The sequence below is a fragment of the Monodon monoceros genome, unplaced genomic scaffold (genome assembly GCF_005190385.1).
Source record: "Monodon monoceros isolate NGI ecotype Baffin Bay Population unplaced genomic scaffold, NGI_Narwhal_1 Super_Scaffold_18, whole genome shotgun sequence".
NCBI lineage: Eukaryota > Metazoa > Chordata > Mammalia > Artiodactyla > Monodontidae > Monodon > Monodon monoceros.
The window spans coordinates 146,198,976-146,269,945 of NW_021703774.1; the positions used below are offsets into that span (position 1 = coordinate 146,198,976).

A 70,970-nucleotide genomic window follows, 5' to 3' on the forward strand; every position below is an offset into this window, starting at 1 on the left:
GAAAGGAGGCTCTAGTGATCCTGGGGTAAAAGGCTTCGTAAACACTGGTGGTCCAGCCCTGACTGCCTCACTCCCTGAGTCCTGGTTAGGAGGGTGGCGTCCCCTGTCGGCCTGGAATCCACCTCCGCCGCCCTGGCAGTTACCTGCCCTCCTAACGTCCCTGCGCCCCTGCTAAAGAACAGGATCACAACCAAAGCAAATACAGGGTGCTTCACAGAGTAATAGCTCCATAAGTAAATAGCAGCAGTTATTAAATGAAGGGCCTTGCCTCTCTCTGTGGAGAGAGCAGACTAAAGCCGAAGTATAGCTGTGCAGTCAGGCACCTTTCTGGAGAACTTGATGGGAAACTTGGCTCTCCAAGGTCGGTCCCCAGCGCAGCCATCCCACCCACTAAGCATGACTCTAACCATCCAGAGGGTGACGGCAGGTTGTAACTGCAGCTGTTTTGGACACACGTTGCAGAACTCTTTCACATGCCCTTTTCTCCTCCAATCCTTTACAAAGCCTGTAAAAGGAGCTGGCGTGGGCTTTGGTTCCAGGCTGACCTGAGCTCATTTCCAGCTCTGCCACTTATTTGCTGCATGATCTTGGGAAAGTTATTTCTCTTCTCTGAGCCTCACTCTGCCTCGTCTGCAAAGTGGGCACGATGCTCCCAACCTTTGAGGGTGCTGTGAGAGTTACAAGGATCAGGCACAGAGGAAATACATAATAATCCTCATAGCTCTGTTACCCCCACGTTCTAGATGAAGCAACTGAGTCTCAGAAAAGCTCTATTGTTTGTTCCACAGCTAGTGAGAAGCAGGGCTGACTCTGAGTCCAGGACACCTGCTTCCACACAGGAAGTTGTCCCCCAGTTCATGAATTTGTGAGGCCAGAAGGTATGGCTCTGGTTGCTCAAGGCCAAGGACTGATCTCAGGATCCTGCTTTATACGCCTCACCTTACAACCGTCATTAGTCATAGCTGGCCAGGTTCCAGGCCTCAGCATCAGGCCCTCCAGAGTGGGTCAGAGTGGACAGGGTCAGAGTCAAGATGGACTTGGCGGTCATGGCAGGTGGGGCCGTGTGCCCTGTGCACACCGGAAGACCCGCAGACACAGGACACGAAAGCAGCGGGCTTGTCCCAATCGATCCACACTGTGAGGACACGTTGACCTCGTCTCCACAGCCAGGAGCTCAGCTGCCAGCCCTGTGTTCCTTTTAACAGCCTGAGTCAGCGGGCAGAGACACACCGCAGAGCACTGCCTTCTCCCTGCTGATTTATTAGGACGCTTTCCCAGAGAAAGATAAAAACTCTTCTTAAGTATCTGGCTCTGGGCAACTTACTTTTAATTTTCACCCTTTGAAGACAAAGATGAGATACCATTTCTCACCCATCCAACTGACAAAGATTAAAAATATTAACCACACCCAGGACTGACCAGAGGATTGTGAAAAGTGTAGGTCCCTTTACAGCCGGTAGAAATGCAACAAGTAAATACTATGTTTTTGAAGGGCGATTTGGTAAAGTTTTAAAAATTCCCGTCTCCTTTGACTCTGCAATCCCTCTCCTACAAGGATTTGTACCTAGTTTTTGGTACAAAGTTGATCTTCACTGTGTTGCTTATAACTGTTCCCAAATGAAAGCCACCTAAATATTCATCAGTAGGGGATTGGTTGAATCAATGATGGGCTATCAGTCAGCCATTAAAAATCAGGCTGGGAAGAATATTTACTCAAAGAGAAAATGCTCATTATGGATTAAGAGACAAAGCAAGTCATATCCAGAATGATTTGCATTGATATGAGCAGGCTTGATAAGTTTTTCCACACCTGGGCTTGTTCTTGAGAAATTCTCCCATGTGGCCCCAGCCGCCATGTTGTAAGGAAGCCCAGGCTACCCTGCTGGAGACAGAGGAGGATGCAACACCATGTGTGGAGAATGGCCCCAGCCAAGTACCCCATCGAATGCAACTGCATAAATAACCTCAGCTGCATCACGGGGAACAGAACTGCCCAATCCCCCAAATCAAGAGAAATACATCATTGCTGTTTAAAGCCACTAAGTTTTGGAGTGGTTATTCGGCAGCAGTAGATAGCTGAAACACCCCGTTTTTCAGTTCCTAGATTTTCAGAACGCGTACAGACCATTAGAGCAGGAGCACCTGTGTCTGAGCACCCAGCCCGCTGTGCAAACCTTGGAGGTAGAGCCTTGGGTGACCCCAATGGCTGAACCTCTACTGCTGGCCAGTCATCGTGTAGCTTTCACAAGCACCATCATGTACTAGGTGCTTAATAAATATTTATTGAATAAGTGAATAAATGTCTTTGTTAACACACACTGCAGCCCTGGGTGGTAAAAGTGATCATTTTATTATTACTCGACTGACACTCATTCATTAGAGAAAAATGCAGGTATTACAAAAGAAGAAATGAAAAATTACCCCTAATTCTACTACCCGTAATTTCAATTAACATTTAGCATCTATGTATGGAAATTCAATTACATTACATATGCATATTTACTTTTTAAAATGTGATAAACATACTGTTTTGTAACCCATTTTTTCAATTCAAAAATATCTTGACTCCCTTTCCATGTCAATGAACATATATCTCTGTTCCACATTTTTAACGGATGCATGTGTTTGCACCCTCCTCCACCCCACCCTCACAACAGATATGAGCCCTGCCAGCCTTGTTCGTTTTCTATGACCCCACCGCCTAACCACAGCCAATAGGACCCAGGACAAACATCTCACCCAAACTGGGCCAATCCACTTCTCTCTTCTAGAAATTTGGAATCCAGACCAGGAGAGAGTCAAGTCAGCCTTGAAGTGGTCCCAGGTAAATTCTGGCATTGTGTGGTGGTTACAGTCTACCACGTGGAGCAGAACATGCCTGTCTGTGAAGGGAAAGAGAAATAAAGCAAGAATGAGGGACGTAGACCATCCCGGTGGCACTCTACTAGGTCCCAAGCTTAGTCAGCATCTGACTGCACCCCTGCCACTGTTTGCCGGACACCTCTGTTGCCTTTAATGAAGTCTCCTTTATTGGCTGAAGTTGGCTTAAATATATTGACACTGGCAACCAAAAAATTCCTTGCAGTGATTACTCTAAGGAAATAAGACAGATGGGACTCTCAGCCACAAGGCCAGGCCTCTGGGAACCAATAAAAAGAACACCCAAGACAGAAGACTAGTGCCCCAGCACCTTCTATAAGCCACTTTCCAATACTGGGTACACAGGCTGGAATGCCAGCTGTTTGAGGGGAGGGCTCTAGAGCCAAGCAGTCAGGGCCCTCCCTCGATGACACGGCCCCCGCCTTCCAGCCTCAGCAGCAAACGTCTGTTGGGCACCTGCCACATGCGGGGCACTGTGCGAGAGGCATAGATGCACATGATGTATAAAGTTCCATGTGTGACTTTAGGCAAGTCATATCCGCCTCTCTAGGCCTCAGTCTTCTCATCTGTAAATGTGTTGAAAAGCACAATTCTAAGGTCTTTCCAGCTCTCACACCTACAAGTCTAAGCCAGGGTCCCAGCCCCAGCATGCCAGGAAGAGGGCATATATAACAAGCTCTAGCAGGGGCATTGGACTTTCCAAACACCTCCCTATCCACTGTCTCCTGTGAGCCTGCCAACAGCTCTGCAAGGCCGGACTTATTAGGCCAATCTTAGGGATGTGGAAATGGGAGAGGCAGAGAGGTTAAGCAACCTGCCTGAGGGTACACAGCTGTTGAATGGAAGCGCTGAAACTTCAATCCAAGTCTGAGCCAACTGCCCACTGGGAGAAGGATCAAATTACCCTTGACACTGGTTATCACAGTTTTGTTGTTGTTGTCGTTATCACAGTTTAAAGACAAGGACAGGGCTTCCCTGGTGGCGCAGTGGTTGAGAGTCCGCCTGCCCAGGCAGGGGACACGGGTTTGTGCCCCGGTCCGGGAAGATCCCACATGCCGCGGAGCGGCTGGGCCCGTGAGCCACGGCCGCTGAGCCTGCGTGTCCGGAGCCTGTGCTCCGCAACGGGAGAGGCCGCAACAGTGAGAGGCCCGCGTACCACAAAAAAAAAAAAAAAAAAAAAAAATGAGCACACTGAGGTCTAGCACTTATTATGACAAGGCTTCTCAACCCAGAGCTACAAAGGTCTTGGAAGTCACCTGTTGCAACCCCTTCATTACGAAACTGAAGAGACAGAGGCTTAGAAAGGGACAGTGACTTGCCTGAAGTCATCCAGCAAACCTGTAACTGCCCAGAGTGGAGTAGAACCACTGCCTTCTGAGTCCAGGGATGTCCACCTCCAGTGCTTTCCCTTTCTTAAGAGCTAAACTGCCGTGGGTTTGGGGCATTAATTTCAAGCTTCAGTGAGGAAGGGAGGGCTTCTCCAGGCTTTCAGTGTCTCACTTTCCATCTTCTAAAGGGTGAGTCAGCTCCGGTATAATGCGGTGAGTCAGCCGGCTCCTCCGTGATGAATGTACATGTGACTGCCAGGTGGCATCCAGGTGGGGCTGGGAGTGGGGGAAGTGGGCACAGCCGGATGCCGACTGGGCCATGGCCGCTCACTCAGGAGGTGAGGTCTGTGCTTTCTTTTGGCTCCAAATTGCTGCATAGTGGTATCTGGAGGTTAAGAGGTCCAGGTCTCACACCTTCCATTTGCTACCCAATTCCTCCTTTGGTGTGACCTCAAGCAAATGGCTTTAACCTTGGTGTGCCTCGGTCTCCTCACCTGTCCAATGGGCATATGAATAAATCTGGTCATGACCTCCGCACAAGGTGTGGGGAGGACCCAAGGAATGACACTGAGAAGGTGTTTTGCACAGTTAAAAAGTTGCACCAGCATAAACGGCATTGTTATTTCACTTCTCGGGAGAAATAAAGTTCTAAGAACAAAACAGAGCCCAGCCAGGCTATTTATTTGCTTTACCCATCAGTCCTTGGACTTCTTAGGGTCTGAGAGCCTCTGGTCTCCTTGCTCTTCCCCAGGGCGCCAACCTTAACGGAAGGCATACTGTGGACTAGGCCCAGGGACAAGCCACTGAACCCTCCCCAGAGCCCCACAAGGTCAAGATTATTCTGAGCCCCATTTTACAGACAGAAAAGTGAGGCTCACAAAGAAGAAGCAACTCATCAAAGATGGCACCACAGGAAGGGTAGAGCTGGGCCCTAAAGCCAGACTTGCGGACTGTCCCGGCACTGGTCCTCTCTGTGGGCTCAAGGAGGAAAGTTCTTGGGGTCTGCATCAGGTCCCCTGCTTCCAACAATACACGGAAATCGAAAGAGGTCGATCCCTGCCACCCTAAAGTAAATCAGGCTTTGGGAACGTGAAACACTGGAAAGAATAACAGTAGTTACCATTTTTCAAGAATGTATTATATGCCAGTCACCTGACAGTCATCTTCTCACTTCCTATTCTCACTAAATCTTTGAGGTAAGTACTGATATTATTCCCATTTTACAGGTGGGGAAATTGAGACTCAGATTACAGCACTCTGATTACAAAACATCACCAGCAGGGGCAGGACTAGGACATGGCAAGTGAGGCATTCACCTCCTGAGTAAAATTTAAGGGGGTACCGAAAAGCTCAGCCATCAAGATAAATAACGTTTTAATGCAATATTTTTTAATGCAATATTTTTTAAAAACCAAAACTAATGCAAGAAAATCCATGATGACAAAATATTAAACTTTTAGATAAAGACAGGATTAGTAACAATGCTGTGTTGAGTCACATTAAAGTTCAGGGCAAAAGGGAAATATCAATAATATTGATCCTGCCTCATCTGCCTCACCTTGGTCCCAGCCCTGATTACCAGACCTCCTGAGGGTCATTCATCCCTCCAAGGGTAACTAATACCCAGACTTCTAATCCTATAAATAAGTGTTGCCTGTTTTTGAACTTTGCATACATGAAATCACACTCCTTGGCATATGGCTTCTTTCACGCAACATTGTGTCTGTGAGTTGTAGCCACGTTGTTGTGTGCCAGGGAAAGATGCTTAAACAAGGAAATGACCATGTGCTGGCTGGATGTTTGAGAGAGACCATGGAGGTGGCAGGTGGGAGGAAGAATGAGCAGAGCTAGCACAGGACCAGTGGAACGGAGAGAAGGGGATGGAGTCCAGTGCTATTTTGGAAGGGCAGAGTCCACAGGATTGGCTGGATATTGGGGATGAGGGAGAGAGAAGAGTCAAGGAAGATGCCAGATCTCTGACTTGGACTATTTGGTGGATAGAGGAACCGTCTCTGCAGTGCGGGACCAGGAGGGATGGGAGAGGATAATGAGTTTAGACTTAAACATGGTGAAGGCCAGGTACCTGTGGGGCATTCAGAGGGCTGTCCTGGAGGCAGCTGGACAGACAAGCCCGGTGCGGGAGAGAATTGGGGGAAGGAAGTGTTCCCTCAATATCCCCCAGCATCGGGCGAGCAGGTGGTGGCCCTGATGAAAGCGTGTGCAGAGGGCCGGGGAGGGGCTTGTGAAAGGATAAAGGAGGGAAGCTGAAAAGTTCTCTGAGAGCAGGTGGTATGAACTGGTGCGCAAATCAGAATGAAAATATTAAACATACAAAACTGTCCTCCCTGGCCCATCAGGACTTCCAGGAGTCCAACACAGTGTGTACCTGCAGCCTGTGAGGATCGGGGTTGCAGAATATCCTGCGGATCAGGGGCTCTCCAGTCCCAGTCCCTGCCAGCTCCACTCGCATCAGCGGCAGCTGACTCAGCAAAGCCTTTTCTGCTGGCCGCCAGAGACGCTTGCCTTTAAAGGCAAAAAAAAAAAAAAAAAAGCGCCTTTCCCCGGGCAGCCCTTACTCACTCCAGACTCAGGAGCTGCTGCTACCAACCCCTACCCCCTCACCCCGCCCCGCCCCCAGCGCGCACAGCGAGCCCAGCGCGGCTGGGGTCCCTGAGCGTGCGAGCGTGCGCACTGGCACGCACCAGGCCGCCGGCATCCGCCTGGCCACCTGGCACCGCCCCGCCAGTCCAAGGGAGCTCTTTTCCTCCGACTGGCTAGGGCTAGAGCTGCTTGGAATCCAAAGGTCCGAGTTCCTTCCTGGGCTAAAGCAGCCTCCAGGGAACAAAGCTGCCAGTGTGAGAGCAGCTTGGGGAGGTGGGCACTTGGTCCTTCCAAGCGGAGCCCAAGGGCTCCACCCCAGCCTCCTCACACTCCCCTTTAAAGCCTCGGGATAGGGAAGGCTTGAGAGGAGGCTGAGACTTCCTCAGGTCCTTCCCTGCTCAAAAACCCTCCATGGCTCCCCACTGCCCACTGAATAAAGCCCTAACTCCTATACCTGGCATTTGACCCCTCCTCAGCTTCTTCTCCCATCAAATTCCCCCTAACTTCATCTCTTCTTGCTCCCAATCCCCTGCACTCCCGCCGCAGGGGCTACTTAGCCTGGCTCTCTGGCTTAAGCTGCACTTCCATGAGCCACTCTGGGCATTCGCTCTCTCTTCCCAGGCATCCCAGACTTCCAGGCTCACTTCCTTAGGCTTTCTCTGGTGCTTCCTCTCTGGTTGCAGTTAAATCCGGTTGCCCAGGACTCAGCCATCCAAAACCTAAACTAGCCCACCTGTGAATCTAATATCTGATCAGTGTCAATAGCTTCTGATGAATTTACCTCTATACTGTACCCTCCAGGGATCATAAAGCTTCTACACAAAGAACATCTAGAAATGCAATTTCAAGCAGTTAATGGGAGTCTGTTGGCGCAGGTATGATGGGGTAGGGCGAAGGTAAAGCTGTTTTTCTAGCCACTCTGCTCTGTCTTCAAGTCCCACCCTGACCATAGGAAGGGGGTTTGATTGGACTTCTGACATCATGGATTAGTACTGTTTATTTGGATAAACTTTTACACACAATCCGTTTTTCCTCTGGCCAAGTCAGGAGGGGATTGTTACACCCATTTTACAGATGTGAGTCTTGAGGCTCAGAAAAGAGAAAGGATTTGCTTGGTGATGTCTGACAAGTAAGTAGCAGAGCTGGGACTCAGGAGTCCAAATCCAGGGCTCCACCATCAGTCTCTGGGTGTGGTCTAGAGATTCTTTCTCCCCTTCAGCAGTCACTCTCTGCCTGTCTACTGTCTTCGCACATGTTCTTCCCCTTGCCAAGGATGGCCTTCCCTCTGACCCACCTGGTGAACTCATATTCAGCCTTCTAAACCCTGCTCAGCCTGCCCTCTCCCTTTCCTGAAGCTCTCTCCACTCCCTCTCCTTCCTCTGTGGTACAAGTTCTCTCCCATACACTTTTTTTTTTTTTGCGGTTCGCGGGCCTCTCACTGTTGTGGCCTCTCCCGTTGCAGAGCACAGCCTCCGGACGCGCAGGCTCAGCGGCCATGGCTCACGGGCCCAGCCGCTCTGCAGCATGTGGGATCTTCCCGGACCGGGGCACGAACCCACGTCCCCTGTATCGGCAGGCGGACTCTCAACCACTGTGCCACCAGGGAAGCCCCTCCCATACACATTCTTAACCATGCACACCCAGCTTGGTACTGTTGCTGTGCATCTCGCCGCTTCATCCTCTCCAGTTTGGGGGCTCCATAAGGCTAGCAACAGGCTTGCCTGCCTCTGCCCCTGGGGAAGTGGCCATCACAGGGCTGGCCTGGAGAAGGAAAGGGAGCCTGATGGTGAGTGTGCCCCATGAGCTGGGTGGGGTGTACCCACAGCTGGGAGGAGACATATGCAGTAGACTGGATGTGCTCGGAAACAGGGAGCGATGGAGAGACTTTGAGCAGGGACGTGGCAAAACCCAAAAAGTACTTAAGGGAACACTGGTGTTGGCAGGAAACAGGCAGACTAGCTGCTCATATGTTCATTCATTCCTGCCTTCTTCCTTCACCCCTTCTCCCCTGTGTCTCAGCTACAGAAGCCATCCTCAAGATGCTCAGTCTGGAGGGAGACAGAAAGGACAGCAGCACACTAAGAAGCATCGAAGGGTAAAGGAGAGAACAAGCTCTTGGAGGACTCAGGGACACTTCCCGGAAGGGGCCCCATTCTAGGGGTGCTTTGTGCCGTCAGAAGCATTTTGGCTTGGTGAGGTGGAGGTGGAGGGAGTCAGGCAGAAGAAACAATCTGAGCAAAGGTACAGACGTGGAAAGTGCTGGTGTGAGGGGTGAGGCTGAGCCTGTAAAATGCTGCCCTGAGGGACTTGCTAGCCAGGCTGGACCTCGCTGCCTCTACGGCAACGGGGGACATACGAACAGGAGAGTGAGGGTCAGCACTAGAGGACATGAGGCCAGAGGCACTGGAGGCCCTGCAGACAGAAGGAAGGGAAGGAGGATGAGGTGGTACAGAAGGTGAAATCAACAGGACTCAGGGGCCCTTGGCACCAGATGAGGAGAGAGGTGGCCCTAAGCTTTCCAGGCTGAGCAGCTGGGAGACCGCAGAAATAGGAGCCATGGGCAGGGGTGTGCCCAGAAGGGGCAGGCCTTCCCTTCCAGGGCTTCTTGGTCAGCCAGGGTGCCCCCTCCCAAGGCCAGCACTGGACCCACAGCCCAGACAGAGGACTCCAGGGGTCATGGGGTCAGCTCAGGCTCCTCCTTCCCAACAGAAAGTAGCCCCTCCCTGGGCCCCTCCATAGGGAAAGGGACCCTCAAACTAACCTCAGGATTTTGTCCAGACCTTTGGACTGGGGGGGGGTCTTTCCTTTCACTGTGTCTCAAGTAAGACACGGGTCTAGAAGAAACGAGGTGAAATCAGATGAAATAAGGTGAAATAATACCACTACCACTAAAGGGGGATTTACCGCGAGTTAAGCCTGTGCTAAGTATTTCATGAGCTTATCTGGACATTGTATCTCTCATGATAGCACATGAAGTTGGTGGTCATGTTCATTCCGTTTAACCCAGAAGAAAGCTGAGCCTCATAGGCCAGCACCTTGCCTAGGATCACTCGAGGACTGGTCTACAGTGGAGCTGGTTCAAACCCAAGTTCTCCTATGTTCCTACCATTCATATTTTTCACACTTACCTGTCACCATAGAGTCACGTATACTGTCAGGAGTGGACAAAAGCTTCACAAAGGGGGTGATATTAAAGTGCAAAGAAGAGGTGGGCATAGATTTCCAGGCAGAGGGCCCAGCCTGTGCTAAAGCAAGGCTTGGCTTACAAACAGGAATGTGGGGATGGAGAGGGGAAGGGAGAAAATCGCGCAGGGAGACCTCCCGTAGTCTAACAAATACTTAAATACCACTTACCACGTAACAGAAGCTGTTCTAAACACTTTACAAATATTAACTCACTTAATCTTCATAACAAACCTATGAGGTGGTTCTATCAGTACAGCTAGTTTCCCGAAGTTAGCCGGTGGCGGAGTGAGGACTCCAGTCCTTGCTCTTAAGCGCTACCCTTTGCCGCTCCTATTTTGTCTCACAGCCGGTACGAGCTCCTCCATTTTGCTACAGGCTGCCGAGGCTCAGAGAGGTGCGCACACTTGCTGAGGGTCACACAGCGAGGGAACTCCCGGGACCCAGAGAGCAGGGGAGACGCTCAGCCACAGCGAGGTGCCTGCGGGGCGCCCTCCCGCCCCACTACCCCGGCCCTGGCCCCCTCCCCGCGGAGCCCCGCCCCGGACGTGCCCCAGTCCCCGCCCCCAAGGCTCTGCCCACCCCTCCTCCCCACCCCGCACCCCAGCCGCGCCAGCCAATGGCTGGGGTCCTATAAACGAGAACGTCCCAGCGCTCAGAGGTAACCCCAGCGAGCGTTCAGATCGTGGGCCGCAGGTCCCAGGAGCTAGCTCGCTAGGGAGCGGGAGGCCAAGCGACCAGAGTCGGAGTCAGAGTCGTAGTCGGAGTCTCGGGACCGGAGCCGGAGCCTGATCCGCAGAGTGCAGCCCGCCCGCCCGTCGCCGCCCGCGCACCCGGCGCTGCCAGAGCCTCCGGCGCAGCGCGGCCATGGAGCCCAGCAGCAAGGTGAGTCGCGCGCCCGCGGGCCCTCCCCGCCTGGAACAAAGGCGCGGACCCCCGGTCACCCCTCCGCCGGCCTAGGCCTCCCCGGGCCTCCCCGGCGGCCCGGACGCTCTGTGAGCCCGTGGCCGGCGGCGCGCCTCTCAGAGCCATGCTCGGCGCGGGCCTGGAGCGCAGCGCCCTGCCGCTGCCGGGGACTTGCGGGGATGGGGTCGGGATCTGGCGGGCGCGTGGGCACCGCGTGCGTTGTTGGCGCCCGCAGTGAGCAGCTGGCTTCCTTCCGGGGGCGCCGCGCCGTCCACGCGTCCCGGCAGGGCCGGGGGACCCAGGGCCCGGGCGCGGCACGTCGCTCACGATCTCCTCCTCAGCGGCCCTGCTCCGACTTCTCCCGGGGCGGGGGAGGGGGCCCGAGCGCGGCGCCCATTGGCTGAGCCGGCCGAGCCCCCGGCCGGGCCCCGGCCCGGGCGCTTGGAGGAGGAGGGACCCGCCCCCGCTCGGCCGGCTCGGAACAGATGCTCCCTTTTCCTGGGCGCCACACTGGGCGCGCGGCCTGGTGTTGGGCGTTTTCCGCGGCCTCGCGCAGTCCCCCCGCCTGTCCTCCGGGGTTCCTAGGCGGAGGGCACTCTCTTAAGGCCCGGGCTCCAACCCCAGGGTGCCTGGCTACAGGGTTGAGGCGAAAAGCCTGACTTCCGAGGCCCTTCTTTCCGCGTAGTGCAGGCCCCAGAGCTTTTGCCAAGACCCAGGGAGATGTGCTCTGAGGTGGCACGTTTCCCTGCTCGAGCGGAGCTGGTGAGGGCCGGACGGAGAGAGTACCCCAGGGGCCGCCGCCGCGATACCGGGGGGGCCGAGGGTCGGGAAGGGGCCCCTGGCTGGAGTGGAGTGGGAGTAGCGCGCGCCAGGGAGCTGAGGGACGCGGGACTGAATAGATGAGGACTCTTCCTTCCCCCGGGAGCAAGCAACTGCCTAGATACGATCTCTTTTTTTCATCTGTAAACGGGCTTGTCCTACAGGGGATCTCTGTGACTTTCCCAGAACGGTTCCTTTCCAACAAATATTTATTGGGCCCCACCTTGTGTGTTGTAGGGCATTGTTTCTTTCCTCCGTCCCTTCCTCCCCTTTCTATAGAATATTTTCAAGTGACTTTTTTCTTTGAAATTCGGCAGGGAAGGCACGAGGATGTCCGTTTTTCCACCTGGCATGGGGGGTTAGCACTGAACTCTGCGCTGCCCTTTCTATGGGCTGTGGAGGTGTCCGGTGGAACTGAACAAGGTCTTGGCTGGGCGGAGAGGTGCGTGACAGTGACGCCAGGCTGTACCCTCAGCGGGAAAAGGTTCCTTTATGCCTGATGAATCAAAACAACTTGCTTCACCACCCCGCCCTGGCCTGAAGAGAGACCCTGAGCCCAGAACACATTTCCTGACAGTCATAGGTGAGCCATTATGCTGGGATACAACAAAATGAAAATAAAATGAGAAGCTATTTTAGCTAGTGGTAAGAACGTTGCCACTGCAAAGCTTAAGTATTTGCTGTGTTACCTCAGGGCTCTGGCAGGTCGCTTAACTTCTCTGGGCCTCAGTTTCACTGTCTGTAAGAGAGGGAAAACTTTTTTCACTCCTGCAAGGGTAAGAAATGTCTGTTCAGCATGTGATGCAGGACCTGGGTGTTCATCTGTTGAGTGGAGAAGTGAATATTTTGAGAGGAGACAGAAGAGTGGAGGAGAAAGTCAACAGTCACTTGTAGTTCACTAGGCTCTGGGCTCAAATGCTTTTCAGTGTCACTGACCCTCCATATATAGCTCTGCTGGTTCAGGGGCCTAGAGCTCGGAGAAGGGAAGTAACTTACCTGAAGTCACACAGCTAGTAAGTGGCTGAATTGGATTTGAACCCAGGCCAATCAGAAAGGGCTTTCAGTCTACACTATCCCTTTTCACCATAGACTTTCTTGAATTTTGAGCTGAGGGGAGAGAGTTTGCCTAACTTCAGGGGTGCCCATGTGCCAGCCAGTTCTGTAGCAGGTAGGTGTTTTTCATGCAGTACCCTCCAAACTTTTGATTGCCGGCTCCATCAATAAATAATTTTGGGGGCTTCCCTGGTGGCGCAGTGGTTGAGAGTCCGCCTGCCGATGCAGGGGACACAGGTTCGTGCCCCGGTCTGGGAGGATCCCACGTGCCGCGGAACGGCTGGGCCCGTGGGCCATGGCCGCTGAGCCTGCGCGTCCGGGGCCTGTGCTCCGCGGCGGGAGAGGCCACAACAGTGAGAGGCCCGTGTACCGCCAAAAAATAAATAAATAAATAAATAAATAATTTTGGAGCACCTCCTTCCCAGTGGTTTATCTGTATTTATAAATGCATGTATGTGCACTGTTATAATAATAGATTATATGCCTACATAAAGTAGAAATTTCAAAAGACAAATACAGATAACAGTTATAGTAAAAAAAATTTATTTTTTATTTTATTTTTTTGCTAAACTTTCTATGGATCATCCTGTATACATTCTAGAAAAAAGCCCTTCCCTTTGGAGCTGCTGATTCGATCAGCAAGCCCAGCCCTTTTGTGCAAAAGGTTAAACTGAGGCCTGGAGAAGTTATATCACTTGCCCAAGGTCTTAAAACCAGGCGTGTCTAGTTCTGAAGTTCCTTCGGCTATGTTTCTCCTCATCTCCTCAGTTGACTCAGCTGACTTTCCTGCTTTCTGTCGTGCTCCTCTGTGGCTCAGTGTGCTGAGTTTAACTGAGTAGGAAGTAGGGAGGAGACAGGTTGAAGACCCTCCTGTCCCAGCAGCACTTTGCTCATGCTCCGTCCTGGGCAACAGATGAGGGTGAGCCCTGCCCCCAGATGTCTCACCCAGCCCTTTGTGAAGAACTCCCAACTAGTCCCTCCTAGCACCCCAGTCATGCCCCAGGACTCTGCCACTCCGCCCTCCAGACAAAGGAGAAATGAGAAATCCATGGGGTTCCTCAGCCCCTCAGTGGTACGGAAGAGCATAGGCTTTTGAAGTCCTGCATTTGTGGTTTTGAATTCCAGCTTAGCTCAGTTGCCACGTCTGCAGAATGATGTCATTTTTGTCATTAGAGTGTCTGTAAGAATTCAGAAATAAATGTGTCTGTCTGTCCCCATGGATGCTCCATAAATATCCCTTGCTTCTCTGGATTCCCATGATGCACTGCACCTACCTGGGCCCCAGGTGACCTGCTACCTGGGTTGCAGCCTCTGTCCAGAAGTCTGGCATTTGGGCAACATGAGCTTTTGGGGAGTCCCAGGATGCCCGGGCTGTATCGCTTGGTTGGGTAAATCATTAAAGTTTCTGCTGGCTAGTTCTCCAGTAGGGGTTTTGTCAAGAAGCTGGTTTGCAGAGTAGCCCATGGGTGAGAGTGCCAGGCCCAGAGAGGGGTCAACTGATGTGGCTGCCCTGCCCCCCCCCCCCCCCCCCCGTGAGGGTGATAACAAGTCATGATGACATCACAATCCAATGGAAAATGACTTTTCCAAGGTCACATACTAGCCTCCCACCACAAAACACCTGCTAGCCTTTCTAGGATGGCATAAGAGGATAAAAGAAAGTCCCCAGCAGGAAGGGACCTTCCAGTGCATGTCCCAACCCTGTTTGACAAATAGGGAACTGAGGCCAGAGAAGGAAAGAGGCTTAGCCAAGATAAGGCTGTCACAAAAAATTTGAGATGTTCTTCAGTTTTGTTTTTAAAAAACATGTTTTTTTCTGCACACCCCTGTCCTATGTGCCACCTTCCACTCACCCCAAATGAGCAGGAGTTCCCAGACTCCTGGACTTTCCAGCCTCTTTCTGGGTGCAGTCTAATAGTTGGATTAGATATAATTTGACAACTGAAAGCCTTCTGTGAATGGAAACAAAACACATCCTCATAAAACTATGACCTGGGGGAAGTGGCCTTCCTCAGAGCCTCGGTTTTCTTCCCTGTAAAATGGAGGCTCACTCCGCATGGTAGTTGTGGCGAGACTGCCCAGTGCCCTCAAGCAGGGTGGCGGCTATTTTCAGTGGAAGGACCCTCTGCACGTCCAGTTTGGGTGTACGGACATCGTCAACATGTCCATGATGATCCCTGTCCCATGCTGGGCCATTCCGGGACCAACCCTACCTGGCCTGGAGCTGGCTCAACCCCCAATCCCCCTGTAATCAGCTTGTGACTTCAAAGAGCTCAGCTTTACCCAGTGCCTCCTGGTCACAGGATGTCAGGGCCTGGAGCTCTGCTCCAGCTCCAAGGGTACAGGCATCCAGTTCTCTCCCCCTCCCACCCTAGCTGGCAGAGCTGGGGAGGCCTGGGACAAAGGGGAAGCGTGCAGTGTTGGCTTGGGACCTGCAACCTCCCCCCTCCCCCACCTCACTCCTGGGCAGAGCCGCTCAATTTGGTAACCTGCGTCCCAGAATGGTAGAGGTTGAGAAGGCTCCTGGTTGGACCTATGGGCTCAGAGAGGCTGTGTCTAGGCCTGGTCACCAAAACAAACCTCCAGTTGTTACCGGCCTCCTCCGTGGGAGGCATGGAGTAGAGCCTAAGGCTCTGCCATCCAGCCTTCAGGCCAGGGAGGGAGTAGCTCAATAGCTAATGCATAAACATTGGGGTTTTGCAGTAATGGAGCAGGGCTCCCAGACCTTGAACTCGTGCAGAATGAGGGCAGTGTTCACCCTGTCCAAGACTTCAGCACCACCACCTTGCTGGCTTTTCCTCCCCAGGGCCTTGGTACCCTGGAAGGGGAGAGAGCTGTCGCTAGACCCCAGCTTAACGAGCCTTTGGCTACTGAGGCCTCTGCTGGACAGGACATCTGCCCAGAGCGCCTAGCCCAGAGTTCACCCCCACTATTTTGGCACTGGGGAATGAGGAGGAAAGGGCTCCACCAGAAACAGCTCTACCATTTGACCTCAGACCAGCCACAGCTCCTGTTGGAGCTAATTTCCTCAACTGTAACAGGGATAATACTTACCTCTCTAGGTCAGGTTGCAGGGGGGTTTTTTAATTACAGAAGTACTGTAATGGAGCCAACTATAGAGAAGCATGCAAAGGAAGAGAGTAAACATCTTCTCCCAGCTGTAACGGTTTGGTGTTTACCCTCACAGACCTCTTTTTGTGCATGTGTATATGTGTGCCTATAAATGGAATTTAGTGTAATTGGATCACACTTTCTACATAGTTCTGTGCAGCCCAGTGCAGCCCATCCTGTTCACCTACCAATACTTGCAGTGTTTCTCTCTGCACATATAAGGAAGTGCCATTATACAAGTTCATTATCTCCTCCTTCCTTACACAAAATGTACATTCTATACGTTGTTTAGTACTTCGCTTTTTTACCTGGCACTCTTTTCGTATCAAGAACATACAGATGTGTTGCATTCTTTCCGATAGCTGCATAATATTCCATCACAAAATGTCCCACCGTGATTAAGAATTAAGTGATTGTCCTCGTCACTTTCTCTCTTCATACCACTCACCACCTGATGTATTTTAGGTATTTTTTTTCTACCCTTCCACCCTACCCGCCGCTGCCAGCCCCCAACTAAAATATCAAGTTCCATGAAGCAGGGATTCGGTTGAGTTTATTGCTGAATCCCCATTGACTAGAATAGTGTCGGGAACATGCACTCGGGTATTGTCTTTCCTTAGTAATATAATTTCTTATTCTTAGGAAACCTCTCTTATGGAGAACGGGAGGTCTTAGGGGAAGAGGATTTTTCAAGGTCACACAAGTGGGGTACTTAAACTTGTCTGCTGAGAGTGTTGGGGACCTTTACATATTCCCATGGTCTTATCAAATTAATCTTATCATAGTCAAATTGGTGCCCACCTCTCCACTGAATGGGTACCTCTCTGGGGTGTCAGCTTCTCCAGATGCCCGGGTACTGACTCTCAGGGAGTCATTTGTTTGCATTTAACACCTTTTTGGAAGACGATTTGGTTTTGCCTGGAAGGCTTTGAAAAGTCCTGTGCAGCTCGTGTGTTGGGTTTGCACTTGTTAATTCAGAGCACCCGGAGCTTAAAGCAGAGATGGGCAAATTTTTTCTGTAATTGGCTAAATTGTAAGTAAATATCGTCGGCTCTGTGGGCCATATGGTCTGCTGTTGTAGCACAAAGGCAGCCATAAACAATATAGACTTCTGGTCCCCAAAGGAATGGGGGACAGTTTGGCTGTGTTCCAATCAAATGTTATTAATGGAAACTGAAATTTGAATTTTTTTTTTTTTTTTTTTTTTTTGCCGAGCCACACGGCTTGTGGGGTCTTAGTTCCCCAACCAGGGATTGAACCTCAGGCCCACGGCAGTGAAAGCACTGAGCCCTAACCACTGGACTGCCAGGGAACTCCCCTGAAATTTAAATTTAATACAATTTTCATGTATCACAATATATTAGCCTTCTTTTTTTTTTTTTTTTTCCCAGCCACTTAAAAATGTAAAACCCATTCTTAGCTGGCAGGCTGGATTTGGCCACGGACCATAGTTGACCAACCTGGGCTTAGAGCAAAATCTACCCAAGCGACCGAGAGGTTTCTGAGCTTGGGCCTGGGCTGTCCTGGCTCAAACTGGGCAAGGCCCAGCGAGTTGCTGGAATGGAATTTGACCTACATAGGAAGGAAGGAGCAGATAGAAACCTTGCTTCCTTTGGGGACCAGTACCCAGAAGCAGGGGAGGACGTGAGCAGGAAGGGTTTGGCAGCAGAGACCCCTCAGTTTGAAGCTTCCAGCAGCCGAAGGCCTCCTGATCATCCGCCTTTTCCTCTCTGAGTTTCCCATTTTCTCATCCGTGAAGTGGGAGCCATCTCTCCCCCAGAGCCTGGTGATGGTGGTTAAATCAGGATGTGGATGCAGCCCCTGGCACGTTGCCTAGGGCCTGCCCGGTGCTGCTGGTGCTGATAAAAGCGGCAGCTCCCTCTCCTCTCTGCTTTTAAAGACTGATGAGCACCTTCTGCCTCCAGGGCCACTGCGGGGTGCAGGGGAGGCTCAGCCATGCAGAAGTCCTGACATCACTGGAGGACTTGAAGAAGATGGCTGAGAGGAGTAAATGCCTGAGGTCACCTGAAGGTCAGGCTTCACATGGTTATTACTCTTCTTCTTGAAAAGACCTGACAGGCTGGACGAGTTCAGAGGGTAAAATGCCTTGTCCAGGAATCCAAAGAACTCAAGTCCCAGAATTAGCTTTTGTTTGCCGAGTATCCTGGGCCCCTACCCTCTGACCTTAGGCTCCCCATCAATCGCATGAGGGTATTACAGCAATTCTGCAGTTTCTTGCGCTTCTTTTTTCATCTCCCAGAATTTTGTTCAAATGAAATCCTAGAAAATTAAAGTAATAAATAGATAAATAAAAAGGGAGCTGTCACGGATCCCATAAACCACTGCTCCACCCTGCTTAGAACTGGGGACCACGCAGTTACAAGGTCCTTGTCCCATGCTCCAGTGCACCCAGGGCTACTCAGGAGCTGTGGGAGGAGGAAAGGATGTGAGTGACATCTGGCTCATCCCCACTCCAGGACCCTCCTCCTGGACCCTCCTCCCACTGGGAGTAACCTACCTCTGAATGGTGTGGCCACATGCCCTCCCTCCGCCAGTACTGACTGGGAGAGCCCGGAGCTGGAGTACATGCCAGGGAAAGGCCCGGCCCACGGACGCAAGTCGAAAGGCCACGCACAGTGCTTGGCAAGTTACATGACCTGGCTAGGCCACCCGGCATCCCCGTGTGTGGGAGGAGAGGTTCTGAAGCCAACATTTCATCAGTGGCTTCCTGGGAGAAGGAGAGCTCTAAGTGGGCCTCAGGACCCCCAGAATTGGGATGGGGTGGTGAGGGGTGAGGGCTTGAGAGCCTCCTCGTGCAGGACCCCGAGCCCAAGCGCTTGCTGAACTGAGAGTCCTGAGGCACCCCTAGGAGAATCAGGATTTGAACTCGGGTCAGAGGTCTTTCCTCCACAGCCCTGTGGGTTGGGGTGGGGGCCTGGAGAGTTACTTTTAGGCTGTTTCCAGCTCTCAGAGCTGATGTTCCAGTACCCATCAGGGCTTTGCTACATGTCCGAGTTCAAATCTGTTAGGATGAACACTGTTCTCAGAGAACAGATACATGCAGAGCCAGTTTTGCCCAAAAAGTTAATTTCAGAAGTGACAGGTTTGCTTTGTATAAATATTCAGTGCTGCGCCCTACTCTGGGCACCCTAGGTACCATTCTTAAGGAGTTCCCAGTGCGGTGGGTGGACAGCAGATGGGTATTCCCAACTGCTTGGAGCAGAAGCTGGAGACTGTAGAGCACACAGCAAGGGCAAAGGCCTGGAACAGCACGGGATGTTCTAGGAGGTAGCCCCATCCCCAGGGGTGGTGATGGGCGGCCGTGGTCCCAGATTCTGGACTCTCCCTTGCTCCTCCACCCCTATAAAAGGCTTCCACAAGAAAGCCGTGAGCTGTGGGGCTTGTACCCCTTCTTTAAGGCATCACCAACGAGTCCATCAGCTTGGCACGTAAATATATACATGTTGAATGAATGGACTTCATTACCGCCTTTCAGTTCCAGCCACGGGACTGGTGGAGGCAGATGGTGCCACGGGGACTTCCCATCCCTCCTTGATTCAGCGAACACCTGTCGAGTGAACCCTGCCGGCTCCATGATGCAGAGCTTGACAGCAAGCCTTAAGGGAAGGCACTCTTATCCCCATTTCTTATGTGAAGAAACTGAGACCCAGAGTCAGGGCTACCACATATCTCAACTCCAAGGTGAGGGAAGCAGCTCGATGCCTTTCAGCCTGGGTCTCCTGATTCCAAGTCCTGTCGTGAGCACGCCGGGTGCGGTGGGGGCAAGAGGTGGTGGGTGCCGCTTGCCTACCCAGGAGCGGGGGCCGTGCTCCTCCCCTGGATCTAGCATCCAGCCACACTGAGCACCCCGTTAGATCCGGCCTTGCAGGGCCCCCCTTCTTCCCCCTGCACGTACTGTTCTGTCTACCTGGAATGCAGTCTTGCCACCGCTTCTCCACTTGGCAGACTCCCTGCATGTCCTTCACGGCCCAACTCCAGTGTCACCTCCCAGGAACCCACCTTTGATTGACTGTCCCAGGCAAAATTACAAGTCTGTCCCTGCAGGGCTCCCGCAGTGCCCCAGATGAAGCTCAGACCACACTAGCCTCCCCTTCCCAATGGACCTGATGCCTCTTCCTTGATGTCAGGACCAGGGCCCGGGGCACGAGTCACTGAGCCTTTTAGTAGTTCTTGATGCAGCAGCCTGCCTGGGTGGATGTGGATATAACCCAGCCGGTGGGTAGGCAGGTTTTCTAAAGCAGAGTTTGACCTTGACCTGCCAAGTGGCAAAGTCCAGCAGAGGGCTTTGTCCTTGGCTCCCAGCAGCCCCTGCTCTCAGAGGCACAGCTGCTCAGCAGGGCCCCAAGACTGATTTCAGAGGCCCAGAGACCCCTGGCACACCAGAGCCAGACTGGAGACAGGGCTGTAGTAATAGTACTGCCCCCCAGCAGAGCCCCTTCTGCGAGGGCATTCATGCAAGGGCACGATTTTTACCAGATCCGCATATCATCTGTATCATTTTTCACTTCTATTTTTATTTAAATTGCTGTGTTCTAAATAATATGAAACCACAGGGCTTGTAAAAAATATTTTGAATAGGTGATACATTCATGTGGTTCAAAATTCAAAAACGTACAAAGGGATATAAAATGAAAATTCTCCCTTCTACCCTGCCTCTGCCACCCAGATCCCCAAGGTACCCTGTTACCTTTCTTGTGCATTCTTTTAAGGAAGTAGGTGTGTATATTCTCCCCCATCCTAGCCTTTTTTTTTTTTTCCTCCCACACAAAAGGTAGCATACAACACGCTGTTCTGAAGCTTTGCTTTTTACTTACTATAACTTGGGGAGTATGCCAAATCAGTAGCTAGAGAGCTTTCTTTGTTAAGTACTCCATTATATAGCTATGCCACATTTTTTCAAATCATAGGTTTGCATTGCTAGTTTTATATTTATTCGAGTGTGTACTAGAATAATATATACCTTGTATACCATTAGTATCAGATGATGGCCAACCTCAAGGCCAACCCTGAGCCGTGACACCTGTGACTCACCAGGCAGAAAGCCCCCACATGGGGGTTCAACAGCCGCTGTCGTGCCGTCCTTGTGACCTCCTCTTACTTAATCCCAGTGGTCACCCGAGGAGTTGGGCTTGGCCGGGGCCCACCAGAGGAGGCCTGTCAGGTGCTCACCACCCACTCGGAACCAACAGCCTTGGGTCTGAAGGCTCCCTAAGGAGTTGGGAGGGAGGCTCTGAGGGGTGCTGGGCAGGGTGGGCCGTGACAGACAGGATTTACAGGGAGTGCAGCCCGCTGTGAGGAAAGCCCCAGCGTCTAGGATGAATGTCCAGAGTTTGGCCAGGAAGGAGCCCGTGGGAAGGAAGGATCCAGCTCTCCCTTGACAAGGAATGGTCTCTGAACTGCTGGCTGAAACCTTCCTCTTAGCCTCTGACGTGAGAACCTTAGCTTTCGCAATCGATGGCCTGCCGGCTTCTAGAGAATGAAAAGACCACACTAGGAATGTGTCTGATTAACAGCTAAGCCCAGCGCTATCTGTGAGGATCTCGAAGTCAGGGCTGCTTCTGGGTTCTGGGGGGAGGGGGGGAGACCAAGGCCATCGCCAAGCTGAGGCTCTCCCCTCCACAGGTAGGTGCGGCTCAGGATCTGTGCCTCCACCCCTCCCCTCCAGTGCCCAGCCCCGTGTGGTGCACCTGGTGAATGCCCGCCCATCATTTCTTTGGCATCCCTCCCCCCCGGGCCCCGTTCTTTCGGTCAGTTAAGGGCCTGCCTTAACTGTCATACATCTTGGCTTCTTCATTTTAAAAGAAAACAAAAGTCCTCTCCCTAGCAAGGCACCTTGCTCTCCCCGGGCCCTCCTGCCTGCTGGCCTCCTCCCTGCCTGCTGCCTCCGGCCCTTGGCTTCCAGGTGACAGAATCCCACTGCCCTTTTTCTCCCCCAGCCCTCTGCCCATTGGAAACACCTCGACCCAGCACTCTTACTCACCTTGTGTCGTGTACTTTTCCAAAGCACATTCCTGGCTGGTATGTCATCTGTGTCCTAGCAACCCTGGGAAGCTCGTGGTCTGGGGATGGTTGCCCCGAGCTTCAGCCTGGCTCTCTGCAGACCCCTGAGTAAGCTGGAACTTGTCTCTGCCTCAGTATCTACCCTGTGAATGGAGGCGAGGGTTTGCAGACAAGCAAACAGACGGGCCGGGAGGAGTGGGGAAGGGGACTCACCTGCTGGAATTCACAGAGCAAGGAGGCAGGTGGGCTGGAATTAGAAGCCAGCATCTTGGGCTCCAAATCCAGGGCACTTTGCCCATCCATGCCGCTCCTCCCACGTAATTGGGCCCCCCTTGCCTTGGTTCCTGGGCCTCCCAGCCAGAGAGTCTGGAGCCACCTCAAGCCCAGGCATGGCTTCAACAGGGGAATGAGACCCCGGAGAATGCCAAGCCCTGGCTACAGAGAGGGGGAAGACCCTAATTACCCTCTCTCCCCAGGAATGAGTCTGGCCAGCCCGGTGTCTAGAAGTTGGCAGGGCTGGTTTGGGCACCTGAGGTCAGGAAGTGGCCAGGTTTCTTCAGAGAAGGGCTGGTGTGGTGCCAGGAGTCAGGCAAGCTATCTGAACAAGGGAACCTGCCAGCCCAGGCCCTGCCCTCTAGTAACCTGGGCCTGACGTGCCTCTAACAGTGTGGGGTTTTCTCTCTGCAGAAGCTGACGGGCCGCCTCATGCTGGCTGTGGGAGGGGCAGTGCTCGGCTCCCTGCAGTTTGGCTACAACACTGGAGTCATCAATGCCCCCCAGAAGGTGAGTGCTGTGCTGTCCTAGGCTTCTCGAGACCAGAGGGCTCTGCTGTGCACCCCTGCCCCCATCACACACACACACACACACACACACACACACACACACACACACACACGCTCACCCTGCCTCTTGGACATTGGAGTCATTTACATCAACTCACCATCTGCCTTACCAGCCAATATTCTGGCCCTGAATGGGTTAGAGACTCTTAGCTTTGGCCTTGGAACCTTGGGGCCCACAGAACCACGGGGTCTTTATAGGTCATCTTTTTTTTTTTTTTTTTTTTTTTTGTGGTACGCGGGCCTCTCACTGTTGTGGCCTCTCCCATTGCGGAGCACAGGCTCTGGACGCACAGGCTCAGCGGCCATGGCTCACGGGCCCAGCCGCTCCACGGCATGTGGAATCTTCCCGGACTGGGGCACGAACCCATGTCCCCTGCATTGGAAGGCGGACTGTCAACCACTGCGCCACTAGGGAAGCCCTTTATAGGTCATCTTGACCAACCTCCCACCCGACACAGAAATTTGTAAAAATTGAAGCCATGTTCGGTGTAGTGATGCTGCATTCGTGCGGCCCTCTGGGGCTACAGAGGGCTTCCGTGGTGCTTTTCTCACCTGTTCACACCGAGCCCTAAGGCAGGCAGGCAGCCGTGCCCACTCCTACCCTGCAGGTGTGGGGAATGGCCAGAACCTGCCCAGCATGACCAGCTAGTCAGGGATGGAGCTGGTATACGACACCAGTCTGCCTTGGCGCCCTCCCTGCCAGGTGGTCCCCAAGCCCGTGCTCTCACCCATCCACATGCAGCACACTCCCTTGTAAGGGAGCCCATTCTAGGCTGAAACTGCCTATCTCCCTGGAGGCCCTGGGCCAGGCAAAGCAAAAATGGCGTCTTGCCCTAGGGAACTGGAGGGGTGCAAGTGTGCACTTATTCCCTTCTCCCCACAGCACAGCCCAGATCTGTCCTTATGTGCTCACCAGTGTCGGGACTGGGGGGTGCCCCGGTGAGGGCCTCCAGCGTAGCCAACCCACTGCTCTGGGGAGGAGAGCGGAGGATGGGGGCAGGAAAGGAGACTGTAACGAGTCCCTCCTCTGCGCCAGGCCTGTTGTGTACATTCATAAGGTCGGGCGGTGATTTCCATTTTATACACCCGAAAACCGAGGCCCAGGGCAGGTGAAAGGACCAATGGGCTCAAGGCCACATAGCTAGGGGATGGTGGAGTCAGAAGCCAAACTCTGTTGTTTACACAACCTCAGGCTGTCTTCCGGACCAGCCACCTGGTCAGTTTAAAAGTCTCTACCTTCCCGGGCAGGACAAGATGAGAGTGGATTGTCCTGTCAAGGCCACATTCATGGTCCAGACAGGTGAGGCCAGGAAGTGAGTGTGGCTGCTTCCCGAGGATTGGGGCCTGTGTGGGGGAGCTGGGCCTCCTCCAAATAGGCGGAGGGTGGCCGTGGGGGCCATGCCCGATGCTGGGGAGCAGGTCACCAGAGCGGCCAGGCCTGCTGAGTCATGCTCAGCTGTAGCGGACGTGATGGGGCTTTTCCAAGCTTGTGGGAAGTGGCGACCGTGGGCCCATGCTTGAAACAGTTCCAAGCCCTGCTTTTGCTAAGTGCTCTGAGCAGATCTTGCCAAGGTGTGTGCCTCGGAGCTGGCTCCCTTTGGGAATCCTTACAGATGCAAAGTGTGTACAGTCTTAGAGACAGGTTGAGTTCTCCACTTGATTGCACATCAGTAAGTGTCCCCTGACACTTACAGAATCTGACCTCATTGGTCTGGGATGCTGTCTGGGCATCAGATTTTTAAAGCTCCCCAATTGATTCTAATGTGCAGTCAAAAGATGAGAAGCACTGGATTAAGTGATCACAGTCAGGGGTGATCACGTGACTGTGATCACATAGTGAGTTACGCACGGTGACAGAACTAGGACTCTAAGAACAGGATAGAGGTGTTTTCCGGAAACAGAACAGGGTTGTGGTAAGCAGGGGCCCACGGGTGGGGATAAAATGCCCAGAGGAAAGAAAGTCTGTGTGTCACTAGGGTAAATGGGAGGAGGGAGAAGGATGGGAGGGCGACGAGGTAAGCCAGAAGCTGCCCACAAGGGGCTCTTGTGGTCGGTAGTTTCATCTGTAGACTCTTCAGCCACTGGCAGGGCATGGCACAGCAAGAATGGGCAGGTGGGCACCAATGCGTAGGCCGAGCTGGGGAGTGTGGACTTCAGAACTCCACTAAAGAGGGTAGATAGGATCAGATTTGCATTTTAGGGCAATGATTCAGGCGTCTGGTGCAGTGGGATGGGTCTCAGAATGTGAAACTAGAGACAGGGAAATAGTGAGAAGGCTGCTGTTGTAATAGGGGTAGAAAAACCAACACTAAGTAGGAAGAATGCGCAGGAGCTGATCATCAGTTCAGCCTGAGGATGAGAGAGTGGGGTTTAAAACTGGCTTCTAGATTTCTGGTTTGGGCGATGCGGGTCTGGAGGCAGAGCAGGGAGGTGCTGTGGGATACGCAGGAACTGAGGTTTGGTGACACAGCGGGACAAGCACTTGGACACGGGGGTCTGTTTCTTTGGAGGGTAGTCAGTGGGAGAAGACCGATAGGTTGGTCACCGGTATCCATAGTGATAGAAAAGGATCTCCCAGAGGGACTGCAGAGTAAAAGGAGAAGTAAGGGTCAAGCCCTGGAGAGCACACCCACTGACAGAAGATCCTGGGAAGGAGGAGGAGAGCTGGCACCTCTACGCCGGGAGACAAGACCCTTCTGAGCCAGAGGAAGAATGGAAGCGCCTGAGGATGAGCGTCCATGGCCATGTCCTTCGTCCCTAGAGCAGTGCCCGTCCATAGGAACAGGCACTCAGATGTGGACGGAGTGAAGGGATGCTATCCGGTGCTCCGGAGGCTGACCTGGGCAGCTCAGCTCCATTTTGCCAAAGGCAAAAGACCCTCCGGTGACCCTGCCGTGGCAAAGGCTGTCCAAGTGGAATCCTGTGGGTAGAGACCTCCCTGCAGTGGGTTGAACAGGGAGAAGGGAGATGGGGGAGAGCAGAGACAGCCCTTCCAAGGGACTCGGTAGAGAAGGAAGAAAGAAGGGTGGTCGCCAGAGGGGTTGTCTGGCTAAGGTTTTTTTTAATACGAAGACTTCAGTTTTAAACGGCTTGTAAGGAATCAGCAGAGGAGGAGAGGGTGAAGATAAGGAGTGGGGGTGGTCCTTCAGGAGGCCGGTGGTGGTGGAGCAGAGGCAGAGGGGTCGCATTTGGCCGGAAGGGACTAAGACACTTCCAAGGGTGCAGTTGTGGACAAACCCAGAGTGATGTTCTCTAATTCTTGGGACTTCCCATCTAATCAGAAACAGGCGAAAGGTGAGAATTACAGCGGAAGATGGGCGGGGCAGCGGGCAGGGGGTCCGGGCAGCACAGAGGGCCCAGCGGTAAACATTTATAGGAGCATTTGCGGGCACCTGTCCAAAGGTCACTTGGGCAGCCGGCCTCTGAGGACTGAGGTGAGAGACCTGCGTGGCATTTCCGGGGCCGTGTGCTCAGGCACTCCTCCGCCTGTTTACTCTTGTACTTTACAGACACTTCTCATAAGCCTGGTCGTAGTTTTCCCAACCCGGAGCAAACGGGATAAACTTAACAGGTGAAGAGGGGAGAGGACGACACTAGAGGAAGAGATGAAAGCGGGGCTCAGAGCCGACGGCCGTGCCTCGGGAGGCACCATAGCCACTGTCCTGGGAGGGCCCAGTGATTGTGCCAACACCGTCACTCAACGTGGACTATGCCAGGCGCTGCCCTAGATGGGGAAGGGATAGAGCCGAGAACACCGCAGGCTCACCCTGGCCCTCAGAGCTGGGCCCTGTCCCTGCCCTCCAAAGATTCAACCATCCAGAGTGCAGGGGCGGGGTGGGGAGGGGAGACCCCTTGGGAAAAGCCGCAGTATTATTAACGGAGGGCTTCTCGGTGCTATGGGAACGAAGAGAAAGGAATGACTAATGCTGGGGGTAGGGCTGATGGCAGAGACAGAAAGGGCCTCACGAAGTAGTTAGCAGCTGTGCTAGACCTTGAGGGCAAATCGGCCCCAGAGGGAAGGAGGGGCGGGTATCCCAGGCAATAGGAACGGCTTGTGCAGAGATGCGGTGGCGTGAAGTGTTCCACTGATGGGGAATTGCTAACGGCCCGCGCTGACCAGGCCGACCCCCCTTGTCTGTCTAGAGGCACTTCCCTTAGGAAACTGCACTGCGCTGGCCAGGTTGGCCTACTTGCCAATGGAGACTTTGTCCCACTAGAGGGGAGGGTGCCAGTACTGCTGTTAATTACCAGAAGCTTGGTCTCCTCCATAAAACAGGCCCCAAAGGGCTTCCTCTTGGAAGTGGTTAATTAATCATAACATTATCTTAAATGTTTACAAAGCACCTCCTAATAAGTTACCTCCTCACAGCAGTCCCACAAGGTGGGTGGGGCCGGGCTTATCTTCCCCTCATAAAGGAGGCACCAAGGCTGGGAGAGGTCACCTGGAGAGTGAGAGGCTGAGTTACAGATGGACGCCAGGCCTCACGCCTGATGACGACATCCCTGCCAGGCCTCCGGCCTCTGCAGGGTAGGAGGGGAGCCCAGTCACACAGAGAGCAGATAAATGAGCAAGGGCATCCTGACCATCATACTGAGTGGAGAGAACTACCTCTCCCCTCCCCAAATGGCTGAGCTGCCAACAGAGGTGACTAAAGGCCATTGAGAAGCCATGAGTTCCTGGCCAAGGGACAGTGTCAGGCATGTCTGAGGCATCCTCAGAAACCAGACCGCTCGGGCTGGAAGGGGCCTGACAGTCCGCAGGCTCAACGTTCCTGTCTGCCAAAGGAAGAACTTGGTCTAGAGAGCAGGCGAGGTCTGCCCAGGACGACCTGCTTGGTGAGTGAAAGCACTGGAGGCAAGATGGGCTTCCCAGCCCAGGCTCCAGGCAGCCTCTCCTTATCTCTGCCTAGATCCAAATGGCTCTGGGCCCCCTCTCCCCTTCGCCCATCTCCGCTTATACGGACTCTCACGGCTTACAGCTCACTTGTCATGCGCCAGGCATTGTTCCAAATGCATTAGAAACAATAATTCAATTGTTCCATATAATATAACCCCATTAGGGAGACACCATAATCCCTGTTTTATAAAAAACTAGGGCACAGAGATGTTAAGCAATTAAACCAAGGACACACAGCTAGTAAGTGGCAGAGCTGGGATTTAAATCCAGGGAGTCTGGCTCCAGTCTACATCCTTGACCACCACAGAAGAAATGGCAGTTACACTTACAGGCACCGAAACACCCTTTTACATGCCAACAACTGCTACCCTGCTGCTCTCTCCTGCTCTTACTTCAAGCTGAGTCACGCACAGACGTCCCAGTTTCCCACGCACAGTTGCACAGCCTCTTACACCACGACACCCTGCCACAGCTCCATCATCTCTTAAGCCTCTCCGGTTCATGGCCTGTTCATCAATTAGTGATGATGCTTTCTGCCTCCAGCCCTGTGCTGGGACCCAGATGAACCAGACTGTCCCCCTGTTGGAGTTTAGTCTAGAGGGAGCACACAGTGCCTCATAGTTAGCTGTCCAGGGCAGTGATGGAAACAAGGACAGGCTGGTGTAAGCGGACAAGGGGGAGGGAGAGGGTACCTGGCCCATAGAGGAGGGTTTTTTTCAACACCATAGACATTTGTGGCCAGATAGTTCTTTGGCATTACGGAGGCTGTCCCATGCATTGTAGGATGTTTAGCAGCATCCCTGGCCTCTACCCCTGCCAGTGTAACAACCAAAAATGTCTCCAGACATTGCGGGGGGGGGAGCAAATTGCCCCTGTTTGGGAACCACTGCAGTAATGAAGAGGTTATGAAGGCTCTCCAGAGGAGGGATGGCGCGTTCTCTAGAAAGTGACCAACAGCTCACCAGGCAGAAGGCGAAGCAGCAGCAAAGCGAAGGTGCAGAGGTGTGGGGTGCCCGGGCAGCATGGGGGCGTTGCCATGTGGGGTGGGAAGAGACACTTCATCCTGAGGGTGGTGGGGAGACAAGAAAAGCTGTGAGCAGGGGAAATGAAGATCCTTCTGTTTGCAGGGGAGACCCCAGACGCCAGGGACCAGTGAGGAGGTCAGAGCAAAGGCTTGGAGAGAAGCCCTATCAGGGCTCTTCCAGAAAAGCAGCCAAAGCAGCCAGGGTGGTCCGATCATCTGCTCTGGGGTTGGGGCCCAGCTTCTAGCTCCATCTGGCTGACTGGGCCTCTTCACCAGGCCCCAGGGAGAGGCCCTGAGGAACCCAGAAGTTATCTGTCCAGCCCCACCTGTAGCATCTGTCTCCGAACTCCCAGCTGACCCTGGGGCGTGGCTGAGTTGCTATGGAGACATACCGCCTGGGGCGAGGGGCGGGGGCAGCCCCAGCTGTGGGGGAGGGGTAGGTAGGGAACAGGAAATAGGGGTCAAAGCCAGGCTGAGGGGCTGAACTGGACAAGCTGGCCCTTTCTTCCTCGCGACTGGACCTCAAAGCTTGGGCGGCTGTTTAACCCCTTCATGCCCACAGTATATCTAAGAGAGAGAAGAAAGGGTTGAGAGAGAGCTGATTCCCTCTCAGGATGATCTAGAACAGGGGGCCCCAACCCCCGGGCCAGGGACCAGTACGGGGCCTCACAGCAGGAGGTGAGCGGCGGGCGGGCCGGTCAGCTGCTCCCCGCCGCTCGCGTTACTGCCTGAATCACTACTGCCTGAATCACGCCCACCGCCACCCCCGGTCCGTGGAAAAACCCTCTTCCATGAAACCGGCCCCTGGTGCCAAAAAGGTTGGGGCCCGCTGATCTAGGAGACCAGGCCTCTGCAGGGAAGATGTGGAGAGCGGCCAGAAATTCCAAAACATATACCCCTTCTCTTGGCAGTGGTCTGGAATTCTAGAACACGGGTTGGCAGGGGGACCAAATCCAGCTAGCAGCCTGTTTTTGTGTGGCCTATGAGCCAAGAATGGGTTTTACGTGTTTAAAAGGTTGGGGTGGCGGGGAGGGAGGGAAGGGAAGAAAAATAAGCAACAGAGGCCATGTGTCATCAACAGACTCTAATATTTTCTATCTAGCCTTTTACATAAATTGTTTATATCAATCCCTGATCCAAACTTTGACTTGTATGCTCCCTGCTGACAGGGGACTCACTAACTGTAACATGGGTAATCTCATCCTCTGAAGCCTAGAAAGCTCTTCTTTCCCCTGAGCTGAAGTCTGTGCCCTGGGGCTCTGCAGACCTGCTGGGTCCCTCGGCCTGGGCAGCCAGCAAGTTCTGAAGATAGAGCTTTACTCCCCAAGGCAAGCCTCTAGTTCCTTCAGGTTCTTTCTTGTACTATAAATTCCTAGGTTAATGCTTTGTCTTGCAGTAATTAAAAAATGGAAAACTCTGTCCTTAATGTTCCTCTCAAGGAGATGGCTTCTCTCCTTGAGAGAACAGTGACACAAGGAACAGCTTACTCCATGTGCCAGGCAGTGGGCTCCGCCTCACACCCAGAGCCTCACTACAGACGCTTCCCTGACACAGAGAAAGTCAGAACTTCTGCTCTAGACAGAGAGACGCGTGGTCCTTCAGCCACAGTTACCCAGGCAGGGAAGGGAGGGGGATGACAGACATGACACAAGCCTCTCCCCACCCTCACCCCCAGGAGAACTGCTGGGATGAGGAATAGCTCTTTACTGGAAACCATTCAGTCCAAGGGATGGCAGTTGCCCAGGGCCATCCTGCTTCTCCAGGCTGGCCCCTACAGTGTCGCCAAGTGAGCCTCTGCCCTAGGTTCAATGAGGGGATGCTTAGAGAAAGAGCTCTAATAGCCCCTCAGCTTCCAACAGCCTGATGCCATGGCTGACCGGGACCTGCCCTTTCTCCCCAGCACACGTGCACTCACACCGACCCTTGGCAGGGAGAGGGGTTGGGAATGGGCTGGGAAGGGAACAGAGACAAATGGAGGGCTGAGCCTGGTCTGCTTGATGTCCAGGGCTCGACTGCCAAGTCAGGGAATAATGGTGGGAATCGGAATCTGGCTTCGGTGGATGGGAGAAGTCAGGAGCAGAATCCAGGTGAGACCTAGGGCAGGTGCTGCGTGAGTAGAGAGGAGGACCGATAAGGAGGTAGGATTTTATGGACAGGACCTGGTGAGTGACTGCATGTGGAGCAGTGGCAGGATCAAGGGTAGCTCCCAGGCTTGTAACCAGAATGTGAGGAAAAAGCATTCAGAAGAAGCACGTGTGAGGCCTCGCCTCAGACATGAGCCGGGGCTGAGGAGGCCGCCAGGAAGCTCGCTGCCGAGACCGGGCCTGTGGGATCCTGTTAAGGGTGCAGAGCAGTAAGGAGGCTCTTCTTCCATGACGGGCACCCAGCCACCGCTGGATGATGCTCAAGGCAGCGGCTGGGTGGAAGAAGTGACCCCGGAACTTTTCCCCACGCAGGGTTCTCCTGTTCTCCAGGGACCCACCACCTTTCCTGGGCCAAGGGCCAGCTTCACCCCCCACACAGGGCATGGACCCGAGGGGAGAGGACAAACAGCCCATGCACCGCCCGCAGGAAAGGAAAACCACACTTGGCTTCTTCCCACAAATCTCAAGCACCAGATCAAGAGGCAGGAACCCAGTGGGCAACCTCGGCTTGGCCAAGAAGTGCTGCTGGGGGGGGTGAAGAGGATGAGCCTGGGGCCAAGGTGGACGGTGCTGGCTGCTCACCGCGCCTCAACCCCATAAAGTGGTCTAGGCAGCAAGGGGCTCAGGAGCCATAAAGGAGCTATAGCCATGGCCAGGGTCTGGCCCCTCTGACTTGTTACCACATGCAGGAGACTTAACTGGGGAGCCTCTGGTAACACCTCACCTAACACATGGCTCCTCAACATCTCCAGCCAGATCCCAAGGAGAGGGTTAAAGACCTCAGCCTCACACCCTTAAACCCATTTAGGTAGTAAGCACTTACTGCCTAAATACTACACGTATTGGCTCTGCGTACAATTCAGGCAAGTTCCATTAGCCGACTTGAAAAATTTTAAAACGAGATGTGGAGAGCTCTATGAGACAAGCATCTGAAACACAGGGGGCAGGGGGTGAGCCTGAGAACTACAGCATGCAAAAATTAAGTGTCATCTGGGGCAAACAACTCTCCTTGCCCCTGCAGAGAGCCCCAAGGACATCAGTGCCCCGGAGCCCTGCTTGTAGGTCTGGTTGCTCTGGGCGGCAGAGTGTGAGGGACGGGAGGGAGAAAGATTTCCAGCCAGATGATGGGCCCTCCAAGGGGTGAGGGCCATCTATCTGGGCAGTTCCCTTATCCAGGACAGCTTGCTCTCTTCAGAGCCTGATAAGTGGAGCATTACTGTTCCCAACCAGTCCTCCTCTGGGGTTGGTTTTGTCCCTTGAAGAACACAAGCACTTTGTGTTTGTTTTGTTGAAATCTGCCTTCTCTGCCCCTGGCAGAAGCAAGGGCTGCTAGGAGGGAAGCCTAAGGCCCTTTCATTGCTCCTCCATCCACTTGCTAGGCGCCCCTGCACCAGCTCTGGGAGAGGCCCTGGGGTGAATCCACTGGGGTCCCTGCCCTCAGGGAGGACAGACTCTTGGGACCCTCTGAGCTGGGTCTCAAAAGGTTTCAGCCTGGTAAGGCAGGTGGGCCCTCCAGGAGGAGTAACCGTGGAACTGGGGGAAAGGGTGCATAGGGCAAAAGTAGAGATGCTGGGAGGTGGGACTGATACCTGGCAGGAGCCTTGACTTTGAATTATGGGACGCAGGCTCTGTTAGCCTTTGTCAGTGGCCTGCACTGCCCCTGGATCAGTACCAGAACGTGGTGGGGTCCCTCAGCTCAGTGGTGGTACCAAGCACCGTGTGAGCACTGCCAAGGGTGTTTCATTAACTTCCCGCAACACTATGGAAGTGGATATTGCTAATGTCATTCGAGATAAAATCATTTGCCTTCGGTCACACTGGAGATGAGTGGTAGAGCTGGGTCTGAACTTGGTTGCGTCCAGGTTCCTCACCTCTGAGCTGTCCAGCTTCCCTGGGACAGACAAGTAGGTAACTCAGTGGGCACTCCTGGGGCTGTGGGCTTGGCAGTTGCGGCTACCCACAGCCTCCTCTTCTGCTAGGCCCCTGGAGCTTGGGAGGGTTACGGAGGGCCAAGAGCAGTGGAGATCGTACTGTATGAGAGGCTGCATATTGCCCGGTGCACACAAACTTGCAGTGGGGAGGGGTGCCAGATGGGTTGGGCTCGCGTAGAGTTGAGTTTGAGCTGCAAGTGGGGAGGGGAAGAGGGGCATGCACGTTTGTGACTGGCTGAAGTCGGGAATATTCAGATTACGTGAGCGCGAGTTCGTGTGTGTGATGGCGTGTGTACACAGGAGGCTGTTTCTGGGTACGGTGGGCCTGTGGCTGCGCATGTTGCTGGGTGGGTCTGGCTTGTCCCGAGGCACTGGGCATGTATCTGCATCACCTGAGAGGAGGGGTGAGTGTGAGCAAGCAGAACCAGGGCTGCCTGCCTGCCACATTCCTGGGCCTGGGCCAGCCAGGCCCTCCCTTTGGTGGGGGCAGGGCTAGCGGGAGGCCTGTTCTAGGACAGGTGTCTCCAGTTCCTGGAACTGCTTCCTTGTCTGTAGCTTTCCCTGTACCGCCCAACTGGGCACCTGAGAGAGGGGACGAGGCCATGGGTCCTTCAGAGGGGAGCTCCCAGGCCAGCCGGGGGTGGGTCTCACAAGCATTTGTGTGCAAGTTGCTCACACCAGGCCTGAGTGCAAAGTCAGCCTGCCCTTCCCTTCCTCGAAGGGCCTCTGTCCAGCTGTATTTCCTCCCCAGCAAGGGGGATTGGGGAGGGGCATGCGGGAAGAAGCACTCTCTCTCTGAGCCTCTCTCTGCTATGCCTGAACTTCCACCACTCTTCACTTGCCATCATCCCCAGAAAGTCCTGTTGAGCTCCTGAAACTACAGGGCTCTGGAAACCACCCCTGGGGGAGGTATGAGAGCCGGCACCACTCTCCCTCGGTGGTGTGGGTGGCTGAGGCCCACAAAAGGGGTGGCACCTGGCGTAAGAAAGCAGCGAGTTTGGGGCTGGGCCTGGTGCTGGGTCCCTGGGCCCCCTCTAGCCGTGATAAAATGGTCCTCTTTGAGGCGGGGGAGTGCAAGGGAGAAGGATGACTGGGTCCTGGCCTCGCCCACCAGGCTGCTTCTGCTCCTGCAGGTGATTGAGGAGTTCTACAACCAGACATGGATCCACCGCTATGGGGAGCGCATCTTGCCTGCCACACTGACCACGCTCTGGTCCCTCTCTGTGGCCATCTTCTCCGTGGGGGGCATGATTGGCTCCTTCTCTGTGGGCCTTTTCGTTAACCGCTTTGGCCGGTGAGCAGAAGGGGTCCCGGCCCTGCCCAGGGAGTGGGAGGTGGGGGCCTTCCCTGGCTGTCCTAGGGTCTACCTATGGCCCAGCCCCTGGGGCCTCCGGGGGGTCCAGGGACCTGCCTGACCTGTGACCTCCTCCCCGTCCTGCCCCCCAGGCGGAATTCCATGCTGATGATGAACCTGCTGACCTTTGTGTCCGCTGTGCTCATGGGCTTCTCAAAACTGGCCAAGTCCTTTGAGATGCTGATCCTGGGTCGCTTCGTCATTGGTGTATACTGCGGCCTGACCACTGGCTTTGTGCCAATGTACGTGGGGGAGGTGTCCCCCACAGACCTTCGCGGGGCCCTGGGTACCCTGCACCAGCTGGGCATCGTCGTCGGCATCCTCATCGCCCAGGTAAGCCCCCACCCATGGCTCCAGTGCCTCAGGTGTGTGTCCAGATTCAACTCCTCACCTGGCCTTCCACAGCCCTGCAAAGGGCAGCCTCGTAGACACATCCTAGGCGCAGGTCCCAAGAACAACACCGCTCACCCTTCTCCCGGGGCCCCCCGGTGGGAGAGCAAGTCCAGATGCCTTGACCCTCCTCTTCCCAGCCCACTCAGCCTTGCATCCTTTCTTCTCACTGTGGGGATCCAACCACAGGGCAGCCCACTGGTTCCTCAACATGCCGACTCTCTCACACCTCCACACCTTGATGCCTGTATATATATATATATATATATATATATATATATATGCACTACCCTCTCTCGAGGCTCTCCCTGCCCCATCCCTAAATCGTCCTGTGGCAAAGTAGCAGCCCCCATCCCCCTGCCAGATATGTCTGTAGCCCTGCCATCTCATCCCCCAATAATGCCGTGATGTAGGTCCTACTTCCCCCTTGTCACAGATGAGGAAACTGAGGTTCAGAGAAGTTAAGCCTCACGTTAGTGGCAGAACTAGACTGAGGACTAGAGCCCTCTAAAGCAGCAGCTGCCACAAAGCAGGTGAAGAAGGCCCCTGGGTGGATCGGGGCCGCGAGTGGGCCCAGGGCAGGGCGTTCACAGCTGCTGCTCTGGCCCTGCCTCCCCCAGGTGTTTGGCCTGGACTCCATCATGGGCAACCAGGAGCTGTGGCCCCTGCTGCTGAGTGTCATCTTCATCCCAGCCCTGCTGCAGTGCATTCTGCTGCCCTTCTGCCCTGAGAGCCCCCGCTTCCTGCTCATCAACCGCAACGAGGAGAACCGGGCCAAGAGCGGTACGGCGGGCCCTGCCCCTCCCCGCCCCCGGCCCCGGCCTCCTCCCTGCTCTGAGCCTCCCCCGCCTTCCCTCCGGCCCCCCCAGTGCTGAAGAAGCTGCGCGGGACCTCGGATGTGACCCGCGACCTGCAGGAGATGAAGGAGGAGAGCCGGCAGATGATGCGAGAGAAGAAGGTCACCATCCTGGAGCTGTTCCGCTCGACCGCCTACCGTCAGCCCATCCTCATTGCCGTGGTGCTGCAGCTGTCCCAGCAGCTGTCCGGCATCAATGCTGTGAGTGCCCTCACCCACCCTTTCCTGTGGCCCCAACCAAACCCTGCGGTCACGTGTGTGCTGTGGACAGGTCCCACACTTAAAACAACAGACGAGCCCCTGCCAGAGGAGCAGCTGTCCTTTAGAACCAGAACCCATGAGGGCACTGGTGCAGTGTCCCCTTCATTCTTTACTGACCGTGTGTCCTGACCCCACTGGGACAGAGGCCGGGGAAGAGCCACCGCACCTGGCTGAGCTCCGCGAATTCTGTGTCTCGTAGGTTTTCTATTACTCCACAAGCATCTTCGAGAAGGCGGGGGTGCAGCAGCCTGTGTATGCCACCATCGGCTCCGGCATCGTCAACACAGCCTTCACTGTCGTGTCGGTGAGTCTTTTGCACCATTGCCCACAGCCAGTCGGCAGCTGGGGTCCAGCTTGGGGCCTCAGGGCCTCACGACCAAACAGCAGCCTTTACTGTGAGCCAGGCACGCATCACGGGCTCCCTAAGTGCTCTCTCATTTCATCTTGGACAACTTGTCAAGTTCATTACTCTATCAAACAGCTGATGACCCTGATGCTCAGAGAAGTGCAGTGGCTGACCCAAGGCCACAGCCAGAATGCTCAGCTGTCTGGCTCTCGGGGGCCAGCTCTCATTCCCTCAGATCCTATGTAGTCCCCGAGCTGAGCCCCAGGGAGGAGGCGTCCATCTCTGCAGTGCCACGTGGCTTTCCCAGCACCGGGGGCCACCCTCCCGGAGGAAGGGGTATGTTCAGACGGGCACCAGGCAGGCTGCACTGACATCCTCTCTGCCCGCAGCTGTTTGTGGTGGAACGAGCTGGCCGGCGGACCCTGCACCTCATAGGCCTGGCCGGTATGGCAGGCTGTGCGGTGCTCATGACCATCGCGCTGGCGCTGCTGGTGAGTTGCCTTGCTCGGGGGGCGAGGTGGCAGGTGGGGGGAGCTCACGTGGGCATCAGACCCCAAAGTGCCTGTCTCAGCCCCAGGCTGGCGAGCAGCACTGGAGGCCAGGTGTTGGCGGGGGGGGGGGGCTGCCCTCGCCCTGGTTCTGCACCCCTCACAATCCTGGGCGTGGGCCTGACCTTCTGCCTCTTAAGGCTGGCTCCTTCCATCCCACTCCCATCCTGTCTTCAAATGGCTCCTCGCTGCTTGGTGCTTTCTCACCACCGCACCTCCAGCCCCAGACTTCAAGTTCTCTCTCCCCAGGAGCTACTTTGCCTGATACTAAATTTTTCAAAGTCTTCTCTGCATCTTCAATTCATCTTCAGAACAGCCCTAGAAAGTAATGCCCTCCTCACCACAGAGGCGTGGAAACATGCCTCATCTCACTCAGTCCTCACGACGCACAGGTGTAGTTCAGTCAATATTCCCATTTCTCAGGTGAGGAAACCTCCCCCAGTGAGGTTAGTAATGTAGCAGATAAAGGACGAAGCCAGGAATCAACCTCAGGTCTGCTGGCCCCAAGCCCGTGACTGTAATCTCTGTGATAATCCTGTCCCAGGCACTTCACACACAACACTTGATTGTCCAACATCTGGGCAAGGAAAGCACTAGTGCACTCATTTTACAGCCGAACCAAGGCTTAGAGAGTGCGGTGATGGCCGAGAGGCCTGGCAATACCGTAGGCAGTGAGCAGCGGATCTGGGATCTGGAACAAAGCCCATATAACTTTGCCACTGCAGCTTCCTCGAGAATGATTATACGTAAAACCACATGCCTGCCCTGTGCCAGTCCTGAGTAGGGCACCTTACAAGCCTTCTGACACCCACCCCCAGGAATGTTCTCCCACATCCTCCTACTGTAAGCAGACTGCTCCACAGCCAGAGCCAGGGGACCCCAGGGACCTCTTCTTAGGGCCTTCCACATGCAACTACATGACCATTCTGGGAGGGCAGACCATGCAGGACTTAAACTGTTTTGTTCAGATGAGGAATCCGAGACCCGGCACAGGGTACCTAAGTCACACGGCAAATCCAGGATCAACCCTGGCCTCCTGCTTTCCAGCCTAGAGCTCTTAGGCCTGCCCTGGGCTGCCTTTGCAGTTTGTTTCTCCTGAGGATCCAGCACAGCCCAATCTAACTTTCCTCCCGTCTCTCGTCCTCAACAGGAGCAGCTGCCCTGGATGTCCTACCTGAGCATCGTGGCCATCTTTGGCTTCGTGGCCTTCTTCGAAGTGGGCCCCGGCCCCATCCCATGGTTCATTGTGGCTGAACTCTTCAGCCAGGGCCCTCGTCCAGCTGCCATTGCTGTCGCTGGCTTCTCCAACTGGACCTCAAATTTCATTGTGGGCATGTGCTTCCAGTATGTGGAGGTGAGAACTCCCAGAGTGCCCACACTCAGCATTTCTCTCCTGCATGCAGGACCCCATAGTACTGTGCAAAATGCTGTCCCTGCCGTTCTTACGGGAATCATGCTGGGGAGGAAACAGGCTCAGAAGCCCAAGTCACACAGGGTTCTTTCCTTATCTTTGAATTTTCTGTTCTGCTCTGCTGTGGGAAACTGCTCCTATCACATGCCAGGTGCCGCGGAGTCTAATACTAACATCCCAATGCTCCTGGGTTGTCGGTGGGTGTTCCCTTTTTCAGATCAAAGGCCCAGAGGTAAAGTGACTTAGCCAAGGTCCTACGGCCCAATGTAGGGTCAGGTCTCCAACCGAGTGTTTCTGTGTATCTTTCAGCAACTGTGTGGTCCCTATGTCTTCATCATCTTCACCGTGCTCCTGGTTCTGTTCTTCATCTTCACCTACTTCAAAGTTCCCGAGACGAAAGGCAGGACCTTCGATGAGATTGCTTCCGGCTTCCGGCAGGGGGGAGCGAGCCAAAGTGACAAGACACCCGAGGAGCTGTTCCACCCCCTGGGAGCTGATTCACAAGTGTGAGGTGCCCCACACCACCAGCCCGGTCTGCTCCCAGCAGCCCAAGGATCTCTCGGAGCACAGGCAGCTGGATGAGACTTTCAAACTGACAAGATCTCAGCAGAGCTGGGCCTGGGGCTCTTTCCTTCAGCCAGCAGTGATGTCCAGAAGAATATTCAGGACTTTTAATGGCTCCAGGATTTTAACAAAAGACTGTTGCTCAGATCTATTCAGACAAGCAACGGGTTTTATAATTTTTTTATTACTGATTTTGTTATTATTTTTTTATCAGCCAGAGTCTCCTTTATCCACATCCCTGGCTTCACCCTGAATGGCTCAGTGCCTGAGGGTGGGGACCAAGCCCTGCCTAGACACTTGCCTTCTTTGCCAAGCTAATCTGTAGGGCCGGACCTATGACCCAAGGACACACTAATCGAACTATGAACCATGAGTCTTCTACCCCAAGAGGTGGCTCTGGCCACTCCTTCTGTGGGCCTGGGTCTCCCCACCTAGGGATCAGGCTCCAGGATCAGGCTCCATTAGGATTCGCCCATGCCTGTCTCTTCCTACCCAACCACTCAAATTAATCTTCCCTTGCCTGAGACCAGTTGGGAGCACTGGAGTACAGGGAGGAGAGGGGAAGGGCCAGACTGGGCTGCCAGGTGCTAGTCTCCTTTGCACTGAGGGCCAGATGGTCACCAAGAGAGGAGGGCCATGGGAAACTGAGAACTCACTATTCAAGAAGACGTGAACACTCCTGCCCTGCTGTGTATAGTTGGAAGATATTTATATATATTTTTTGGTTGTCAATATTAAATACAGACACTAAGTTATAGTATATCTGGAAAAACCAACTTGTAAATACACCACCTTACTCTGTAACTTACCTAAGCAGATATAAATGGCTGGTTTTTAGAAACATCGTTCTGAAATGCATATGGGTTGAGGGTAGACAGATTTGGATGGGAATGGGAAAGAAGCAACTATTAGAGCGGCTTCAGACTTTTTGACTCCGAGATTCAGTCACTTCCAAGCACCTTTGATCAACACCCTCTACTGCTTAAAAATCTGTTTGATCTCTATTACCTAGAGAAAAATCTAAAAATCTTGGCATTCGAGGCATTCCCATTTTCCTTCACGTATGACAGCTGGTATTCAAAAAAATGACAGCTATGTGCTGACCTTGATGCTCAGGCATCAAGATAATATGCATTATCTTGAATGTGAGGTAGGTACTATCTCTGTACATTTGACAGGCTCAGAGAGGTTAATGTGCCTGAAGTCTCACAGCAAATATGCTAAAACCCCTGCTTTTAACAATTATACTGCAGGAATTGCCTGGTGGTCCAGTGGTTAGGATTCGGCACTTTCACTGTGGTGGCCCAGGTTCAGTCCCTGGTCAGGGAACTAAGATCCCGCAAGCCGCGTGGCCAAAAAAAAAAAAAAAATTATACTGCACACCCCCCCACCCTATACCCCACTCCTCACCCCAAACCCCCAGCCCCTCCAAAGCAAAATGAACCATGTTCACTGCATGGGCAGAGTGAGCTGTCAAGCTGCCTTCTCCCATCTATTTAATTCAGAATGCCCCCTCTGATCCAGCTTATAGGCTACTGCACACCCTCTAAAGACTTCTAACCCCCTTCTCCCAATCCCTGAATTTCAAGAGCACTTCATTTGTTCCTTTCTTGTGGCACTGTATCTTTATCACATGTCTTTTATCACCACCTTTATCACAAGTTCCTATTTCCCCCACTAGTCTCAATTTCATGGAAAGAAGTCACTTTGGTTCATCTGGGTCTTCAGTACTAAATACAGTGCTTGGCACAGAGCAGGCACTCAGAAAACAGTTGAAATAAAAGCACCAAGGATATTTGTCCCTAGAGGCTCAGCTGACAAAATCGGGGGGTGGGGTGGATATGCCTGTCGAAGCCTTCATAACTGCACACAGGTTAAACTATAAAATCTGCTTGCCATGAAGCGGGGTTGTACGGAGAGGGTGAGAAGGGAAAACGGGTACATCGTAATTGGCAGCGCCTGTGTGTATTATCATTCGGTACAGAGAATCTGAGGAGTTAGCCATCCCCATCTCACAAATCAGGAGTGAGGCTCGGAGAAGGGCTGTGCCTTGCCTGAGCCTGGGGGCAGGGTGGTTAACCGATGAAGGGCTGGGACCAGGTGCGATGGAGGAGGCCTTATCACATGGCTCCAGCAGGCTTCTGTTGAAAGGAGTTAGCTCTTGCTTCGCAGGGCCCCCGGGAGGGGTAATGCAAAGAGGAGTCACGGGCCCAGGATGCCAGGTGCGCACTCGGGGCTCTTAAAATCCTATGGTGGCACCCTGGCTGCTGTTCCTACCGGATGGAAGGAAACGGACTAGGGGTGGGGTTGGGGCGGAAGGGGCACACTAGAGGCCTGAGCTTAAGAATGCAAAGCAGTGGCGCCCGAGGCCCCGAAGCGGGGCGGCGCCCGGTAACATCCCGGCCCCACCCCAGGCCAGGGCTCCACACCCTGGTCTGAAAATGCCCGAGAACCCACTCCCCGGTTCCCGCCCCCCACAGGGCTTGCACCAACGTGCCGGGGGCCACCATTTCCCAAACTGCTAGGTGCACGCAGGCGCCGGAAGACCCGGCCCACCCCCGCCTGGGCCCACAATGCTCCGGGAAGCACAGCTTCCGGTCCCTTGACGCCTTTTCTCTAGGGACTGCAGTCCATCGCGGGTGTAGAAGATTTGGGGCCGGGGCGATCTTCCATCTCTCCCAGACCGTAACAGCGGTGCTCTAGGGCCCCCTCAGCAGTCGCGCACCCACCTGGGTAGCCTCCTTTGCCGACTGGCGGGAGAGGCGGGGCTACGCGGTTTCTCCACCAATCAGAACCGCAGTGTTGGGCTGGTGAGGGGCGGGCCCCGGGCTCCTACCAATCACAGCCTGTCTGCCCTGGGCGGCGGTCCAGGAGCCTCTGAGGGACACTAAGCATGTCTGTCTTCTGGGAAGTGAGTTTGCTCCAGGAGCTGGCGACCGTGGCTGGGTTAGCGCTTTCATCCTGGGGAATGTAGCTCACCTGGGACACCTTATCGCGCATAAGGTGACGCCTACGGTTTGTGACGAAAAGGGGTAAACAGATAACGGGGCTGCTCCCAGACTCCCTTCTTTTCCAGTGCTTAGCTCACTGACAGTTTTGTGAGATCCTTTGCATATTTTGGGCTCACAAGTCTCCTCTCCCTGGAAACCTACATCAGGTTCCCCCGCTGGACCCCACACTGTCCTGTATTTCCTCCATCAAAGCCCTCTCCACACTGTACAGTTGACTGTTATTCCACCAGTGGGGAGGCAGGCAACTGCTAAGTCATTCCTTTGTCGCCGGTTCCCACCACAGACTGAGTAAATTTAGACCTAAAGAAGTTCCACGATCTGAGCTCTTCCACTGCAGTTTTAGGGAGAAAATCCAGCAATTCAGAAAGTGTTCTTAATAATGGGGAGAGAATATTCATTCTCTTCTGTGAAAACTACATTTCAATGCCCTCTTTCTCATTCTATGATTTTTATTTCTTAAGTCACCTACAAATCTGACCCCTTCTGTCCACTTCAATTGCTGACCCTAGTTCAGACCACTCATCATCTCTCTGGGGATCACTGCAGCACCTCCTCACTGTTTTCTCTGCTTCCTGTCTCTTTCCCCTCATTCTCCACACTGCAATCTTGGTGATCTTTCTAAAAGGCAAGTCTAGTCATGTTTCTCTTCTACTTAAACATGGGTTTCCTGGGTCCCCATTTCCCTCAGGATAATGTCCAGCTTTCTTAGCCTGGAAATTCAAGGCCATTTGCAATCAGTTTCTACCTCTCAGATGCAGCCTCCCCTCTCACCCCTGCCCCCCATCCCACTGCAACCATCCTCCAGGCATTTATCACCCTGTCCTCTGACCTCCACATACTCCTTCCCCTGTGGGTCTTTGGGGTTCCCTCCACACAGGCTGTTCTCCCAACTACTCTTGTGTTCCACCAGGTGACCATACCCCATCACAACCCAAGGAGTTGGCTGAGGAAGCTCCTACTTGGAGGCTGGCTCACCTGTTTCTTGGGACATTGCTGCCAACTAGTGGCTGTTGTGTGAATGTTTAGGTCAGGGCTGGTTTTAACCTCAACCTTTCATGGGTTCAGAGAGAATTGACTGCTTTGGCGATAACTCTTCACTGGGACTATTACAATAAATCCATTTGGTAATCCCATCCCCAGCACCCCAGAATGACTTCCTAAAGCAGTGTCTGAGCACATTACTCTACAGCTTAATGCTCCCCACCGTCTCATGGTAAAGTCCAAATTCCATAACCGAGCAGTCAAGATCTCTCACATTTGGGTCCTTGGAGACCTTATCTCCCAAAATGCTCCATTAACACTCTAAGATCCAGCTAAGCTGATGTACTCAGTGTTCCCTGGACAGCTCCTCACCTAACTATCTAATCTTAAAACTTTTTGTTCAATCTCCTTCTTTCTCCAGGTCTGCCTTTGGTCTCTCCATAAGGCTGTTTGATCTCAAAAAAGACCAAATTAACACTTTCTCTATGAAGCATTTGTTCATTCCTTCAACTGTTACTTAACTGAACACACACTCTTTGCCAAACTTTCTCCTCAGCTGTGTGGTGTCTTGAAAAGAACATGGTTTCTAGAGTCAGACAGAGTTGACTTCAGATCGAGGCTCTGCTACTTAGCTGAATAACCATGGGTAAGTCACTTCACCTTTCTGATCTTCAATTTCCTCATCTGTTGTGATATTAAGATGAAATAAGATAAAGTGTGTGTGATGCATGTGTCAGTTAGAGTTACTCCATATTCCCCCTTTCACCCCCTTCATAAAGTCTGGTACTCACCCCCCAGGTTTCTGTGAATTCCCAGGGATCTCTTCCCTTCTCAAGGTCATCTCTGGCTCTGATGGTCGGCATCTCCTAAACCACCTGGTGCAGGGTTCCCAGTGCAAGCTCTTTCCTGTCATGGAACCCATATCTTTTCATTAGTTTCACTTCATTCATTTATTGAGCACCTGCTGGGTGCCAGGCATTGTTCTAGGGCTGGGGATACAGCAGCAAACAAAACAAAGATTTGCCTTCATGGAGCTTACATTCTGGTGGGGAAAACCCAGCAATCAACAATCAACAAATAAAGTATCAGATGGTGATTTGTGTTATGGGGAAGAAAAGGCAAACCAAAGAATAGAAGATGATGGATGTGAGGGTGGGGTGGGTGGCTTGATTTTAGATGAGATAATTTGAAGGTCTCCCTGAGGGAGTGATATTTGAACAAATGTGAATGAAGTAAGGGAGCAAATCATATGCATAATCTGGGGGAAAGGCTTTTCTAAGCCAAGAGAACAGCAAGTACAAAGGTACAAAGGCAGGACCATGTCTGGTGTGTTGAAGGACAAGCAAGGAGGCCAGGATGGCTGGACCAGGGCGACAGGGAGATGAGGGCAGAGAGGTGGCAGTATGCTAGATCATGTAGGGCCTCATATATCACATGAGGACTTTGGGTTTTGTTTTGGGTTTTTTTTTTTAATGTAAGAAGAAACTTCCCAGTTTTGATATTTTGTTTGTGTTCATTATAATATGCAGTTATGCTTAGCAGGTTAGTTATCATAGAGTTAGTGAGCAAGTCCACCCTCCTGTGACATACTTTACAACTTGGAGGGGACCTATATTGCAACACATATAGTTTTCTATAATGAAAATATAGTTGTAAGGGGAAAACAACCCACGGAAGATAATTATGAAAACAAACCTCTGACTCTTACAGAAATTTCATTGCCTTCCCCAGTAACGAGTCTTGGAAATTTCTACTGCTCTGCAAGATAGAAATAAGTATAAAGAATAAGTACTAAGTTTCACGGTGGCGCACTTGTGGCAGGAATCGGGAGGAGCAGGAGACAGCAAGGACAGGCCCAGGGAGACGAAGAAATGGAGCAGCCTGTGCAAAAAGGAAAGGAAAACCGCCTTTTGGGAGGGGGCGAAGGCCACCAGCCGGCAGGAAGTAATAGACGGGGACAGGCTCGCCAACTTGCCCCTAATTTCTGATGGGCCATACCCAATAGGCAGGTCAAAGATGGGATGGGTGGAGATGGAGATTATACGGAAATGTTCATGAAGAGATGAGCGAAATCAGGAGAAAACTTAGGGAGATGCAGTTGAGGAATTGTCTACATATCCTTATGGGGGAGCTCTCTAATCACCATGACCATCATGATGAATTTTGCCTTATGCGTTGACTCCTGCCATTTTCCATGAGATTAATACTGTGATTCCCACTGTTGTTCTCTTTTTTCTTGCATTTTCCTGATACGCCTTTTCTGATCCATTTGCTGTGAACCTTACGTAATTTCCATGTCAGGTGGGTTCTGTGTTACCAGCTTCTAATTGGAGATTGCCTTGGCACCCAATCTAAGTTTCTGTCAACAGTAGAGTTTCACCCATTTACATGGAAAATGTGAAGTTAATAAAGCAATTAAAAAGCAAAAAAAAAACACCCCAAAACAAGAATAAGTATAAATTTAACCTAAACTTTATAAAACCTGGGAAGTAGATATTCTCTCTCCTCCCTCCTTTCTTTCTAAGCAGAGGGTACAAGATCTATTGGTGTTTTGAACTTTCAAAAGCACTTGTGTCAACAGGCTTCACTCAGAGTTTCTCAGAAAGTACCATTGATACTCGTGGCCTAGGGTTTAAAATCTAATTTTAAACGAGGAAACTCAAAGTACTGGGGGCCTATAATTTATTTCCTTAAACCCTACTGCAGACTGTGGTGTAATTATGGTGTGTCTTAGTTCCCCCACCTCCACCCCAGCCTGTTGACCCCCCACCTTGACGTCTGGTTCCCAGTGGTAAACCCTCAAAGAAGCTGAGGGTAGAGGTTAGAAGTGTGGGCTCTGGGGTCATATTGCCCAGCAAGAATACCCATCACTTTTTGTTTGTTTGTTTTAAAATGAATTTATTAAAGAATAGTCTTAGGAAGGCAACAGTGTTTGATGTGTCATTAAGAAGAAAGTTCTGTTTCTTCATGATGTATAATAAATGTAATGTAAGAGGGTACAGAGTTATAAGCTTCTTTCTACTGGAATTCTCTGATAGTACGGCACGGTGTAGTCATTTCTGCAATGCTAGAATAAATTTTTTAAAAAGTCTCCTATGCTTCTCTTCGAAAAGAGATGAACAATAACAGGATGGCATTAAAAAGCCAATTTTTTTCTATTCATTCCGTAGTACTGGAGCCAGTATTTTTACCATCGCAGGCTACACTTTTTTAAATTATTTATTTATTTATTTGGCTGCGCCGGGTCTTAGTTGCAGCACATGGGATCTTCATTGCCGCGTGCAGGATCTTTGTTGTGGCATGCAGGATCCTTAGTTGCAGCCTGCGGGATCTATTTTGGTTGCCGCGTGCGGAAACTTTAGTGGCGGCATGCGCAACTCTTAGTTGCGGCATGTGGAACTCTTAGTTGCGGCATGTGGGATCTAGTTCCCTGACCAGGGATTGAACCCGGACCCCCTGCATTGGGAGCACAGAGTCTTAGCCACTTGTCCACCAGAGAGGTCCCACTCACAGGCTACAATTTTCACTTTATCAAGTTCTGTCACCTCTCTGAATTCAACGTCATTCAATACAAAAGTCCATATATTATCGCAGAATCTGTATGTATTCAGAGAGCCCTTCAATCCTGCAGATAATGTTTCAGACGTTTGAAATCTCAGTAACTCTTTAGGGAAGGTAGCCAAACATACATAGCCCTGGAATTGACTCTGTTCCTGACCTTCTGTACCAACACTGAATATATAGCCTTATCAAACGGAAGTAAAACTTGAAGGGCAAGTTGGCGGGTAATCTGTTGAGATTGTATGAGCTCATCGAGGCTCTCCTGAAGACTGTTTCCCAAAGTGGTATTTCTGTGCAACTGATGTGCCATGGCTTAGGAGGGAGAAATTTTTTTTGTTATTCAGGCTTACACTGATGTCCTGTGGAAGAGGCGCTTCCTGCCTCGGAGAGAGCCAAGAGAAGCTGCTCAGCCAGGAGCCCAGCAGGACCACCCTCCCCCCACCTCTCCCATCACCTTCTATTGTCTTTTTACAGAGGTGGGAGTGGAGGCTGACAGAGGACACAGTTAATAACATCTACCCCACAGAACTGTGAGGAGTAGGCAAGACCAAGTTGGTATACTCTTAATGTGGTGCGTGATTGTAGAAATGGTAAAAATTAGGAGCTATTTTTATCTTCTGATAACGTTATTTCTCCATCCCTGTCATTTTCTTTGCGCTCTGCTTACTATTGGCCAAGATTATAGCTAGCTAATCTTCCTAACTAAATGCCTATTGAGAAAAAGCCAGGGTGAGTGAGGCTTCTCCCTATCTCTGCTTAGAGGTTACATATATTTATGGCCACAGTGATCCCTGGTAGCCAAGTTTCTATCTTTAATACCAGTAATGGCTAGTATTTAGATAGCGAGTGCTATTTGTCAAGCACTGTCCTAAATCTGTGACATGTATGAATACACTGGATCCTTACAAACATCCTAGGAGGTGGACACTATTATTATTATACCCATTGTATAGATGAGGCAGCTGCACTTGGGCCACCAACACAAACCACACTCTGTAAGTGGCCTCTTATTTCCATTCACACCTATGGGTGGACATGGCCTCTTTTGCAATCAAACCAAGAGAGAAAAACAGTCTTATCTCCCGTTACTCTGCCTGATAAAAAGGCAGTTATTATTTCCACTTATTGCTGAACAAATCAAGACACAAAGAAGTCAAGCAGTTCTTTTCTTGTCACATCATCATCCCCAGGGGCAATGCTATACGCTGTCTGCCAAGCACAGCTGCTTAAGCACATGAAGTGCAATGGGTAAAGACATGATTTTGAAATAGAAAGCACAGCATTTTAATCTAAATAATGCTGCATATTGACTCTGACCTCTCTTAGACTCAGTTTCTTTATCTATGAAATGATGATAATAAGTGACTCTACATCACAGGTTTGTGAGTATTGAATGAGGAAAGATTTACAGTACCTGGCTCATAGCAAGTGCTCATTCAATGGTTACTATAATCATTTTGTTTGTTTATTTGTTTTTAATTCTTTTTTTTTTTTGCGGTACGCGGGCCTCTCACTGTTGTGGCCTCTCCCATTGCGGAGCACAGGCTCCGGACGCACAGGCTCAGCGGCCATGGCCCACGGGCCCAGCCGCTCCGCGGCATGTGGGATCCTCCCAGACCAGGGCATGAACCCGTGTCCCCTGCATCAGCAGGCAGACTCTCAACCACTGCGCCACCAGGGAAGCCCTTTAATTCTTTTTTTAATTGAAGTATAGTTGATTTACAATGTTGTGTTTTATTATTATTGTATTATTATACAGCCAACCTCTGCTGGCTCTCTTAAAAACCAGTTAGAACAAAAGCAACCTGGTCAAAATCTGTACATTTGTTTGTTCTTTTATTTTGGGGCAACAGGTGCTGGAGCTTGGGCAAGCTTTAGCCTTTCATTTTATACTTTCAAAAATCATGTCTAACTCTTTGAGACATATTTTCAGAGGCAGACCCTATTAGGGGTATTTTATATCAGGACATTTCTGGAAAAAGGTATATTGTTCTCTGAGTAAACTGAAATAACTCCTCAACCAAGTTGACTTCCTCCACACTCTTCTCATTTCATCCTTCACACTCAGGTCTAGGATTATGGCTCCTCCCTGCTGGATGGCCTTGATGACTGCACACTGCAGAAAGAATACCTAGCCTGCCATTTAAAACTCTGTACTCTCTGGCCTGCTTTTTCTTACACCCTTACCTCTGCTAATACCCCTAGTAATCTGTAACCTTTTTTGATATAAAGTCTATTTTGTCTTTTTGCTCTCTTTTGCTTACTATTTCCATGGAATATCTTTTTCCATCCTTTCACTTTCAATCTACTGTATTTGTGTCTTTGGATCTAAAGTGAGTCTTTTCAGAGGAATGGATAAAGAAGATGTGGTACATATGTATAACGGAATATTACTCAGTCATTAAAAAGAATGAAATAATGCTATTTGCAACAACATGGATGGACCTAGAGATTGTCATACTGAGTGAAGTAAGTCAAACAGAGAAAGAGAAATATTGTATGACATCCCTTATATGCAGAATCTAAAAAGAAATGATACAAATGAACTTACTTACAAAACAGAAACAGACTCACAGACATAGAAAACAAACTTATGGTTACCAAAGGGGAAAGTGGGGGGAGGGATAGTTAGGGAGTCTGGGATGAACATGTACACACTGCTATATTTAAAATGAATAACCAACAAGGACCTTACTGTATAGTACAGGGAACTCTGCTCAATGTTATGTGGCAGCCTGGATGGGAGGGAAGTTTGGGGGAGAATGGATACATGTATATGTATACTCCAATATAAAATAAAAAGTTTAAAAAAAATAAAAAATAAATAAAATAAAGTGAGTCTTTTGTAGGCAGCATATAGTTGGATTATGTGTTTTCTATCCATTCTGCCAGTCTCTGTCTTTTGATTAGAGAACTTAATCCATTTTACATTTAAAGTAATTCCTGATAAGGAAGGACTTACTTCTGTCATTTTGCTACTTGTTTTCTATATGCTCCATAGCTTTTTGTTCCTCATTTTCTGTGTTACTGTCTTCTTTTGTGTTTAGTTGATTCATTTATAGCAAAACATTTGCATTCCTTTCTCATTTTCTTTTGTTTATATTCTGTAGTTCTTTTCTTTGTGATTATCATGGGAACTACATTGAACATCCTTAACTTATAACATTCTAATTTTAATTTATAACAACTTAACTTAAATAAGATGCAAAAACTCTGCTCCTTTCCATCTCCATCCCCACCCCTTTTGGTTGTTGATGCCACAGAATTACATCTTTATACACTGTGTGCCCCAAAACATAAACTAATAATTCTTTTAAATTCATTAGTCTCTTAAATTATGTCAAAAATGAAATTTGGAGTTTCAAACCAGTTACAAGACTACTAGCTTTTAGACTAATTAGATTTTTTTCTTTAAATGTATTAGTCTCTTAAATCATGTTGAAAGCAAAATATGCAGTTACAAACCATTGTTACAATAATACTAGCTTTTGTAATTGCCCATGTATTTACTTCCGTTGAGATTTCTATTTCTCTATATGGCTCCAAGTTACTATTTAATGTCCTTGTATTTCACATTGCAGGACTCTCTTGAGCATTTCTTGCAGATCAAGTATAGAGATTGATTTCTTCAGCTTTTGTTTATTGGGGAATGTCTTAATTTCTCCCTCACTTTTGAAGGCCAGTTTTGCCAGATATAGGATTCTGGTTCACAGTTTTTTCCCTTGAACACTTTGAATATGTTGGCCCACTGTCTTCTGGCCTCCAAAGTTTCTCATGAGAACTCTGCCAAAAATCTTATTGAGGCTCACTTTTGTGTGATGATTTGCTTCTTTCCCGCTGCTTTTATATCTCAGTATGAGTCTCTGAGTTCATCTTACCTGGAGTTCATTGAGCTTGTTAGATGTTTATATTCATATTTTTCATCAAATTTGGGAAGTTTTCAAACATTGTTTTCTTCAAATTTTCTCTCTGTCCCTTTCTCTCTCTCGTCATGCTGGGTCTCCTGCAATGCATATAATCAGTCTGCTTGATGTTGTCCCACAGTTCCCTTAAGCTCTGTTCACTTTTCTTTTTTTTTTTGCGGTACGCGGGCCTCTCACTGCTGTGGCCTCTCCCATTGTGGAGCACAGGCTCCGGACATGCAGGCTCAGCGGCCATGGCTCACAGGCCCAGCCGCTCCGCGGCATGTGGGATCTTCCCGGACCGGGGCACGAACCTGTGTACCCTGCATCGGCAGGCGGACTCTCAACCACTGCACCACCAGGGAAGCCCTCTGTTCACTTTTCTTTAATCTTTTTTCTTTCTGTTCCTCAGACTTAACAATTTCTATTGTCCTATCTTCAAGTTCACTGATTCTTTCTTCTGCCTGCTCAAATGTGACTTTGAATCTCTCTAGTGAATTTTTCATTTCAGTTATTATAACTTCTGGCTCCAGAATTTCTTTTTGGCTTCTTATTAGGTTTTCTATCTCTTTCTTGATATTTCCATTTTGCTCATAGATTACTTTCTTGACTTTCTCTACATCTCCCTTTAGTTCTTTAAGCATCTTTAAGACAAGTGTTTTAAGTCTTTTCTAGTAGATTTGCCATCAGGCTTTTTTCAGAGACAGTTTTTGTTGGTTTTTAAAATTTTTTTATTTTTTGAATGGGCCATGATTTCTTGTTTCTTTGTATGCCTTGTGATTTTTTATTGTTGTTGAAAACTGGACATTTGAATCTAATAATGTGGTAACTTTGGAAATCATATTCTCTCCCATCCCCAGGACTTGATGGATTTGTTTGTTTTTTTGTTTTATTGTTGTAGGCTGTCTCTGTGCCACAGATCAGCCTGAGATGTAAACTTAAGGTCTCCTCAGGTCTTTTCTGGACCTGCATCTTTCCCTGGGTATGTACAGTCACATTCTAATTTTCCCCATATATGCAGTTGTTTTTGAATCTCCTAGTCTTTAATATCTGGGCTCCAAAAGGAGAAAAAGAAAAATGAAGGGCAAGAAAAGGGTGCTGGTCCTTTAAATCACCTGGAAGTCATTTGAACCAGAGGGGGAGTGGCTTGTGACAGTGGGGGAAGATACAACAACAATAGCTGCCCTTCTCTTGGCACCTCTGTGATCAGAAGCAGCAATCAAATGCCATTTACAGCAACATGGATAGACCTAGAGGCTGTCATACTGAGTGAAGTAAGTCAGACAGAGAAAGACAAGTATCTTATGATATTGCTTATATGTGGAATCTAAAAAAATGGTACAAATAAACTTATTTACAAAACGGAAATAGAGTCACAGACATAGAAAATAAGTGTATGGCTACCAGGGGGAAAAGGGGAGAAGGGATAAACTGGGAGATTGGGATTGACATATACACAGTATTTTTTAAAGATTTTTTAAATATTTATTTATTTATTATTTATTTCTGGCTGCATTGGGTCTTCGTTGCTGTGCACAGACTTTCTCTAGTTGCGGCAAGTGGAGGCTACTCTTCGTCGTGGTGCGCAGCCTTCTCATTTGTAGTGGTTCTCTTATTGCAGAGCACAGGCTCTAGGTGCGTGGGCTTCACTAGTTGTGGCACGTGGGCTCAGTAGTTGTGGCTCACAGGCTCTAGAGCACAGGCTTAGTAGTTGCTCTGTGGCATGTGGGATCTTCCTGGACCAGGGCTCGAACCTGTGTCCCCTGCATTGGCAGGTGGATTCTTAACCACTGCGCCAGCAGGGAAGCCCCTATACACATTATTATATATAAAATAGATAACTAATAAGGACCTACTGTATAGCACAGGGAACTCTACTCAATGCTCTGTAATGACCTATATGGGAAAAGAATCTAAAAAAGAGTGGATATATGTATACGTATAACTGATTCACTTTGCTGTTCACCTGAAACTAATATAACATAAATCAACTATACTCCAATAAAAATTATTTTAAAAAAAGAAAGCAGCAGCAGCAATCAGAGCACACCAATATTTGGAGGACAGTGTCCTTTTTATTGACCATGGCTCCCACTAGCTCTGTGTAGGTTACTCCCAGAAATGTGTGTGTTGCCTGCTATGAGGCTGGAGCGGAGGATGAGTACCTGCTACTGTGCTAAGAGCTGAAATTGACCAGAATTAACTGCTATTTATCATCCAGGCCTTCCCCTGTAAGTTGCAGGCTTTCAGTAGACTCCAGCCAGATCTCCAAAACAGTTACATCAGACAGATTCTGCCAGTTCAATTGTTGTCTTGGTGGGGAAACAGATTCCAGGTGCTTCCTACTCTGCTATCTTCCCAGAATCCTCCCTCTGTAATTCTTTTTATATTGAATACATCGTCGGATTCCATTTACTAATATTTTGTTGAGAATTTTTGTATCTATGTTCATGAGAGATATTTTTCTGTAGTTTTCTGTATTTGTAAGGTCTTTGTCTAGTTTTGGTATTAGCATAATGCTGATATCATAGAATGAGTTAGGAAGTAGTCCTTCTTGATTCTGTCTTCTGGAGGAATTGTAGAAAATAGATATAATTTCTTCCTTAAATATTTGGTAGAATTCACCAATGAAGCCACCAGGGCCTGGTGCTTTCTGTTTGGGGAAGTTATTAAATATTGATCAATTTCTTTAATAAATATAAGCCTACTCAGATTTCCTGTTTCTTCTTATGTTTTTTGGGTTTTTTTTTTCGGTACGCGGGCCTCTCACTGTTGTGGCCTCTCCCGTTGCGGAGCACAGGCTCCGGATGTGCAGGCTCAGCGGCCATGGCTCACGGGACCAGCCGCTCCGCGGCATGTGGGATCTTCCCGGACCGGGGCACGAACCCGCGTCCCCTGCATCAGCAGGCAGACTCTCAACCACTGCGCCACCAGGGAAGCCCCTTATGTGAGTTTTGATAGTTTATATCTTTCAGGGAATTGGCCCATTTCATCTAGATTATTAAATTTGTGGGCATAGAGTTGCTCATATTCCTTTATTATCCTTTTAATGTCCATGGGATCAGATGCCCCCTTTTTCACTTCGGATATTAGAAATTTGTGTCCTCTTTTTTCTCAGTTAGCCTAGCTAGAGGCTTATCAACTTTATTCATCTTTTCAAAGAACCAGCTTTCAGTTTTGATCATTTTCTCTATTGATATCCTGTTTTCAACTTCATTGATTTCTGCTCTAATTTTTATTATTTCTTTTCTTCTGCTTACTTTTGATTTAGTTTTCTCTTCTTTTTCTAAACTTCCAAAGGTAGAGCTTAGATTATTGAGTTTAGAGTTTCCCTCTTTTCTAATATATGTTATTCAGTGCCATCAAAGCACTTCTTTTGCTACATCCCACACATTTTGATAAGTTGTGTTTCTCATTTAGTTCAAAACATTTTAAAATTTCTCTTGATATTTCTTCTTTGGACTGTGTGTTGTTTAGAAGCTTTGTGTTATTTAAAGTTTATTTAATACTTTAAATTCCATGTATTTTGGGATTATCTAGCCATTTTTCTGTTGTTGATTTCTAGTTTAATTCCACTGTGGTCTGAGAGCACTCAATCTATGATTTCTATTCTACTCCTGAGTGCTCCAAGCCGTGCCAGCTTGGGAGAAGGGCTATTGTGAGTGAAATGAAATGGTTCCTCTTATCTGTTTCAGTGTAGCTGTTCTTGGCTTTTAGTTTGCCTGGGTACTATGAGTTTCTTCACTGGTTTCTGGAATTCTCATAAAGGCTTTTTGGACTGTATATTATTGTTACGTCAATGTCTCTGTTGGGGAAGGGAGTCTGAGCTTCTTATTTTACCATCTTGCTGTCATCACTCCTCTTAGTCAGATTAATTTTTGTAAAGAGTACACCTGGAAGCTGAGGATCTTTACATTGATTCCCTTTAAGCTAAATATGCTCACATACCTCTTGGAAAGTTTTTGTGAACCCCCAGGGGTATGCATACCCAGTTTGAAGACAACTTTTCTGGAGGGTCCAGATTAGTGTTCCTCTGGCTTCCCTTGGGGTTGTGTTTTCTAACTCTGCCCCTGTTGTGCTGACAGGGTGCCAGCTCCCTGTTCAGGTTCTCTTCCATCCCCTACCTGGGGCATCTGCGTCAAGGGAGCTGTCTGGCAGGCCTTGAGTGATGAGTGATGGGAAGCCGTCCTGGGCCCATATGTAACAGCAGCAGGGTTACCGTTTGACCAGGAGGGCAGGCTATTCCCTGTTTACCCTTAAGAAGCTCTCCATGTTTACCTCAGACCCACATACACTGAGAAACGAGTATCATGGTGGGCTGCCTTCTATCACTAGCCTCTCCCTCCAGGAAGGTAGGAGGGAAAAGGAATGAGCTGTTCTCTCATAGAGCCTGAATGGCTCCTTCTCCAGCTCTCCTCCTGTTTTCCCCCACTTCCTATGCAAGCCTTGGCTTCTGAATGACCACAGTCAGGTTTTCAGAATGGGTGCAGTTTGATAAAGATGTCCTTCCTCTGAACAGCCAAAGTAAAAAGTGTGATCAACTCTATTTCACAAAGTCTCAAGCTCAGGCACCCTGCCCACCCCCCCTCTGGAACTAAGCAGTACCCTTTCCATGTCTGTAGACATGCTGTCTCTGGGACAATGCTCCATTCCTTTGGGTGTCTGGAAGCATGGTCTCTGCTTTGTCCCAATTTGCCCCATATGTCTGTGGTTTTGTGGGTATCTGGGGCTATTTGTGACTAGGTTCTTCACACTCTGAAGTGGTGGTTTTAACCCTGAGCCAGGGCCTGGGCCTACTCTGGGAGCCTTTTGACCTGCCTACTCCCCAGGCCCCAGGCCTTGGGTATAAGTAACTTGATGGGGGTGCTCCATAAATGGAAACTAAAAACCTTAAACCCAATCAACATTACACTTGATAACCCCAACCCTCCCCAGGACTCAACCCATTACCAAGGGCTATATGGTGGCCCATTCTAACATGGATCTGGGCCGAAACCATATCACAGTAACCAACACCTTCCATCTGTCTCTTCCTCTAGGCTGGTTGCTCCTTGAAGGCCACTGGAACACTGTCCCCAACAGGAATCAGCCTAACACAAAGAAGTTATCAGTAAGTGTCTGGTGAATTTGACTTACCTTCCTTATACTACATAGCTACCACCCACAATACCATAAAAACACTTTCCCATCTTCCTTATTTCTCTTCTGAGGTAACAAACCGAGGCTCCTGTAATCTGGGTTTCATTCATTTAGATAAATGCCTGAACAGCTTTTATTTTGGTCATGGATGAAAGGAAAGACAGATATCCCTGCTCTCAAAATGCAATAATGGGCAGAATAAAGGATACACAGTTAAGTTATAGTGTTGTATCGTGATTCCTGGCCAAAAGGAAGAGACTATGTCAGCAGTACATGTGAATGATATAGTGAGGTACTTAAGTAAGAGAGAAGTTTGCCCACTGTAATGGACATCTGTTTTTGTTGCCTGTCATCCAATCACCCTTCTCTAGGACTGCTCCCTCCCTACTCTCAGCCCACGTGTTAGTGGTGGATTTGACTCCACCTCCAACTCTAGGGGTCAACCTGAGACCCCAGGCATGGCCATTTAAAACATCACATTTTCTCAGTCACAGTAATGAGCTAATCAGAGTCAGTGAGATGCAATGATTCCTTTGTGGGAGCACTGGGAGAGAGGCAGCCACATTTTCCAGCTGTCCTTGAGCCCAGAGGGATAGCACCAGTCATCCTGCACCACAAGAAAGCCTGTGTCTGAATGGAGTCAACACAGACAAATGGACAGAGAGAAGCAGGGTTTGAGTCTGTAGCAACCCTGCCTGAAGCCAGAATTTTCTGTCACATGAGCCAGTAAAGTCTCTTTCCTTGAGCTGAAATTGACCGCTTAGCTGTGAAGTCAACCTATAATGCATATGAGCAGACATTGCTTAAGTCACTTCAAAATAGTTTACTTAATTATTCCAAAGTCATTTGACTTTTCAGGAGGTTGATCCATCAGGGAAACCACATGCACACTGGTTAAGAGCACAGGCTTTAAAGCCACACACGCATGGAGTTGATTCCTGTTTTCTTAACCTTCCTGAGCTTCCATTTCTTCATCAGTTAAATGCAGATAATAATAGTGTTGATGTGATTTTTTTTCATGTCTGAGGGCAGATTTTGTGAGCACAAAACACTACAGCATTTTAAGTTCTAAATTAATATTAAATTTTTTCATCTACAAACTCAAAACCTTGGCTTTATTTAAAACTTCAACTTACAAATATATTATTCTATTTATAAATTGATTATATTTATATAAAAATAATGATTAGGCTTAAGGGGATCTTTTATTATTGTTCGGGTAACTCAGGCAGAACAATTAAACTCTGTTAAACAATTCCAATTTTTGGGGCTTCCCTGGTGGCACAGTGGTTGAGAGTCCGCCTGCCGATGTAGGGGTCGTGGGTTCGTGCCCCTGTCTGGGAGGATCCCGCATGCCACGGAGCGCCTGGGCCAGTGAGCCATGGCCGCTGGGCCTGCGCATCAGGAGCCTGTGCTCCGAGGTGGGAGAGGCCACAACAGTGAGAGGCCCGGGTATCACACACACACACAAAAAAACCCATTTTAAAATTTATAAAATGTAATTTCATTAAACATTGTAAACTGAATATAAATTTCAAGTATTCTCTTTTCATTTTACACCCATCATATGCCTGCTCAATCAACTTTCATCTCTAGCGAGCAAATTCTTCCCAAGTACTTAACAAAAATTTGTTACATATATATAAATAACATATGGATCAGGATTTCTCTGGTGGCGCAGTGGTTAAGAATCCTCCTGCCAGGGCCTCCCTGGTGGCGCAGTGGTTGGGAGTCTGCCTGCCGATGCAGGGGACACGGGTTCGTGCCCCGGTCTGGGAGGATCCCACATGCCGCTGAGCGGCTGGGCCCGTGGGCCATGGCCGCTGGGCCTGCGCGTCTGGAGCCTGTGCTCCACAGCGGGAAAGGCCACAACAGTGAGAGGCCCACATACCGCAAAAAAAAAAAAAGAATCCTCTTGCCAGTGCAGGAAACACAGGTTCAAGCCCTGGTCCGGAAAGGCCCCACATGCTACAGAGCAACTAAGCCCATGTGCCACAACTACTGAGCCTGCGCTCTAGAGCCCGCAAGCCACAACTACTGAGCCCGTGTGCTGCAACTACTGAAGCCCGTGCGCCTAGAGCCCGTGTTCCACAACAAGAGAAGCCACGGCAATGAGAAGCCCGCACATCGCAACGAAGAGTAACCCCCACTTGCTGCAACTAGAGAAAGCCTGCATGCAGGAACGAAGACCCAAAGCAGCCACAAGTAAATAAATAAATAAATAAATTTTAAAATAAATAAATAACATATAGATCTAGTAGATCTAGTATTCTAATATTATTTACATGGGAATTCCCTGGTGGTCCAGTGGTTAGGACTCTGTGCTCTCATCACCAAGGGCCTGGGTTCAATCCCTGGTCGGGGAGCTAAGATCCCACAAGCTGCACGTCATGGCCAAAAAAAAATTTTTTTTTAAAATAATATTGTTATTGGGCTTCCCTGGTGGCGCAGTGGTTGAAAGTCTGCCTGCCGAAGCAAGGGACGTGGGTTCGTGCCCCGGTCCGGAAAGATCCCACATGCCGTGGAGCGGCTGGGCCCGTGAGCCATGGCCGCTGAGCCTGCGCGTCCAGAGCCTGTGCTCCGCAACAGGAGAGGCTACAACAGTGAGAGGCCCGCGTCCCGCAAAAAAAATAAATAAATAAAAAAGAATATTATTATTTACAAACAATTAAATTTCCTTACATTTCATAGGTCTAATCTACCAAACTAGGCTAATCTCTTAGATTCTTCAATATGCCATATTATTTCAAAATTACATTTTAAGTACCAAACACATACACACAATTATGTTAAACACAAAAGTATTTTATGTGATAGGTTTGATTTATTTTTTATTTCTATATTTATTTATTTATTTGGCTGCGCTGGGTCTTACTTGTGGCATGTGGGATCTTTAGTTGCGGCATGCGAAATCTTAGTTGCAGCATGTGGGATCTACTTCCCTGACCAGGGATTAAACCTGGGCCCCCTGCATTGGGAGAATGGAGTCTTAGCCATTGGACCACCAGGGAAGTCCCCATTTCTATATTTAATTCTAAGCATTTTCAGACTTGAAAAGCCACTTACGCACTGAAAAAGAAGTTCTACTGTCTCCAGGGATTTCAGATTACTGGGTCAACAATTCACAATCATGATAGAGTTACCATCTAGGGAGGCCACATTGAGGTAACCAGCTTAACAGTTCCTGGCTGTGATATAGTTACCTTCTTAGGAAGGCTGAGATTGACACCTTAAACAAGTCGAGGCTATTGGGTTGACAATTTATTAGCACAATAAGTCATTATCAGTCAGAGATTTGACACCTGAGCTTTGCAGGGTTCAGGATGACTCTGTCTGAGCCACATGTGGATACACTGAGACCTTTTTACAGTCTCCACCACAATGTGGGACTTCTAGTCCCTATCCTTCTCCTGGGTTCAAATTACACCCTTCTGTAATTCATCTGCTCAGAGTGTGCAACCTCACCCAGCTTGCAAGAAAGGAAACTTACACCACAATTTGAATGGATTCTTGAGTTCTCTTAAGACATTTTAATGCAATTGTTCTTTAAAAACTACTGAGGCGGGGCTTCCCTGGTGGCACAGTGGTTGAGAGTCCGCCTGCCGATGCAGGGGACACAGGTTCGTGCCCCGGTCCAGGAGGATCCCACATGCCACGGAGCGGCTGGGCCCTAACGAGGCCTTTCCACCCTTCTTCCAAGATTCAGATGTAATTGGTCTGGGTGCAGGCTGGGCATCAGGATTTTTCAAAGCTCTCCAAGTGATTCCAGTATGCAGCCAATATTGAGAACCACTGTTACGCCTTCTCCTCTAGCTCTAAAGACATACTAATTTTATTGCATTGGCTCTTGACTACCTCTCATACCTCTCTTTGTCGCAAGTTGCGTTGATGACAGTAAAGTTATAATACAGAAGAGTGATTAAAACTTAAGGGCCTAGAATTAGACTGCTCTGGTTGATCTTGAGCGAATTTCTTACCTTCTCTGTGCCTTGGTGTCACTATCTGTAAGATGGGGTAATAGTTATACGTATCTCCTAGGGTTGTTTTAAAGTAGGATTAAGTGGCGTTTATACATGTAATGCTTACTGAACAGGTCCTGCAATACATTAAGTACTCAATACACATTAGCTATTCTTATTATGATTATTTTTATGCAAATGATCATATAATCTGCAAATAAATCTCTTCCTTTCCAATCCTTAGAGTTACTCTTTCATTTTCTGGTCTTATTGTTTTGGTCAGGACCTCCAATATCACACTGAACATTAGTGGTGATAGAAGTACCCTGCATCCTAATGGTCTACTTCATTACCACTATTAAAGGAAATGCTTCTAAGGTTCATAAGCATACTTGTACTTTAATGTATGAGGTTTGATGGAGGTTTTGCTACAGATGCTCCTTTTCATATTAAGGAAATTCTTTTCTCACTTTTTAAGAGGCACTGAATTTTATTGTGTGCTTTCCTTGCACTGAGGGCAACAATCATATAGTTTTCCTCCTTTAAGCTATTAAGGTGAATTTCACTTGTTGAAAAGACAGCATTGATCAATGCGGGGGGAATTGAGAAGGGGAGTTTATTATATAGCAGGTGGGAAAAGCATCAAGGTTAACTACCAAGAAATAAATAAGTAATTCACTAATAAGTAAATTCAGGAGAAGCTATTCAGATGAGTCAGACCTTATGAAGAGAGAGGAGAAAAACAAAAAGTATGGAATGTTTCCATTTTTGTGACCACAAAAGTGAGGGTTTCAAGAACACAGTGGGTGATTAACCAAGTAAGATTAAAGTTTCTGTAATTTTGCACTGCATATCCTTTCTCCCTTGCTGCCCTTGCCTTTTGCCAGCTGTAGTAGTGCATTTTTTTTTAGTTTTTTCTTTTTGCTTTTTCCCCCAACTTTTTATTTTGAAAAATAATCCCCAGAAAAGGTGAACTTACGGTATAATGAATTAATAGCTTATCCATTACCTAGATTCGCCAGTTGTTAACGTTTGGCCACATTTTATTTATCTGGATATCCATCGATGTACTTTTTTCTCTTTTTGCTGAACTATTTGAAAGTTCCAGACATGAAGATGCTTTATGCCTGAACACTTCAGCATGTAGTTCGTTAACAAGAACATTCTCCTGAATATCTGCAATACCATTATTACATCCAAGGAATTTAACATTAATGTATTTAATATACAATAACATAGCAAAATTTCATCAATTATCGCCAATTTCCTTTATAACTTTTTTCTTATTTGATCTACGATCCAGTTAAGGATCCCACAGTGCATTTGGTTGTCAAGCCTTTTTAGTATCCTTTTATCTTTATCTTTAATCTAGAACAGTACACATACACATGCATGTATGCAATGCACACACACATAGGTGGTCTTTCATGACTCTACTGTTTTTGAAGAGTCCAGGGAAGTTGTCTTTTAGAATGTCCCACAATCTGGATTTGGTCACCTTCCCCTCAACAATTAGATTCAGGTGAATCATTTTTGGCAAAAATACTGTATGTGTGATGATGTGTACCTCCCATCACATCACATCAAGAGGCACATAATGTCAGTTTGCCTTGTTATGGGTGACGGTAAATTTGATAATTTGTTTCAGGTGGTATCCATCAGAATTCTACTTTAAAGTTACCTTTTCCTCTTTATAGTTAATCAGTTAACCTATGGAATGATACTTTGAAACCATGTAAATTTCCTGTTCTGCAACAATCTTTCACCCAATAGTTTTAGTATATACATTGATGATCCTTACCTGAATCTATTCATTACATGATGGTTGTAAAATTGTGATCTTCTAAGGCAATAATACCACCTGCAAATGAAATAAGTGGAAGTTAGAGATGTTAACTCTACCTTGGGGGAAGATCTGGGGAGGCAGCTACAAGGGATTTATGCAGAAGACAAAGACATGATGTCCTGAAAGAAAAACATTATCCTGAGCCTTTACACCCAGGAGAGCTTCTGGGTTCTGGATCCATAAGACAGGTGTTTTTCCTGTCAACTTCAACCTAGTTAAAGTTAATAAATCATGCAGTTGCACATCTGTTTTATCCGTATGTTGAAATCATTAGCCTTGCTGTATGAATGAACCCCAGACATTCATTCCCTGGTCCTCCATATAATTTGTCCTGGATCACAGTAACTGTAGTGGCTTACTGCTTGGATTGTTCTCCTTGCCTGTGCTATTTACTGCCTACAAATAAGTAGTGGGACTAGGTTAGGAAGCCAAAAGCACTGACAGTTTTTAATTTTCAAGAATCCTTACATTCCTAGAATAAGTTGTACGCTGGTTGTATGTAATACATTATTTTTAAATTTACTACTAGGTTTAAATTTTAATATTTTATTTAGAATTTTCCCTCCATGTTCACAAATGAGGTTGTCCATTCTACAGCCCTTAAGTGGTCTTGGTATCAGTATTATATTAACCTCTTAAAAATGAGTTGGATAATTTCTCCCCTTTGGAATAACATGTATAAGATAAGAATTATCTGTTCCTTTGAAAGTTTAGTAAAGATTCACCCGTAAAACAGTCTGGCTTTAGGGCTTTTAATGAAAAGAATAGGTAAATAAGTTGTGGCATTTCCCCCAGTACAACAGTATTCATACAATAGAGTGGTGAAAATCAAATGCAGCTTCATGCAATAACATAGATAAATCTCAAAATGATGAAGCCATCATTTTTGTTATATTTGTTTGTTTGTATGTTTTGCTATTATAGGCAATGCAGCTATAAACATTCTTCTACATGTCTCTTGCTGCCCATGTGCAAGAGTTTCTCTAGGAAGTATACCTCATAGTAGAATTCCTAGCTTGTAGAGTGTATGCATTGTTCAACTTATTAAGGTAACGACATACTATTTTCCTAGGGAACTTTTCCAGTTTACACCAATATCAGCAACACGTGAAAGTTCCCTTTAGTCCATATTCTAGCTAACATTCACTATTATCTGTTGCCTTTGGTGGCTGTGTAATTGGATTTTATTATGATTTCAACTTTCATTTCCCTGATTTCAGATGAACTGGAAAATTTTTCCAAATGTTTATGGATTATTTATGCTTTCTCCTAAGTGAAAATACCATTCATTTCTTTGTCCATTTTGCTAATTGAATTATCTTTTCTTATTGATGTATAGAAGTAACTTATATAGCCTAGATATTAAATCTTACTCGGTTTTATGTGTTGCAATTATTCTCTCAGTTTGTAGCTTATCTTTTCACTCTCTTTATGTGAATCAAAAATGCTCAATATAAATGTAGTCAAGTTTATTGATTTTCTTCCTTTTGGTGTGCTCTTTTTTGAACATTAAGAAATATTTTCCTATCTTGCAGTCACAAAGACAATTTCCATACTGTCTTCTCTAATAATTTTCTATTCATATTAAAGTCTTTAATACTCTAGGGGTTGACTTTTATGTATATTGTAAGATAGGGATCCAATTTTATTTTCTCCCTAATATATAATCAATTGTCCAAACACCATTTATTTTAGAAAGTCTGGGGTTTGTTTATTTTCTTTTTAATTTTTTTTTTTGAAATAATTTTAGATTCACGGGTAGTTGCAAAGATGGTACAGGGGCCCTGTATACCCTTCACCCAATTTCCCTCAGTGGTTATTGAGTTAGAAAAACCCAGTCTTCCTCCTGTGTTTCTCCTTTACTTTCACACCACTACCACACTCACAACACTTCTGACACCAGATGTGTGCATGTGGCGGGGGGATAGGTTCCTCACAAGCAATTCTCCGCAACACCAGCTGGTTGTCCTACAGCTTAACTCCATTATGACACAATCAACCTGGAGACGCATCAAATCCCACAGGTTAAGGGCTCATTCCCATGAGTCTTCCCCCCACACACACATGCTTTAGAGGCCAATGGCAAATAGTAGGACCCCATGACTAGCCACAGCTTCTGCCCAACTTAGCTACAAATCGGAGGTTCCCATGACTTCCTCCCCCTTGGATTCAGTTATTTGCTAGAACAGCTCACAGAACTCAGGGAAACACTGACTTAACGTTTACCAGTTTATTAAAAGATATGATAAAGGACACACATGAATAGCCAGATGAACAGACAGATACATAGGGCGAGGTCTGGGAGGGTCCCAAGCACAGGAGCTTCTGACCCTGTGGAGTTGGGTTGCATCACCCTCCCAGAAGGTGGATGTGTTCACCAAGCTGGAAGCTCCACGAACCCCTTCTGTTGAGATTTTTATGGAGGCTTCCTCATGCAGGCATGATCAATTATTAACTCTATTTTCAGCCTCTGTGGCAGGGGAGGGGGGGGTGCGGGGGTGGGAGGCCGGATCCCCAGCTTCTTATTATGGCTTGGTCTTTCTGGTGACCAGCCCCCATTTAAGAGCCATCCGGGGGTCCACCCAGAGTCATTTCATTAGAACAAACGACCCTCCTATCACACAGGAAATTCCAAGGGATTTAGCACCCTATATCAGGGATGGGGTCAAAGACCAAATATTGGAACAAACGATGCTCCTAGTGCTCTTATCACTTAGGAAATCACAAGGGTTTTAGGAGCTCTGGGCCAGGAACCAGGGGCAGAGACCAATATATGTATTTCCTATTATCTCACAGTTATATCTTACATAATTATGATATACTATCAAAACCAGGAATATTAACATTGATACTATGTATGTTTTACTTATCACATGTACATATTTGTGTAACCACCACCACAATCAAGATACAAAACTACCACAAAGATCTCCCTTGTTCTACTGTTTATAGTTACACACACAACCTGTCCTCAGCGGTGTTTTTATTCTCTTAACAGTGTCTTCCAAAGGTCAGAAGTTTTGAGTTGAAAAGGAAAACAAACAACCCAATAAAAAATGAGCAGATATTCAAACAGACACTTCACCAAAGATGATATATGGGTGATGGACAAATAAGCTCATGAAAAGGTTTTCAATGTTATTAGTCACTGTGGAAATGAAAATTAAAACCACCATTGTACACTTTTGTAAAACAGTTTGGCAGTTTCTTTAAAAGGTAAATATACAGCTACTATCTGATCCAGCCATTCCTAGGTATTTACCCAAGAGAAATGAAAGCATACGTCCACACAAAGACTTCTACAGGAATGTTCATAGTAGCTTTATTTGTAATAGCCAAAAACTGGAAACAATCAAAATGTCCATCCATGGGTGAATGGATAAATACATAAATGTACAGCTATATGACAGAATACAACTCAATAAGTATGGATGAACTATTTATGAGCCCTACAGCATGCATGAATCTCAAAATAATTGTGCTGATTGAAAGACAAACAAGGGTACATACTGTATGATTCCATGTATATAAAATTGCAGAAAATGCAAGTGATCTACAATGACCACAGCAGATCCAGTGGTCACATGGAACCAAGCAGAGGGTGATGATGAGAGGGGGGACCACAAAGGACATGAAGAAATTTGGGGGATATTGGATGTGTTCATTACCTTGATTGTGGTGATGGCTTTACAGGTGCATATGTGTGCCAAAACTTAACAAATTGTAGACTTTAAATATGTGTAGTTCATTGTGTGCTGATTTTACCTCAATAAAGCTGTCAGAAACAAGCAGCCCAGTAAAGATTTATTTCTTACTCATGCTCCATGTGCATCATGAATTGCTAGTAGTATTTTCATTATCCCCACTCTAGGACCCAGGCTGATGGAGAAGGTACCATCTGGACAGTCCTGATTGCCATGGTGGAGGAAAACAAGGGCATGTGGCAAAGCACGTGCTAATTCTTAGAGCTTCCACCCAGAAGTAACAAGGCCACACCTAACTTTTGAGGCTTTACTAGGTTCTCATAGCATCAGGATCATTATATGTTTCTGATGAATTATAATTCATCATTATGTGGTCTTTTTTAACCCTAATAATACTTTTTCCCTTACAGTCTGTGATTTCTCATATTAATGTAGCTACACACTGGCTTACTTTTGGTAAGTAATTGCCTGGGATATCTTTTTAAATTCCTTTACTTTTGATCTTTCTGTATCCGTACATCTTATTTATTTATGTTTTATTGTGGTAAGACCATTTAACATGAGATTTACCCTCTTAAATTTTAAGCTTACAAATGGTATTGTTACCATAGGCACTGTGTTGTACAGGTACTATGTTGTACTGTTGCTACTGAGCCACTATATTTGTCTTTAGAACTTGTTCATCTTGCATGATTGAAACTTTATACCCATTGAACAATACCTCCCATTTCCTTTGCACCTAGCAACCACCATTCTACTCTCTGTTTCTATGAGCTTGACTATTTTAGATAAATGGAATCATGCAGTATTTGTCCTACTGTGACTGGCTTATTTCATCTAGCATAATGTCCTCAAAGTTCATCCATATTATTGCACATGGCAGAATTTTCTTCTTTTTTAAGGCTGGTCAATATTTCACTGTATTATATACTGCATTTTCTTTATCTAGGCTACATTAATGGACATTTAAGTGGTTTCTGCATCTTGGCTATTGTGAAAAATGCTGCAGTGAACATAGGAGTGTAGATATCTCTTTGAGATCTTTCTTTCAATTATTTTAGATATATGCCCAGAAATGGGAGTGCTAGATCATATGCTAGTTCAATTTTTAATTTTTTGAGGAATCTCTCTACTATTTTCCATAGTGGCTGTACCATTTTTATATTCCCACCAACAGTGTACAGGGGTTCCAATTTCTCCACATTCTCACTTTTTTTTTTAATAAATGATTTTATTTATTTATTTTTGACTGCGTTGAGCCTTTGTTGCTGCATGTGGGCTTTCTCTAGTTTTGGCGAGCGGGCGCTGCTCTTCATTGCGGTGCACGGGCTTCTCATTGTGGTGGCTTCTCTCACTGTGGAGCACGGGCTTTAGGTGCACAGGCTTCAGTAGTTGCACCATGCGGGCTCAGTAGTTGTGGCTTGCGGGCTCTAGAGCGCAGGCTCAGTAGTTGTGGCATAAGGGCTTAGTTGCTCCATGGCATGTGGGACCTTCCCGGACCAGGGCTTGAACCTGTGTCCCCTGCATTGGCAGGCGGATTCTTAACCACTCTGACACCAGGGAAGCCCCTCATTTTCTTTTTTTTATAGTGGCCATTCTAACAGGTGTGAGGTAACATCTCACTGTGGTTTTGATTTGCATTTCCCTGATGATTTGTGCTGTTGAGCACCTTTTCATATACCTGTTGGCCATTTGTATGTCTTCTTTGTAGAAATGTCTATTCAAGTCCATACCCATTTTTTAATTGAGTTTTTGGTATTTTGCAACTGGGCTGTAGGGCTTCCTTATATATTGTGGATATTAACCCCTTATCAGGTATAATGTTTGCAATATTTTCTCCCATTCTGTAGGCTACATTTTCATTTTGTTGATTGTGTCCCTTTGCTGTTCAGAAACTTTTTAGTTTGATGTGGTCATAGTTGTCTATTTTTGCTTTTGTTGCCTGTGATTTTGGTGTCATATCCGAGAAATTACCAAGACCAATGCCAAGAGGCTTTTCCCCTATGTTTTATTTTAGGAGTTTTACAGTTTCGGGTCTTATATTTAAGTCTTTAATCCATAAGGGTTCAATTTCATTATTTTGTATGTGGATACCCAGTTTTCCAAAACAATTTGTTGAGGAAACTATCCTTCCCCATTGTGTATTCTTAGCTGTCTCTTTTTAATATTATTACTGAAGTAGAGTTAATTTACAATGTTGTTAGCTGCAGGTGTACAGCAAAGTGATTCATACATATATTCATATCATATATATTTTTTCAGATTTTTCCCATTATAGGTTATTACAAGATATTGTACATAGTTTCCTGTGCTATACAGTAGGTCCTTGTTATCTATTTTATATATAGTAGTATATAACTGTTAATCTCAAACTCCCAATTCATCCCTCCCTCCTCCGCTCTGCCCGCTTTGGTAACCATAAATTTGTTTTCTATGTCTGTGAGTCTATTTCTGTTTTGTAAATAAGTTCATTTGTATCATTCTTTTAGATTCCAGATATAAGTGATATCACATGATATTTGTCTTTGTCTGACTTACTTCACTTGGTATGATAATCTCTAAGTCCACCTATATTGCTGCAATGGCCTTATTTCATTTTTTTTTATGGCTGAGTAATATTCCAATGTATATATAACACATCTTCTCTATCCATTCATCTGTTGATGGCCATTTAGGTTGCTTCCATGTCTTGGCTATTATAAACAGTACTGCTATGGGCATTGGGGTGCATGTATCTCTTCGAATTGGAGTTTTTGTCTTTTCCAGATATATGCCCAGGAGTGGGATTGCCAGATCATATGATATCCTTATTTTTAGTTTTTTGAGGAACCTCCATACTATTTTCCATAGTGGCTGCACCAATTTACATTCCCACCAACAGTGTAGAAGGGTTCCCTTTTCTCCACACCCTCTCCAGCAGTTATTATTTGTAGCCTTTTTGATGATGGCCATTCTGACTGGTGTGAGGTGATACCTCATTGTAGCTTTGATTTGCATTTCTCTAATAATTAGCAACGGTGAGCAGCTTTTCATGTGCCCATTGGCCATCTGTATGTCTTCTTTGGAGAAACGTCTATTTAGGTCTTCTGCCCATTTATTTATTTATTTATTTTTGTGGTATGCGGGCCTCTCACTGTTGTGGCCTCTCCCGTTGCGGAGCACAGGCTCCGGGCGCGCAGGCTCAGCAGCCATGGCTCACGGGCCCAGCCGCTCCGCAGCATGTGGGATCTTCCTGGACCGGGGCACAAACCCATGTCCCCTGCATCAGCAGGTGGACTTTCAACCACTGCACCACCAGGGAAGCCCCACATTTATTTTTTAAATTTTTATTTATGTATTTAGTTTTGGCTGTGTTGGGTCTTCGTTGCTGCACGCAGGCTTTCTCTAGTTGCAGTGAGCAGGGGCTACTCTTTGTTGTGGTGCGCAGGCTTCTCATTGTGGTGGCTTCTCTTGTTGTGGAGCACAGGCTCTAGGCACGCAGGCTTCAGTAGTTGTGGCACACAGGTTCAGCAGTTGTGGCTTGTGGGCTCTAGAGCGCAGGCTCAGTAGTTGTGGCGCACAGGCTTAGTTGCTCCACGGCATGTGGGATCTTCCCGGACCAGGGCTCGAACCCACGTCCCCTGCACTGGCAGGCAGATTCTTAACCACTGTGGCATGTGGATTCTTAACCACTGCACCACCAGGAAAGTCCCTTCTGCCCACTTTTTGATTGAATTGTTTGGTGTTTTGATATTGAGCTATATAATCTGTCTGTATATTTTGGAAATTAATCCCTTGTCGATTGCATCATTTGCAAATACTTTCTCCCATCTGAGGGTTGTCTTTTCGTTTTGTTTATAGTCTCCTTTGCTGTGCAAAACCTATTCAGTTTAATAAGGTCCCATTTGTTTATTTTTGCTTTTATTTCCATTACTCTAGGAGACAGATTCAAAAAAATATTGCTGTGGTTTATGTCAAAGAGTGTTCTACTGATGTTTTCCTCTAGGAGTTTTATAGTATCCAGTCTTATATTTATGTCTTTCATGCATTTTTAGTTTATTTTTGTATATGGTGTTAGAGCATGTTCTAATTTCATTCTTTTAATGTAGCTGTCCAGTTTTCCCAGTACCACTTACTGAAGAGACTGTCTTTTCTCGAATGGATATTCTTGCTTCCTTTGTCATAGGTTAATTGACCATAAGTGTGTGGGTTTATTTCTGGGCTTTCTATCCTGTTCCGTTGATCTATTTGTCTGTTTTCGTGCCAGTACCATACTGTTTTGATTACTGTTGTTTTGTAATAGGGGAGAAGTCAGGGAGAGTGATTCCTCCAGCTCTGTTCTTCTTTCTCAAGATTGTTTTGGCTATTTGGAGTCTTTCATGTTTCCATACAAATTTTAAATTATTTGTTCTAGTTATGTGAAAAATGCCATTGGTAATTTGATAGGATTGCATTGAATCCATAGATTGCCTTGGGTAGTACGGTCATTTTAACAATATTGTTTCTTCCAATCCAAGAACACAGTATATCTTTCCATCTGTTTGTGTTGTCTTCAGTTTCTTTCATCAGTGTCTTATAGTTTTTGGAGTACAGGTCTTTTGTCCACTTAGGTAGGTTTATTCCTGGGTATTTTATTCTTTTTGATACAGTGGTAAATGGATTTGTTTCATTAATTTCTCTTTCTGATATTTCATTGTTAGTGTATAGAAATGCAACAGATTTCTGTTATGTTAATTTTGTATCTGACAACTTTACCAAATTCACTGATGAGTTCTAGTAGTTTTCTGATGGCATCTTTAGGATTTTCTTTTCTTTCCTTTTTTTTTAAATTGAAGTACAGTTGATTTACAATGTTGTGCCAATCTCTGCTGCACAGCCAAGTGACTCAGTTATACACATAGAGACGTGCTTTTTATATATTATTTTCCATTATGGTTTATCACAGGATATTGAATATAGTTCCCTGTGCTATACATTAGGACCTTGTTGTTTATCCATTCTAAATGTAATAGTTTGCATGTACCAACCCTAAACTCCCAGTCCATCCCTCTCCCTCCCTCCCTCCCCCTTGGTAACCACAAGTCTGTTCTCTATGTCTATTTCTGTTTTGTAAGTAGGTTCATTTGTGCCATATTTTAGATTCCACATGTAAGTGGTATCATATGGTATTTGTCTTTCTCTTTCTGACTTACTTCACTTAGTATGATAATCTCTAGTTGCATTTAGGATTTTCTATGTATAGTATCATGTCATCTGCAAAGAGCGATAATTTTACTTCTTTTCCAATTTGGATTCCTTTTATTTTCACCTCTGATTGCTGTGGCTAAGACTTCCAAAACTGTCAAATAAAATTGCTGAGAGTGGGCATCCTTGTCTTGTTTCTGATCTTAGAGGGAATGCTTTTGGCTTCTCACCATTGAGTATGATGTTGGCTGTGGGTATTATTGGCTCTCTTGTCAAAGATCAGGTGACTGTATGTGTGTGGGTTTATTTCTAGGCTCTTTATTATGTTCCATTGTTCCATGTGTCTGTCTTTATACCAATACCTTACTATTTGATTACTGTAGCTTTATAATATATTTTGAAATCAGAAAGTGTGATGCCTCCAGCTTTGTTTTTCTTTCTCAAGATTGCTTTGGCTTTTGGGGATCTTTTGTGGTTCCATGTGAATTTTAGGATTTTTTTTCATTTCTATTTAAAATGTCAGGATTTTGATGGGGAAAGCACTGAATCTGTGTATAACTTTGGGTAGTATAGACATCTTTAAAATAATTGTCTTCCCAAATATGAACATGGGATGTCTTTCATTTATCAATATTTGCATCTAGTTTCTTTCCGTGATGTTTTGTTTTTTTCAGTGTATAAGTCTTTTGCCTCCTTGGTCAAACTTATTCCTAAGTATTTCATTCTTTTTGATGCTGTTGTAAATGGGATTGTTTTCTTAATTTTCTTTTCAGTTAGTTCATTATTCTAGAAATGCAACTGGTTTTTGTATGCTGATTTTTTAATTCTGCAGCTGTACTGAATTTATTACTTCTAACAGTTTTTTCGTGGTCTTCAGGGTTTTCTACATATAAGATCAGTTCATTTGTAAACAGAGATAAATTTACTTCTTCCTTTCCAATGGATGCCTTTTATCTATATCTATCTGTCTTTCTATCTGTTAATCTGTCTATCTATCATCTATCCAGTTTCTCTGGCTAGGACTTCAAGTATATGTTGAATAAAAGTGTTCAGAGTGGGCATCCTTGCCTTGTTCCTAATCTTAGAGGAAAAGCTTTAGTTTTTCATCACTGAGTGTGATGTTCCCTGTGGGCTTTTCATATATGGCCTTTAATATGTTAAGATACATTCCTTCTATACCTGGTTTGTTGAGTGTTTTTAACATGATAGGATGTAGAATTTTGTCATATGCTTT

General features: G+C 48.3%; 1 protein-coding gene and 1 pseudogene across 3 annotated transcripts; both read left to right on the forward strand.

The window, feature by feature from the left end:
• The first annotated feature begins 10,649 nt into the window (after positions 1-10,649).
• On the forward strand, positions 10,650-39,278 carry SLC2A1 (solute carrier family 2 member 1). Of its 3 annotated transcripts, none has more exons than XM_029227984.1 (10): positions 10,650-10,877; positions 22,590-22,685; positions 33,874-34,034; positions 34,187-34,427; positions 35,105-35,267; positions 35,354-35,541; positions 35,801-35,905; positions 36,337-36,438; positions 37,646-37,849; positions 38,216-39,278. In XM_029227984.1, the coding sequence occupies exons 1-10, from the start codon at positions 10,860-10,862 to the stop codon at positions 38,414-38,416; spliced, it is 1,479 nt and encodes a 492-aa protein (XP_029083817.1). In that variant the 5' UTR covers positions 10,650-10,859; the 3' UTR covers positions 38,417-39,278. The 3 variants fall into 3 exon arrangements, with proteins under 3 accessions (XP_029083817.1, XP_029083818.1, XP_029083815.1); XM_029227985.1 differs by lacking the exon at positions 10,650-10,877 and adding an exon at positions 19,362-19,583; XM_029227982.1 differs by lacking the exons at positions 10,650-10,877; positions 22,590-22,685 and having other exon boundaries at positions 32,646-34,034; positions 38,216-39,230.
• A 4,950-nt stretch (positions 39,279-44,228) lies between these two features.
• Positions 44,229-45,081, forward strand: LOC114898473 (annotated as a pseudogene).
• The last annotated feature ends 25,889 nt before the right edge of the window (positions 45,082-70,970 follow it).

What these genes read in the sequence shown, in the direction of transcription:
- SLC2A1 (XM_029227982.1), top strand. Translation starts at nt 33,652, where the DNA reads ATGAGAGCCGGCACCACTCTCCCTCGGTGGTGTGGGTGGCTGAGGCCC. An exon ending in AGCTGTCCGGCATCAATGCT is followed by an intron (nt 35,542 to 35,800) that starts GTGAGTGCCCTC and finishes TGTGTCTCGTAG; the next exon opens with GTTTTCTATTACTCCACAAG. An exon ending in CAGCCTTCACTGTCGTGTCG is followed by an intron (nt 35,906 to 36,336) that starts GTGAGTCTTTTG and finishes CTCTGCCCGCAG; the next exon opens with CTGTTTGTGGTGGAACGAGC.